This window comes from Mauremys reevesii, linkage group 2, assembly GCF_016161935.1.
Source record: "Mauremys reevesii isolate NIE-2019 linkage group 2, ASM1616193v1, whole genome shotgun sequence".
NCBI lineage: Eukaryota > Metazoa > Chordata > Testudines > Geoemydidae > Mauremys > Mauremys reevesii.
In genome coordinates this window covers 240198627-240250901 of record NC_052624.1, presented here as the reverse complement: position 1 = coordinate 240250901, position 52275 = coordinate 240198627, and the positions used below count along the sequence as shown (strand labels likewise).

Sequence of the window (52275 nt, the reverse complement as noted above, 5' to 3'; positions counted from 1 at the left end):
TCATCTCGTTAGCAGGGACTTCCTTCAGTTTAGACCAAATTTAGGTTAATCCATTACGTGCAAATTGGGTGTTGATTCACTTTTATTACTGAGGGCTGATAAACTGAGTCAGGACACAGAGATTATAGTAAATATTACGTGTCTTAAAGAAGTGATTCCTACACCATTTCAGGCTTCATCTTGATTCCTTATGCCACATTTGGGCCTATGCAGGTTCAGAGGAATGCAGATGAATTTGACACAGGTGGACCTGATTCCTTTGAATTTTTTAAAGCAAGGAAATACAGCAAAATGTACTGTGCACCATATATCCACCAAGCCTTGGAAGCTCAGAATAGCTGGCTGTGCACAGCCCTTCTATAGACCATTGAATGGTTATTTTTATTTGGCTTTTCAGCCTTTGCAACAGAAAATATACTGGCCTTGTACAGTTATGGGTTAACTCTTTCTGTTGACCAGGATTGAGATGTCAAATTTAAATCTCCTGCTGCCTCACATCCCTCATCTCACAGCATTCATTGCTCAGTTCTACCAATGCAATTTAGATTTTAATTTCTCTAAACTATGGAGCTGATTCTAATTTCCCTTACACAAATTTTATGGCTTCTGGGTGATATCCTGGCCCCACGTAATGAGGTCAGGACAAAACTCACATTTACTTCAGTGGGGCCAGGATTTCACCTTCTTACATCAGTGGAATCACTCCTGATTTACACTGGGGTAACTGATATCAAACTCAGGAGCTATGAGTCTTGTTAGGCATCATGCACATCTTACAGGATGGTGCTGTTTGGGTCATATAATAAATAATAATAAAAACACCAAACAAACTGTAGAATATACAATATATTTCTACATGAAACTTCCACATTTCCTATTTGCAAGCATCATTGCTAAGAATAATAGTGTGTCTTAAATTAAAATGCATTATAGTAACCGACATGTGCTACTATGCAGAGTATGGAAGGAAAATACTATTGTCAATGTCAGGTTAACTATTTGATCTTCTAAAGTCAGGTCCTCACCTCCCTTTTGTGGATTTCAATGCAATGTCTATCCCGCCATTCTGAGATGGAAACCCAATGCCAGCCTGAAAAAAAACAGTGCTACTGTTAAACAAGGGGCACAGAGAGAATTATACTATAATTTTATCTCATATACACGGTTCTCTCTGCCACCAGGATAATTTAGTGATTGATCCTGCATCACTTACATCAATAAGAGCTTGCCTATAGACTTCAGTGAAGGCAGGTTCAGCATATTAGTTCCTGTTCTTGTACTTTTGCTGCCATCTACAGGCCAATATGGGAAAACAACACGGTTGGGGACACCATTTTATAATTTCTCTCTCTCTCTCCCCCTCTGCAACCACTTTGGCACAAGCCATCAGACTTTGGGCTCTATCCTATTTTATTCTATTACATACATGTTTTGCATATCATATTAAACTGCACAGCTGAACAACACCAAAAAGGGTGCTCTTTTAAAACTTGTACTAAGTAAAACAATACTCACATGTACATATATAGAATCCAGTGTTGTTGTAGTTGCGTTGGTCCCAGGATATTAGAGAGACAAGGTGTGTGAGGTAATATCTTTTATTGGACCAACTTTTGCTGGTGAGAGAAGCTTTCGAGCTTACACAGAGCTCGTCTTCAGGTCTGGGAAACATACTGTGTGTCACAGCTAAATGCAAGGTGGAACAGATTGTTTAACATCAGTAGTTAACACATATTTCAAGGGAAAGACAAACAAGATTTGGTGGAAGGGCATTTGTAGGTTTGAAGACTCACTTTTTGATGCATGGGACAAGCTGCCAGTTTTGACTGGAGATAGGCGCCACCTTTTGAGGGGGCTGGAGAATGGGCTAAACTGAGGGAGTGGGGACAGGCTGAACTGGAGGGGTAGGTGACAGGCTGAAATGAGGGGACCTTGCTGTAATGGGATGAACTGATGGGGGTTCAAGGACAAGCTGAACTGGGGGCGGGAAGAGCTTTGGACCAGAGGGCAGCAAAATCACCTTACCCAAAAAATTTGGGAGAGTGGGCAACACAAATTGCTGCTGACGCTCACTGGGGATGGGCAGGGGGAGTTCAAAAATAAAAAGACAAGCCAACCCTCCCCCCAATATAATCTTTTAAAACAATTCTTGTGATTTTGGGGGGTCTGGCTCATGGTTTTTGAGTTGGCAGTACCACAAAATGCACAGAGAGACTTGATTTGTGATGGCAAATGATTCATGTTTGGGACCAGATCCATGACTACAACAGTATTAGAGGCCTCATCTCTGTCTGTTCTGCCATCAGTGCAGCCTTGTAATTGAGGGGAGGATGTGAGGAACAGACACTGCACTCAAACTCATGGTAAATAACTAGGAAGATTCCCTCTTTTACTGACTTTGATAAGGAACATTAAACTTGGAAACATGCATACTCTGTATGCATAGTACACATTTTATAACCTTCATAAGCATTTACTTCCTGAAAGAAAGGAATTATATGTATCAAATGTAATAACACATTTAAAATATACTATTAAGGCTGTCATACAAGCTACTAGGAAATTCTGAGTTAAAGAACTGGGCTTTTTTCTCAATAGCATGAATGAAGTAAGAACAGACTCATGTTATTCTTAAAATACTTTCTTGGCTTGTGTCCCACGCTAACACTGTTAAATGATTGCTTTTATATTGAATTGTTCACATACACAGATGTATTCTGGGCTAATAATGTGACAAAATATTCTGCATTAATCTATTACCTCTCCAGATGCGGGGTGTCAGGACAGAAAAATGAATTTTGCATTAGCACTAACGAGGGAAGTTCCAGACCTATTGGCTCCTATTGGGGACTTACTTGGAACTGGCCCAACTGGCTTTTCTCCCGGCTCATAGGAATCAGTTATGTGACTTTACTATTGCCTCCTTATAATTTATTACCTGACTTTTTTAGACCTCAACAGGACTTGTTTTGACTGACTGAATATCATTCTATGTCTTCAGGGAAGAGAAGCTATTCATTCCATTCTTAAAAAGTCAGGCTTGTGTGCTGTAAAGTGTGGAGGTGAAGCAGAGGTTAAAAGGAAAATTCAGAGTGATCCAACAGCTCATCTAGTTCTATCATGCGTTTCGTTGTAGGAAACTAGAGTTCATGTGAAATTTAGGGTCAAATGGCATCATCATCATTAGACATGAGCCAGGTCAGTTTAGAAAAGTTCAAGCAGAATACTTCTGAATATATGGGTTTTGGTAGGATCAAGGATAGTACATGATCAAATGAGAAGTAAATAATATTAGGAATGAGGATTTTCTTGAAGCAGAGACACACAAGTAACATCAGAGTGGGGGAAAGTGTCAATTAGCAGATGCTATGATGAAATACCATATTTTAAAGATGCTGTTTCCTTGGAGTCACACACACACACACACACACACACACACACACACACACACACACACACACACACACACACACACACACACACAAAACATGACAGTATGTTGCAGTACAAACAGCCAGGGTTAGGTACTACAGTCTTATCCATCCCTAATTTATACAGAAATGTATTAGGAGGACATTGACAAGTATTTTTGTCTGTTGCTTTTTCCTGTCACTCAAAATTAGAAATAAAACCCAAAACACCATTTTTTACAAAAGAGTTTTTATTAGTGTTGGTTCTCTTAAAGCAGAAATGCTATTACTTCAAGTGCAGTCATACAATACTCTTTTATTGCTCTTGCTACCATAAGTCCAACAGAGATACCTGCACACAAATCTCATTGACATCAGGATCAATTGCATAGGTTTATGAGGGCAGAATTTGGCCTTCAGACATGTAAGGACAATGGTACAGTAGAAAAAATGGGGACTAAATAACTCTTAAGATGCTAAAGGGTTTTCGACAGAATCTATTCACGTTCATCCACGGATAAGACCTACAATTGCAGGAAATTAAAGAAAACCCTGGGATTTCTTGAAATTCATTTCATTCCAGTTGCTTTAACATTAAAATTAATGTTGACCTTCTAACAAGAATAAGTCAATTGATACAATAATTAAAGTCGGAATTCTTCCCCACCCCCACAATGTAATACCCTTAATTTGATTTGACACCTTGATTTCAGTTTTCAAAATACAATTTTACAATATCAACTTTTCAGTTCATTAAAATCTTCACTCGCTTAATTATCACTGGAAATTTAATGAGTCTTTGTACTCTCCATATTTCTATATGAATACAAAGGAGAAAACACTGCCCTCCATTACACCTGGTATTCGCTATTGGATTATGCTAGTACCATTGACAGCAGAATTTGACACATGTTGTCCATTTTAAATTCAAATGACTCATTGTTTTTGTTAATTGGAAACCTCTTCGGTCTGAAAAAAGGCAAGCATTGAAGACCACAAGGTTAATGGAGAAATGCCTTTTTTAGCCATTAGTAACTATTCCATTTTTCTTCCTTAGAAATAGCCATATAAATACTACTGTTAAAGCTAACACAGTTATTATTGAGATCCAAACACAGATTCCATATTTTCATGTTAAGATTAGAATTTGCCTCAAGTAATTTTTGACATCTCAAAATTAGAGTTGGGGACCCATCACATTTCATTATGCGGAGTTTTGGACTGTGAAATGCTGATCTGCATCCAGAGAAAGAGCAGTAGAGGGAACAAAGCTAACTAGGCTTTGGGATATAGGCATTGCCTCATGCAAAGACACCCAGTTTCAGCATAGATTTCATTGGAACGAGGCTCTCACCATCCTGAAATGCCGAGGCTGAGGAGGGCGCCAGTTATCCAGCATGGGGCGAGCAGGTTCTGTGTCAGCATTGATGGAAAGGCTACGGAGCTTTGCCATCTGCAAAGAAGCAAAATAACAATGTCAATATGGAATTTACTTGGGGCAAATCCAGGTTCTAATGTCTAGACCAACTACTGTGGCTGGGTCAAGCACTGGCCTACTCATGACCTGTCTCCACAAACCCTCAAACTAAGGAGCTTGGTTATGTGCAAGTGGTAGCAGCCCTTGCCTGCCCCTTGCACGGTGGAGCTTCAATAACATTTATTTGCTGTGACGTTACTTTTCATGATCAAGGAGGCAAGGGAAAGAGTATATAGGGTGACATGAGCCAGGATGACACCTGGTCTTCAGAACAGTTACTTTATATCTTCAAAGGGCAATGAAAAGTGCATCAACTGTATTATGAATCTGAAACACAATAACAAATCCATCATGAACTAGAAGGCTCGCTGTATATTGCATTCACAGTTTCATAGAGCTTAAGGCCAGAAGGGAATGCTAGATCATCTTGTCTGACCTCCTGTATATACAAGCCATTAAAGTTTATCCAGATCCCACTATAAAAGCCTAAAGACTATAGGTAGACTAAAGCATTTCTGTCTTCTAGAGACTAAACTATGTACCATCAGCAGACAACTGGAGAGATCAAGATGTCACCAATGCTGCTACAATGGCAGGGAATTAATTAGGTGAGATATGCACAGATGATCCCATCAGGAAAATCATATTCCATGCTGCAAAAGAAGGCAAACTCTTCCCTCCATTCTCCAAAGTCCCTGCCAATCTGATCTGGGGGGAAATTCTTTCCCAGCCACAAATGTGGTGTTCAGTATGACCCTGGGCATGTGAGCTAGGCACATCAGCCAGACATCTAGAAAAAGTACTCCCTGTACCATCTCAGAGCACTGGTCCACCATGTTTACAACTTCAATAAGATGAATAATTTCAGCTCCTTAAGCCTCACAACATAAGGCTTGTTTTCCAGCCCCAGGATCAATCAGAATATAAGAACTGCTTATTTGGCTGGAGAGGAAGTAAGAGGGGTTTAGCAAGGTTTTGTTGCTAGAACTTCTAGTGAAGGAATGTAAAAACCGGTTACCTACCTTTCCTAACTGTTGTTCTTTGAGATGTGTTGCTTATGTCCATTCCAAGTAGGTGTGTGTGTGCCACACGCACAGTCGGAAGGTTTTTTCCCCCTAGCAGTACCCAAAGAATCCGCTGTGGAGCCCCCTGGAATTGTGTCTTCATGGTGGTGTATACAGGTCCCTGCTGACCTGCCGCCTCTTCAGTTCCTTCTTGCTGGATACTCTGACAGAGGGGAAGGCAGGTGGGTCTTGGAATGGACATGAGAAACACGTCTCAAAGAACAACAGATACAAAAGCTGGGTAACTGTTTTTAATTCTTCGAGTGATTGCTCATGTCGATTCCAAGTAGGTGACTCCCAAGCAGTCCCTTGGAGGAGGGGTCGGAGTTCACAGAGTCGCAGACTGCAGTACCACTCTGCCAAACACAGCATCTTCTCTAGCCTGCTGTGTAATGGCGTAGTGTGATGTAAAGGTGTGAATAGATGACCACGTCGCCACCCTGCAGATGTCCTGAATAGGGACCTGCGCCAGGAATGCAGATGAAGCTTGCACTCTTGTGGAGTATGCTGTTAGCACTAGGGCTGGTATCTTTGCTAGGTCATAGCATGGCTTGATACAGGCCATGATCCAGGAAGAGATCCTTTGGGAAACTGGAAGACCTTTCATTCACTCAGCAATGGGGATGAAGAGCTGTGTCGACTTTCTAAATGGCTTTGTCCGCTCAATGTAACAAGCTAACACCCGTCTGACATCCAGGGAATGGAGCATGCATTCCCTACCATTAGCATGAGGCTTAGGGCAGAACACTGGAAGAAAGATGTCCTGATTTGTGTGAAATTGCGAAACTACCTTCAGAAGGAATGCTGGGTGCAGCAGCAACTGCACCTTATCCTTATAAAACACAGTGTAAGGGGGCTCGGACGTTGGGGCCTTGAGCTCAGACATCCTTGTGGCCGATGTTATAGCCACTAGAAACGCCACCTTCCAAGAAAGGTAAAGTAGAGAGCACATTTCTAGGGGCTCAAAAGGAGAGGCCCATCAGCCTTGAGAGCACCAGATTAAGATCCCATGGAGGAATTGGCTGCCGTACCTGACGGTACAGCCTGTCTAGCCCCTTGAGGAAGTGGCCAACGATGGAGTTACCAAATACTGACTGCCCAGCTGAGCCGGGATGGAAAGCTGAAATAGCGGATGGGTGCACCTTGATTGATGACACTGCCAGACCTTGCTATTGCAGGTGAAGTCGATAGTCTAGGGAACCAATGACTGTAAAGGAGGAGTGCTCTTCTGTAGAGACCAAATAGAGAATCTCTTCCACTTAGCCAGATAAGTGGCATGAGTGGAGGCTTTCCTACTGCCAAGGAGGACCTCCCTAACTGGGTCTGAGCACGCGAACTCTCATGAGTTCAGCCATGGAGTTTCCATGCTGTGAGGTAGAGAGACTCCAGGTTGGGATGCTGAAGGCAGCCATGGTCCTGTATGATCAAGTCCAAAATCATGGGCAGGGCTATAGGCGTGTCCGCCAATAGGTCTAGCAGTGTGGTGAACCATTGGTACTATGAGGATCAAGGATGCTTTCTCCAGTTGGACCTTGAGGAGGATCTTGTGTACAAGTGGGAAAGGTGGGCATGTGTACAGCAGGCTCCCCTTCCATGAGAGGAGCCCATCTGCGAACGAGCCCAGACTGTGATTCAGAAAGGAGAAAATTGCTGACACTTCCTGTTGCTTTGTGTCGCAAACAGGGCTATCTGGGGAGATCCCCACCTTTGGAAGATGTTGATCACCATGTCTGGGAGGAGAGACCATTTGTGGCCGTGAAAAGACCTGCTGAGGTGATTGGCCAGTTCGTTTTGTGAGCCTGGAAGTTACAATGCCTCCAAGTGTATCAAATGGTCGATGCAGAAATCCCACAGCCTGAGGGATTCTTCCACAACCCTGTCTGTTTATATAGAACATCACTATGGTATTGTCTGTCAGTACCAATACACATCTCCCTGTAGATGGGTTTGAAATGTCTGGCAAGTGAGGCACACCACACACAGCTCCCTCACATTGATGTGCAGTGAAAGTTCTGCCTGGGACTATAGCCCTTGAGTCCTGAGTCTGCCTAGGTGCGCTCCCCATCCCATCGCCGACGCATCTGTGACTAGTGACGGCGAGGGCTGAGGGCTGGAGAAAGGTATGCCCGCACAGACTGTCTGTGGATTGAGCCACCACTGGAGGGACTCGAGGACCTGAGGAGTGATTGTAACCAGTCTGTCTAAGTGGTCTTGGTTTGGCCTGTACAGTCGGGCTAGCCACGCCTGAAGGGGACGGAGCCTCCATATGCCCAAGCAGTTTTAGGCAATTTCTTGCCATCATCGGGGGGAACCTTTTGAGATCCTCTATGATGGCGCTCATGGGAAGGAAACAAGATTCCGGAAGAAAGGCACTGGCCTGAGTGGAGTCCAAGAAGGCACCGATGAATTCTATCCTTTGAGTGGGAATTATGGTTGACTTCGCCATGTCCAGGATGAGGCCAAGCTGGAGAAATGTCGTGCGCATCAGGCTCACATGGTCCTCCACTTGGGCCCAAGAGTGGCCCTTGATTAGACAGCCATCCAGATACAGGAATACCTGCACCTGCCGCTTCTTTAGGAAAGCTGACACAACCACCATGCACTTGGTGAACACCTGAGGGGCTGCCGAGAGGTCAAAGGGAAGGACCGTGAACTGATAATGGATGTTGTTGACTATGAACAGTAGGAACTGTCTGTGGGATGGGATTATGGACATGTGGAAGTACACGTCCTTCAAGTCAAGGGCAACATACCAGTCCCCCAGATCAAGAGAGGGAATGATGGAAGTCAGAGAGACCATGTGGAATTTCAACTTCTTCATGAATGTGTTGAGGTTTTGCAGGTCTAAAATGGGCCTGAGCCCACCCTTGGCCTTGGGGATTAGGAAATAACAGGAGTCAAACCCTCTGCTCCTGAACTCCAGAGGAACCTCCTCTACCACCCTGAGTTGCAGGAGCGCTTCCACCTCCTGCACTAGAAGTTGCTTATGAGAATGGTCCCTGAAGAGGGATGGGGATGGTGGGTCGGAAGGCAGGAGGGAACAGAATTGGAGAGAATATCCCAATTCTACTGTGCTCAAGACCCATTGGTCTGAGATTATTTGAGACCAGGCATGGTAGAAAGGACATAGACAATTTGCAAAAGGAGGGGAAGGATCTGGGGTTTGAATTGGTGCTTCGTCTTCCGGCATACCTTCAAAAGTTCGGTTTGAGGCTGAGCGCTGTTTTGCTACCCCCTGGCCCTGGCCCAAGGAGGACTGATATGGGTGCCTCCTGTTACTCCTGCCCCGCTTCCCATTATAGTCCTGCCTAGGAGGAGCAGAGTAGAAGTGCCAAGTGGGCTGAGGTTTGAACGGCTTCCTTTGGGGGGCCGGCATGTGAATCCCCAGGGATTTAAGGGTTACTTGAAAGTCTTTAAGACTATGGAGACTAGAATCTGTCTGCTCTGAAAAGAGTCCCAAAGAGTCAAAGGGTAGGTCTTGGATAGTATTTGGGACCCCATGTGGGAGCCCCAAGATCTGAAGCCATGAGCTGCAGTAGCCATCATGCGAGTGGCCAAATCTGCTGAGTCAAAGGCGGCCTGTAAGGAGGTTCTGCAACTACCTTGCCCTCCTCCAGGACTGCCCCAAACTCGGAGTGGGAGTCCTCTGGAAGCAATTCCTGGAACTTGGACAAGGTGTTCCAGGAATTGAAGCAATAATGGCTGAGAACCGCATGCTGGTTTGATATGTGAAGCTGAAGCCCCCATAGTGGAGAACACCTTCTGACCAAAGAGATTCAGCTTTTTTGCTTCCTTGGACTTGGGAGTGGGCCCTGGCTATCCCTGCCATTCCTTGTGGTTGGCTGCCTCCACCACCAAAGCGCCTAGCTGTGGGTGGGTACATAGGTGTTTGTACCCTTTAGATGGCACAAAGTATTTGCATTCCACCCCTTTAGCTGGGGGGAAATAGAGGTGGGTGTGTGCCACAACACCTTACAGGTGTTCTAGATGTCTTAACGAGGGACAGAGCCACCCTCGAAGGCCCTTCAGGAGCCAGAATGTCCACCCTAGTATTGGTCTCCTCCAAGACCTCCTCTGCCTGCATATTCAGGTTCTGGGCCACCCTCCTGAGCAGGTCCTGATGTGCCCTTGTGTCTATGGCAGGCAGTGTGGTGGAGGTACCTGCCACAACATCATCTGGGGCAGATGAGGACGATGCTCTCAGGGACAACTTCTCTTCTTGACCCTCCAGCTTGTGGGAATCCCCCTGCATGGTGACCCCTTGAGCAGTGCTGGGGACAGTGCTGGTTCCTGGTACCACACCAGTCTCGGTACCAGTGGTGGTGTTGGGCCCTGCACTGGTGTCAGCACCGAACTGGGCAGCTGTTTCTTGTCCATGCGGAGGCTCCTGGGACACCGAGGTGTCAAAGGGAGGGATCCGCACCTCCGAAGCCACCGACAGGGATCTGAAGCCTGGGTCCTGGACTTGGTGGTAGGTGTCCAAAAGGGCCACTGAGCCAGCCCCTGCCACTGTGGAGGCCAGGACATCATGAGCAACAGTTGCCCTTTGTTGTGCCTTGAGTGGTGCTGGGAGCAGTATTGGCTTCGCCTAGAGGCATAGGAGTCCACCTCTGACTCGGAAGAGTAGTCTGATCCCACTGACCAGGGCGGAGTGGACTGAGATGGTGCTGGAGAATGGTGCCGTGGTAACGGTGATCGGCACTTCATTATCATGGGCTTGCCCCTGGAGACCACAGTGCCTCTTTGTAGAGCCGGTGCCGGTGTGTGAGCCAATGCTGGAGCGGGGGACTGCGCTGTCATCACAATCAGGTCCCTGGCTGCTTCAAATGTATCCAGCATGGATGGGAGGTCTATATTGTCCTCCTGCACCAGGGACTTCACGAGGACTGGACTCGACGGACCTCCTAGCAAGGCTGGAGTTGATGGTGCCGGTATAGGAGGGGGCTGAGGCTGGGTGTCCCGGTGTGGGATGCACCCCATTGGTGCCTGCTCATCCCACTGGTGCCTGCTCACTCAGTGGGGGAATGCCCCGTCTGCTCTCTTTTTCTTGTGCGGCACTAGCAAATGGAAGGTGCCTGGTGCTTGCATTAGGGGCGGTCTTCGGTACTGGGGAATGGTGGTGCCGAGAGTCCTTAGCAGAGTCTTTTCTCCGCGCCAAAGGCTCCCGCACCAAGGCCGGCATGCTGTGCAGCGAAGCATTGGGCTTGGGGTCGGATGCCGCCTGAGTCAGCAGGGAGTGAAGGGCTGACTCCATCAGGAGGAGTTTTAGCCAAAAGTCCTGCTCCTTTCTTGTTCTGGGCTTGAAGTCGCTTCAGATTTTACACTTGTCCGACTGGTGTGCCTCTCCATGGCACTTCAGGCAGGAGTCTTATGGGTCTCCCTGAGGCACAGGCTTCAGGCAGGACCCGCTAGAGGGAAAACCTTCTGATGATTGTGCACATGGCACGCACAGACCTACTTGAAATCGACATGAGGAATCACTCGAAGAATTCTATTTTAGAGAACAGAGGCATGTGTTTTCCATTCCATAAGAAATCTGGCCAGTTAAGTATAAAAGGAAAATACATAGTGAGTAATTGCACCAAAATGAAAAGCTCAGTTTCAAATCAGACTTGAGAATTCTGACCTTTGATCCCAGCGCTTTAACCAGAACAGCGTCGGAGTGACTGGGCTATAAACTGGAGCTGCAGGGTTTGAAGAAATTCTTCCCTGAAGGCTACAGAGCTACATTGGCTGCAGTAACCGTCATGGCCAGCATGCTACCCTCAGAGGATTAGAATAGCCAGGGGACCCATTGCCAAGATACTACAGTGGCATGACATAAATATTTACAGTAGATAGCCGAACAGAGACATATAGTAAATAGAGCCACATAGGCAGAGATCCACTGGTTCCCCTCCTGCTTTCTCCAGCTCAGTCTTGCCCCCAGGCTCAATGTGATGGGGTGCAGGGAGCACTGGTTTGCAGAGTTCTGTGACATGCAAGCGATGTGGACCACCTATGCAGGGGCCCCAAATCCTCTTCCCTGCCTTTCAGCACAAGAACTGCACCATTTGGTCCCAGCAATAGAATCCTCAGAGGTTGCAGGGGAGGTGTCAGGATTTAGTCCTTTGTGAGAAGCCCTTAGGGCTGGATTTTCCAACAAATCCTTTGCTTCAGTAGTGAGTTAAGGCACAAGACTGTACTCTGCTGTGGAACAGTAGGAAGAGTCACTACTAGTGTCAACAGTATTAAGATAGCAGGATGCTGCCTCCTGCAATGCTTTAGATGGATTAGAAGCTGGGACTTCAGTTTGTTTCTTTTGTGGTGAAAAAATTAAAAATCCAGGGTTAACTTCTCTTTGTGTGATGCCACAGGTAACATTTTCCAGGTACTTCTCAAGACTTGATAATGTTCGTTACTGTTTTTGCACCCAGTGATTCCTAATTCCATGCAACCCACTCCTGCTGGACCCATACTCCCACACTGGGGTGCATCTATGGGGGCTACTATATAAATTTGCTGAAAAGTGCCAGGCATGCCAAGGGCCTGAGACAATATAGTAATAGAAACAATATAGTAATAGTATGTGGATTGGGTAACGATGCACATCTCTACCTGTTTGCATGGCTTAACGCATATGGGATGAGCACATCTTTCCAGGTGCTCATATTGCACACTGGAAAATTTGCCCTCAGTATCTCAGCCAAAGAGGAACACCATCTTTGTCTCTGTGGCAAAGGGATTAGCACTTAAAAGAATTATTGCCAGCAAGTCTGCAATGTAAGCAGGCTTCTAGAATTAGAGATCTTTAAGGGCCTGAGCCTGTGAACCTCTCTCAGGTGAAGATTACTTAAACCTGGTCTACATTTAAAATGTAGGTAGACATAGCTACAGTGCTCAGGGGTGCTGACGTAATGCCAGGTGTCGAAGCAATGCATTGACCTAGCTACTGCTGCTTGGGGAAGTGGAGTTCCTACAGTAATGGGAAAACCCCTCCCATCACTTTAGGCTGCGTTTCCACTTTGGGGTTATTGCAGGCATCAGTACTGGGCCATAGTTACGCTGCTATAGTGCCTGCAGTGTAGACAGAGCCTTAGACTGCAACTCCTTGGGGCAGAAACTGTTGTTTTGTTGTGTGTTTATACAGTGCCAAGCACAGTGGGGCCCTGGTCCTTGACTGTGGCTCTTTGGCACTATTGCAATACAAATAACATCACTAATAATAATTCTGTCTGTAAAGCAGAATGACAAAGCACCATCTACAAGTACTAATTATCCACTTTGTAGAAATGATCAACGTCTTCTGATGAGCAGATCAAGGTGCTTCCCTGCAGATTACACACAGGTCCTGATGGCTGCTTGGAGAACAATTAATTTAGAAAGAAGAGTGTTGTCAGAAACACATCAGATGAAGTTAGATGAATGATTCAGCACATAGCTGTTGCATTCTAAAAGAATTTCACACTAAGATCAACCCAGTAAAGAAGGGGAGGAGAGGAAGTTGACATTTTTATTATTGATGCAACACAGAGCTGTTCATTAATAGCTACACCTACACTGGAGTTCCATATAAACCCGTACATGATCCCCTGTGATGTAAACAGCTGAGTCGGTAATGAGGCACTAAGCAGACATGTTGTTGAGTCAGGAAAGCTGACCAGAGCCAATTTGCATTTTGCATGCAAGGAGAAGCTTCCAAATATATAATACCTTTATATTTTGGTACAAACAAAGAAAAATAAGGAAGTGAGCTCCAGACCAGCTCTGTATTTGAATGAGCTATGTAAAACACAGTCATGCAGGAGCTTGTGTTAGCTTTCATCTTTAGGACTCAAGTATCAGAGGGGTAGCCGTGTTAGTCTGGATCTGTAAAAGCAACAAAGAATCCTGTGGCACCTTATAGACTAACAGACGTTTTGCAGCATGAGCTTTCGTGGGTGAATACCCACTTCGTCGGATGCAAGTGGGTATTCACCCACGAAAGCTCATGCTGCAAAACGTCTGTTAGTCTATAAGGTGCCACAGGAGTCTTTGTTGCTTTTATCTTTAGGACTAAGGTTCAAGTCAGACCTGAGTTCTGGTGATTTCACTGTATTCCACTTGTTCAATTTTTTATAAACTACGCAGCCACAAATGTATCAGGACATAATAATTTGGAAATAAAGTGCTGTGTGATACACTGATGCCAGCCAGATTCCCTATGAAGTGTGAGAGATGCCTGCATTGGCTTATGTCTACTCTAGTCATAAAACACCTTGAGATCCTAGAATAAGAAAATATGTCTACATTTATCTAATATGTACATGTGTAACATGTCACTCACTCACTATCTGACTCAAGGAATTTTCATGTTCCCATTGAGTCTTGAAATTTGGGACTCGTTCATTATGGACTGCTGAGCACAGGAACAATCCTAGATTAGAAAACTGACCTTTATATCTGAGATCACCAAAGGGGTCATTGGTCATTTTTATCCAATTTCAATCATTTAAGCACCCTTAAGTATTTGGTGTGTGGAAATTTACAAAAAATATTTATTTCTGCTATGAGACTGTCATGTTTAACGTGAGGCCTTCAGATTGGAGAAATGGAGGTTCCCGGAAGTTGTTGCTTTTGTTTATTCAGATTTTGCCATGAACATTTCCATAAATGTGTTTAAAAGGATTACAAAATTTGCATTGATTTCTTTGTTACATGCTGCCATTTCAAATGTGGGGCAAGTTATTTTATGGGTCCCATTTTGAAAAAAATATTATTTCACCTGTTAAAATGTGCTTCTTATGCTTTTTAGGAAGGAATCTTGGAATATTAAATAAAAAGACTATATTGAAAGAACATTGTGGCTGCAAAACGATTCCCTCAGAAATTTAGAAATGCCAAAACTGAGGATGTATTACAAACAGTTTTTAATTAGATGAGCACATGTAATATGTAATGAATGAGATAGTTGACTACTTATTATTAGCCTCAATCACTGCACTTCATGACAAAAATGTATTGTTTCAGTCTCTTTTCATTAAAAAATGTCTGGATTGGTTTTGCTCAAACTTTCAAAAGACAACAAAGAAAACAAAAACAAAAAATCAACTTGAACAGACACCAGATCTGGGACATTTTTTGCCTGAAAAATGAAAGTTTCCAAAAGTTATAAACAACTGAAAAACCTATTTGGAATTTAAATGGCTTAAGCAAACATAACTATAGCTTTTGCTACATGCACCAAATGTTCTGCTGATTTATCACACCACATAAGTATCTAGGCTAGTGGCTAAAACTTTGATTTGCTTGGTGTTTGGGCAGTGCAGGCTTCGGTTTTGCAAGGCTCTATGGCAAACATGTGTGAGCCACATCCAGCTCCATCATCTCCTACACGCTAGAGTTTAAGTAAAGGGAAGAGTAGGCAAAGAGGAAAGCAGAGGGAAAGCTACTACTCCTCTTTGGGTGACATATGAGAAAGACTGTTCCTGTTTCAATCTACAATAGCCCTGATTACAATCAGTCCCCTCCACATCGGTAGCCACAAAACCCACACAAACACTCTCTGGTCACCTCCTGCTTCCCTGTGACCCCTCATATTCTCCCCCAGTCTGTTACAATCTCACTGATTTGTGAAGCTCTGTGGCCTTTGACCTGACCCTTCCCAGCAACATGGTCTAGGAAGTTAGGAGCTGGAACCAACAATTTTCCAGATGTGGAGAGACGGACAAGGAGGGTGGGTGGATAGGCTCATAGGATATGTCTACACTGCAGCTCAGAGTGTGCCTCCCAGCCTGGATAGGGATGTGTGGCACTGGCGGAGGCTTGAGCTAGCCACCCAAGCTCAGACCCACTCTAACCCCTGGGTCCAAACCTGAGGCTCCTTCAGTGCCGCAGCATCTGCACAGCTATTGTTAGCACGCTACTGTGAGCCCCATTAGCACACGTCTGTCTATCAGGGCTGGGAGACTTGCTCTCCGCTGCAAAGTAGACATGCCCATAGAAGTCTGGAGTCCTGTGCAGCTCTTTTAGGGGTCCCAATGGTGCTTCTACTGAAGCCAATTGAGGAGGTTACTAAAAGAAGGGCCTAATCCTGAAGTTCAGTTTTTACTCTATTATAACTCAGTCTTTACTCATACAATTTCCCATTGACTCCAACAGGAGTTTTTCTTATTGAAAGAGTAAGGCGGGGATATGGCACATAAATAGGCCAAAACTGTGAGAGAACCATGACAAAGGTTAATGTCCAGCTGAAGTTTACCTGGTCTGGGCTGACAATAATAGGGTCCCTCAAAAGTATCCAGGTAACACACTCATCACAAGGAGGTTCAGTGAGAGAGCCATGGTAGGTCCAATAGTCCCAAGATTTAGGAAAAAGAATTGATGGATCAAAGTTTGAAAAAGGAACCTCTTTTCCCTTAAATAAATAAAACAGAAATATCTTTAATAACACTAATGGAGACACCGAGTTTGCTTAAAAAGAGAGTTAAGTTTCCATGGAAGAATTAATGAAATATCCACTATCATGTAAGAGGTTGACCTCCTCCTTTCAAACATATGCCCTGTAACTTACTTTTCTAGAAATGATCACTAGTCCAAGGCTGAGATTGCCCACTGATGTAATTAAGTATTGTAATTTCTCAGAAACTCTTGTCACCATAATGTACTGTTACCTAACAATTGTGACTGTGCATGAAATATTTATGTGCAGAATATATTTTCACTAATCCATCCTATAATTACATAAATATGTGGCCTTGTTCAGATTTATACTTAGCCAAGAAAAAAAAAGTATAACAAATAAAATTCAAGATGCTGTGCATTTATTTTAACTTCTTAGCTCATGCTCTTATCTGTCTCTGCTTTTCTTGAACTGTTTCTTTTTCAGTTTTGGATTTCTGTGATATATATGCATCATGACTGGATTCTACTATCCAAAACTGAACATCTAGGTTTCCATTGTTACTAAAACATGGTGTAAAATCTGACAGGCAGTCTCAGTTGCCATGTAATGGGGCTGGTATCACTGTTGTCTTTTTAACAAAGTATCTGACAGTGTTTGATCTCTTCACGTATTCAGGAACCTTTGGTTACAGTGGTTAGGCTGTTCCAAATGTAGATGGTGGCATGAAAAAGGCAATGAGATGCTTATGGGAGAAAGAGAAATGGTGGGTCTGACATTATGGGCAGAGCAAAGAGGGCAAGGACAGAGTAATAAATGATTCACAGTTGACTAAGTAGGGAGAGGTGGCGTTATTTAGGGGCTGAAGATAAGGCAAAGAAGTTTAAAGCTGAGGTGATGGAGAGTGGGGAGCCGGTGGACAGGGACGGCTCCAGGCACCAGCATGCCAAGCGCGTGCCTGGGACGGCAAGCCACCGGGGGCGCTCTGCTGGTCGCCGCGAGGGTGGCAGGCAGGTTGCCTTCGGCGGCATGCCTGTGGAGGGTCCGCTGGTCCCGCGGCTTTGGCGGATCTCCCGTAGGCATGCCACCGAATCCGCAGGACCGGGGACCTCCCATAGGCAAGCCGCCAAAGGCAGCCTGCCTGCCATGCTTTGAGTGGCAAAATACCTAGAGCCCGCCCCTGCCGGTGGAGAGATTCAGGACTCGACCCTGCAAATCAATGGCACTACTTATGTGCTTAAAGTTAACCACAGGCTTAAATGATTTGCTGGATGGGGTACACAATACTCAGCACCTTGCAGAAGCAAACTCCTAAAAAGGTGGGCGATATAACCAATGTCAGATGTATTGTGAAGAGTGAATTTTATAGTAGTAGAATCAGAATGGACCCCACCAATGTTGGTCACAGACTAATATTTTTAGAAAACACCCAGTGGTTGCATTTACTTCCAGTGTTAAACGTAGGCCTGATACTATAATTCTTATGCAAACTGAGCTCCCTTCTGTGGGAATTCAGCCTATATAATGAGACAAGTATGGGACAAGGCCCTTAGATCATTAATTAATTTCAAAAGCAGTTTAGGATAGAGTTTGCAATGATAGTTGTGCTAATTATCAATGAGAGCTGCCTGGCAACTGATCCATAGCCCACTGAAGTCAATGGGGGACCTGAGAGAAGTGAGAGGAGGAATTACATTTCTCCTTAAAGAAAAAAAGATATTCCTGGCTATAGTCACCAGAATGCTCTGGCTGCTATGTGTTGCTGGAACAGTGCAAAGCAGCCAGAGCAGATTAGTGAATCTGGCCTTCTGATTTTCCCTACTGCAGCTACTCAGTTAACCTAATATAATAAAAACTCTTCTGTTACCTTTGTTTTAATACCACTTATTTCTTCAAGAATTCTCTTCATCTCTGGTTTCTGAGTTTTTCCTACCTGTAATGCAGGAAGTAAGAGTTGAAAAGTAGATATGCCAGCTACCTTTTCCCCCTTGATCATTATAGGTCACGACTGCATGAAAAACTGAACTTGACCCATCTGATCTGTCAGTTTAATTAGCAACATTCTCAGAGTGTCTTGTATGGAACAATAACAAAATGTTGCACCTGATGGGGGGAAAACACCCTGAATAATATAAGAATCAATTAATTGCTTGATTTTTCATTATGGTAGTATTTGCTAAAACAACATACCAGGCTCAATCATGCTCCAGTTGAAGTGACTAGTATGACTACCGTTGATTTAAGTGAGAGCACGGTAGGCTCCCAGTATTGAATATAAACTTGATGCAAAAGAAGAACTTCTGAGGATTAGCAGCAAATTAGTTTCACAGTTCACACAATTTTGACTTATACCAAATAGAAAATGTATAGTTTCTTTAGCATCCATATGTACCATTTGATGGTAGTTTTCCTACCAAATGCATGCTTTAACCCTTATGCAGTAGCCAGACTTGATTAAAAATACAACTATATGCCAAGCTGAGTATCCAGGGAAAATATGAGCAGAAAGCTGATATCTCTACAAAGGATCTGATCTCAGGTAAAGAAGAGAAGAGCAAAGAAATACTATAATATGATTCTCTGTATTTCAGAAGAGTATAACAGTTTATGGGAAGGCCCTGGGTAGCACATTACATGGTTCATGTCACCAGTAACGCAAATTTATCCTTAGTCTCTTGGGCCTCGTGAGTCCCATATAAACCAAACACCCACTGAAGTTTGGCATCAGAGAAAACAGAAATAGGTCTCTTCTCACAACACTACCACATAATTTGACTGGTAAATATTCAAATGTACCTAATTTAATATACTAGAAAGGCTCAGGGTGTATTTGGAGAGATGTGTTTAGAAGCTCACACAGCACCGGCTCCTATTACATCTGCTAAGAGGCAGTGCTCTCATTCCTCATTCTCATAATGGACACAGAAATCCCAATGTGAAAGAAAATGACGACAGACTTTCAACATCTGAGGGTCTTTCACTACACAACTACTATTGGACTCACTGAGTTTTGCCTGAATAGAGCTAAAGAACTCAAGAAAGACCTCAGATTTTGGTCTATTAATATTAGAAATGAGCCCAAACCAAAATCTTGGAACAAATTCCACAATTAAGAGGAAGTTTGAATCTGGACCAAATCTAAACTCCCTGGCTGGATCCCACTTCTGCAATGGGCTGAACCAAAACCTTGGATTTGAAGACTGAGAAGATTTTGATCAGGATCCCAATATAGAGTTTGAGCTTGGGTCTATCTCTAATTAACATTGATGAGAAATGAGTGGCTAAAACCCACCATTTGAAACTAAAACTATATACCCACTGGGTAAAACTGGTACAAGTGATTCATGCTGTTTTTTGGCATGTTTTTCTCATGGGAAGATTAAAGAAGAATCTTTTGGAGAGATCCCAGACATGGAAATCAGTCGGTGAGTAATACAGTGCACCGCTGATTGCTATTGGACAGCCACCTGCTATTGACACTGCACCCCCCGAGCAGGAGGAGTGCACCCTGTGGTTATGATGTTTTCCTCAGTCCCTATATTCACATCAGAACATAATCCAACATAATCCACCATTCTGAACATGTCCTCTAATGTGATCCAATACTGGAAAGTAGATTAGGAACCTTTTTCCTGCAAAGAACCAATATATGCAATAGTACAAAGTACAATAGTACAAAGAAAGAATGAGCACTTCTACTTACTTGAAGAAAAATGCCCAAAATAGCCACACCATCACAGTTTCTCAAAGCTTCAGCATAATTACTGTATTTTGAATACCAGTGTACCAAGTGAAGCTGTAACCAAATACAATTAAACATTAATTAATACCATTCTGCAATAACAAGCCACCAAGAGCCCAATCTTGCATTCGCTGTGCACCCAAACCTCTTTCAATAGGGTGAACAGGGAATGCAAGATTGGGCCCCAAATGTATCACTGCATAAAAAGAAAAAATGTATAAATATGTCCTATACCTTCCACAGCTCTTCCATGTGCTTGTGCTTTTGTAGCAATCACTTGTCAGCTATTTTGGTTTTAAATAAAGTGTAAAAATTAGAATAGGGAGACTGCACAAAATATTGGAAAACTTGCTTAAAATTAATCAGATCGTGTAATAGAGGAGATACTTACCCATGCATGTAATTGCATATGTGCAATATATGAGTTATCCATTGATATTTTGAATCTCAACTGAGATTAATGAAATTCAGGTTAATTAAAGTCTAAAAGAAGAATCCTAATTCATGTGTGCTTTATAAATTATTACTTTGTAGTTGTCTGCTCTACTCCCAACGCTGAAGTGCTAGGGAATGGACAACTTCTACTTCCTGCAATACTATGTTTTCAGGAAATTTTTCAACATTTATTTATCCTTCCAGAGGACTTATATAGCTTCTAATATTACTGTGGTATCTGAATACCTAACTTCATGAGAACTCGACGAACAACTGATTTTGCAGTTCAGTAGCAGTTCCAAAATTTTTTTTTTTAAAATTGGTCTGATTCAAACCAAAAGTGAATTTTAGGTGAAATGACAAGCTGTTTCCCTCATCTGTGAAAATATATTATGGAACTATAATTTTGCAAATAGGACAATACCAAGATGTATTAATGATAATAAACAAGTAAAACTAGCAAAGCATGATATTTTCACAAGTTTGAGAAAAATAAAACACTTTGCCACAAAAACTGGGGTTGCTGCAAAAAACAGCAACAGATCTTACTGAAAATGGTGAATATCAGGCTGGGGCATATTTACAAAAATTTACAATTTTGCCAAGGGTAGGAGTTTGTATTTTAGTTGTGAAAAGCTGTGTTTGTTGGCAGAAATGATTCACCCTGATTCACATATTTTAATATTCACTGCAATAACAGGTTTCATACACAAACCAATAAATACAAATAAATACTTGAAAGTGAAAATGGTTCATGTTGTCCAGCTGCACAATAATTCCAAATTTCAGTTTGCACCATATGCTAGTATATAAAAAATGGGTCCTACCTCTCCCGCATATTTCACGCCATCCACAATGTGCTCAGAGCCATGGTCATTAGAAGAACCCCAATGAAAGTGAAGTTGACGCAGTCTGTAGATACCTGGGAGTGGTCCATTTCTCAGCACTGCAATTGATAACTCACATCAATATTTGGCTCAGAACTTTTTCAGGAAGCTTTGCTTCACAAGAGAGGTTCATATATTTACCAGAGAGGAGTCCAAACCTTTAAAGTGTTGAGCACCTCCTGCAAATTCAAATTATTTCAGTGGGAGTTGAGAGAACTCAGCACTTTGCAGGATTGGGCCTATATCCTCTTATAACTAGGGTACATAGCACTATTTAATTACATAGCTATAGAAACTGCCATGAATCAGGGTCAAACCACAGAATGTGATGCCAGTTACCGAACAGGTCCCCTTCCTCTAACAGCAGCATGTACTGCAGTTTGGGGATGAAGTATGCTAAGGATGGCCCACTATCCTCTAGCAAATGTCCTTCTGCAGAATTAACAAATCTATGCTGATGATTTGATGGGACTTTCTCTTGTGAAACTTGCCCTAGAGAGGCCATGCAGTATTATAGGTGTTGTAGAGGTGCCATGAAGTACTAAAGCCCTGTCAAAGCTTTAAAAACCAATATGTTGCAAGCAATGCTTATTTACAGCACAGTCTGTTACCTCTGGGGGGAAGTCTATTTCTTGAAGAAAGGACAGAAGAAAAAGGTAAAAATGGATGAATTAGAGAAGTGGCTACTGAGCACGCAGACAAACTTTTTTCCCTGCAGAAGTATTGTAGGGCCATAATGCACTAATGAGCCATTATTCCAAACACTAGGAAGGTTTTATTTATAGACCACAAAGAACAAGATAAGTGCATTTTGACAATATCATCATGGTGAGTAGTCAAGTATACACACACACTTTCCAGCTAGTAGGTTAGGTAGGGTCTGACCCTGTCAAACTCTGAGCGTCCCATTGACTTTCATGGAAGTTAAAGGTGCTCAACAACTTCTAAAAGGGGTCCAGCACCTCACAGGATTGGGTCCGTATACATTGGGTAAGGATAATTACATCCCCAGATCTGAAAAGACAAGGAGTAAGTCCATGTCCAGCTCTTATCTGAAATGTCCTAGAACTAAAGCATCTAAAGGAGGCCTTTCATGTGTTCTCTCAGAAACGTAATACTGTAGGCAGTTTGTCAGCAGGATCAGTAGCAGCTGTCAAGGCCATCAATTGTCCATTAAAACAGACTTGGAAAACCAAGTAATCCTGTTTGAGGGGAAATAATGACACAGTATTTTCACTTGTGGACTATCAACAGTCATTTTAACTCTGGCACCAGGTGAAGCTGTAAGACATCATGCCAAAAAAAAAAAAAAAAAAGCTTTTCTCTTCTATAAATAGGGCTTAATTTGTGCCTAACTGATTTTGATCCCGATATAATGACAAAAGACTATGGCTTAACTTTAATTCATAGATTCCAAGGCCAGAAGGGACCACTGTGATCATCTAGCGTGACCCTATGGTATAACACAGGCCATAGAACTTCACCCAAAAAAATGAATGGAGACTATCTTTTAGAAACATGTCCAATGGGAGGAAAGAGTTTCTCTTGTTTTGTTTTGTTTTGTTTTGTGTAATACACTTTATTAAAGTATAAGGAGAAACTCTGAAGGTAACCTTTAACCTGGTAGATGAAATCTATCAAATACACATTTAACAAAAATTTGGGAGTCCAGATCACAAGGACTAAACATAAAGAATCCAAAGACCAAGTTCACAGTAGAGACTTCTACATGGCTTAAAAATTAGTAAGAGGGACCTTTATTTTGTTTCAGCTTGTGGCCTGGAACCAAATTCTTTGAAACTGTTCTGTTCCTGTGCTGCAAGAAATGAAAGGATGGAAGCTCACTTCCACTTTAAAAAAAAACACATGGGATTGTACATGGGAACAGGTGTTGGGTAAGAAACATACATATCTCCCTTGAAATTGTACTTGGAGATGAAGGGAACATAATGTGTCATTATACCACTCATATAGAATTACCTGTTGTTAAAATCAAAGGCAATCTGTTTTTACACATCAGAGAATAATGGCACATTATTTTCACTTGTGGAAAATATCATCTTCTAGAACCTGAGATTCACAGATGCCAAACTGAACTTGTCCCCATATGAAGGTCTCCAGTAATGTTTTATAAAGGTCCTGTCATTAAACCAGTGAGCTGTGGACAATGCTGTAGAGATATCACATCCTTCCTGCTGCTGATGCTCTCTATGTGAGTGGGCCCAAAAGGAGACACAGTGAAGTCTGCAGTTTTCTTGTGGTTTTATCCTAGCTCTGACTGTATTGGATCAAACTGGTTTTCTGGGTCCTGCAGCTGTAACAAAGAAGATGTCTACTCCATCTCTTCTATCTATAGACTTCTGAATGTATTTTTTTAAGCAGGCAGGGATGCAGATTTTTGAGTTCTACCATCCATGATCAGATGAAGCAGAACTAAGAGGACAAGCTATTTGAGTTGTAGCTCTCCTAGACAGAAGAAATTCACATCCTTTGGGGTATTTTTTTTTCATGGTTCCTTCATTTTCAGGAAAACCAATTTTAACACTGATGGATGAACACAATACTAGGAGATATGCCAGTTTTGAAGGTGAGTTTCTGATATTCCATGAGTAGATTAGCAGTAGATGCTAAGGGACTGTGTAAAACATTCACATTATATTTATTTTATGAACTGTATTGATTTGGATAGGGAGGTTTGCATGTCCAATTCCTCTGTTACCTCAGAAAAAAGAGAGCTAAAGACACAAGTACATAATTTGACAATGGCTGTAGAGTTCCCCTCTGACATTTTATAGCTAAAGAGAATCTCAAAAGGGTGTTTTTATATTCTGTGTTTGATTTTGCCCACAGAACAAAATTCCTATTGTAAGATCTGTCGGCTGCATTCTTCCAACCTGAAAGCAAAAGTGTAACAGCATGCACCTGAAATCCTGCAAGATTCCCTGACAACTGCTATCTGTCCATGAGAAATCCTTAACTGCAGAATTATCTTGCTGCTATCTTTACAATAGGTGGAGAAGATGTGGACCTGTCCAAGGAATGGAGAATGCATCTTTCCAGAAGCTTTGCTTGGGAACCTTCAGAATCTCCATTGCTGGGAAATTTGGTTGGCAAAATTCCATCACTAGAATCTCTCATAGATGAGGAATGTTTCAGGGTCTGGGGATGCTTCCTCCCAAAGTGTGGGTTTACCACCAAATTCTCTGTCCTGGAATATGTTGAGCAGTTTAAGTTTGCAGATGTTATGGACAGTGGTCATCTATGCTGATCTGGTTTCCACCAGTTCTAAGGAATAGAACAATCATAATATTTCCAGTATTATTTCCCATACCATTCCTTTTTGCAATCTAACATTTTGCTTGCTGTTTTTGAATGCTGCTGCATATTGAGCAGAGGTGTTTAGGATAAGATGAATAACTTATCCCGTACCCAGGATAAAAATGCATCCCATAGGACAAACACAATTACCTTTTGATGATAAACAATTGCCAGGAGAGCCTGAAAATTTCCCCATAGTTTGGATGCATAGGAATGAAGAAAATGGTTGAGTGTACATCTGTTTTTCATTGAACTCCACCTTTTTAAACCTAGAATTTGAAGGTTGACCATGAGAAATGGGTGGGCACTCATAAAGAGCTGCATGGACTTTGCATGCAAGATTGGATTATATCCTGTAATGGACGTAGGCATCATGAAAATAGAGTTTATTCGGCCACCATGAGAGTTTTCCTTTGACAGTACTTCTAGGTCCTGAGATGCTGGATTTTCTATTATCTTTTCCTCTAAGTCTAGGGTGAGAAAGCTGTCTACATTGATTTGCAAAGTGAGGCCCCCTTGCTCTGGTTTGATGCTAAGGTGTAATTTTAGCCTGTCTGATTCCTATCACAGGGCTGATAAGATGATATTGAACCTTTTCCAAAACCTAAAGCATTCCTGCCTTTGCTGATGACTGCTTTGCCTGTGGATTGGAAAAGAATCTCTGCAAGTGAATACAGAGTGTGGCACATAAAAGACTCTGATAGGTTGAATGTCTTGTCTTGTAAGTCAGTAAGAAAACTCTGCTTACATATTCCAGAACCTGCATCTCCCAATTGGTAAGGTGGTCTGCCTTGAGATGCAGCACACAAGTGAAGGTTGAAAATTCTCTTACAGGCTGGACATTGCAGCCTCTTGATCTCCTTCCTTCTTGCCTTGAGGATAACTATACAAGCCACAGCACTGGAGATGCCCTCTTTCTTCCTTAACTCCATCAATATAACTGTGCCTCTGGAGGACTGAATTGTTTGGATTAGGGACCCCAAATGGTTTAAGCAAAACTTTTCCTATCCATGATATCTGCAATACTGCATCCACCCTGGCACTGGTAACACAGCAGTGAGTCTGGTGTGCGGGGTAGGCATTTCTGTAGCCTCTTCAAAGAGAATGTCCCACATTCCCTTCTTCTGGTCTAGCTCTAGGCAACCTCACATACACAGCAAGGACACCTGGGAACTCACAGTGTTCCAATGCGCATAATGTTTATAATGTCTTACTCTCTCAGCTATTTCTATCCTATTTGGAAACACTTTTCTGGAAAATTAAAAGTGGACAAAAGCTTCCTCTACATTGAGAGTGTCTGGAAAAGCCTACACTGAAATCCCAATCACACCTCTCAGCTTCTTTTCATGGTGTCCAAACATGGGATTGCAGAAAAGGGCAGACAAGAGCCTCCTAGTGGAGCTCACAGGGTCTCTCTAATGATGTGTCTGTACGCAGCATTTCTGATGGGTTGGAGGTGGTCCCGTCAAAATGGTGTTGACCTTCTTTAGGCATTTAGCTGAGTGTTTGGCTTTATGTGTGGGCTTTGGGATCTGGGAATTGCCCATAGTTTATTTCTGAAGGAGAAACATTGAGGCCACAGTAGGGAATCCAGATATGACTCCCTTAAGATTGCTGTTGTTGGGCCCAAGTAACTTGGCTTGAGCCATTGGGATGCACCTCTCCAGAGGTGAAACAGCCCAGGAGAGTGAGGTTAGAGAAGTACTCACAACATTTTGATTCCCAGAGAGCTCTTGGTCAGTGACTGATTCTCACTGTGTATGTTTGTACACGGATCTTGGATGGGGCCCTTGTCACCACAATAAACGTTCCATAAATAGGAGAGGACATTGCTGAAATGTAGTGTTCACAGCACCTATCACAATGTGGGACCTGTAACTGTGGGTGAAGAGATAGAGGTCTGGTGGAGTGAGGACTCTCCATTTCCTGCAGCACCCGTGGTTATCCATAATGGAGCTGTTTTATGACCAGCAAGAGGCTACATTTGCATCAAAACAGTGCAGTTTTTTAGTTTTCAGTGAGGCTGGCATTGCCAGTGAGGGTCAATTCTGTACAGGCGGATGCAGCTGAGGGGAGCAGAGACTCTTCCATGTGGCTCCTCTGTTTGAGGTCAGGTGACAAAAATCAGTTTGCACTGAAGGTCAGCCCTATTTATAGACATGAGGAGTTCTTGTCCTTGCAAACAAGTCTTAAAACCCTTACCTGTGGCCAGATCTACAGGGCCAGGTGGTAACTCACAAAGGAAAATAATGAGGCATTATTCCCCAAGATAGAAAATGTTGCTTTACAAAAAAACAAAGGAACATTATAGTTAAGAAATGTTACAGTTCATTATGTCAATGATGCATTAAGAAAAAGCCATACATAAATAAACATTTGCTGAGTAAAAGCTATCAGTACCCCCATAATCATAATGACTAATAAAGTCAGTTAAGCATGTTTCTAAAAGGCCTTCAGTACATAGTTACATCATTCCCATTTGTAAATGGAATTTTCACTCTAAGCAACTTTTAAAAAGAGAAGATAACACCAAAAGAAATACAGGGTTTATTGTAGTAAATTTGGTATTATTGAAGGATGAATAGCACTTAATATACAAAGGAAAAAACTACAGTTTTCTCACAGTTTTACAGTATACATCAATGATGACTTACAATCCAATCCATCCTGCTCTTTCAGTTCAGGGCCTCTTTTGAGTAGAGACTGTTATAATATTAGCTCCCAAATTCATTGTCTTTTGTGACCTAATGCAACCTGTGTCTCCAGAGGCAGAAAACATGTAACCCACTCCACTACTGCAGCCCCAGAAGACTTTGTTTGAAGAGCCCTCAAGGTTTGATCTCCAACAACAGCATGGAAGATCAAAGTTAACATCAATACAATTCTTAAATCCTGATGGGCCTAAGCATTGCTGGTCTCAAATTAATGCTTGCTATCATACATACTGAAATGCTTAGTGTTAAAAGATGTGCTAAGCACAGAGGGTTTAGCTTTGTTGTTTGCAATCCATTGGACGTACATAAGCAAAGCCTTATGCTAGGTTTTAGCTATGCAAATTCTTCTAACTCTTATTGACTTTAGTAATACTTAAATATATCATCATAAATAATTTGCAGTTATATAAAGTCTTTCACCTAAGGATCTCAAAGTGCCATTCAAAAGTAGACAAGTATTGTTATCTTCATTTCCCTTTTACATATGGGGAAACTGAGGGACAGAGGCTAAGTAACTTACCCAAAGTCACACAGCAAATCAGTGGCAGAGTTGGAAAGTCTGCTAGCAGAGTTTCCTGGCTAATGAATAGACAATGCTGACTCCCTGTAATGTGACTTGTGGGACTAGAGGAGATAGCAGAACCTTAAAAGGTTGTTCTTTAATGGGCTTTGGAGCTCTCTACATTACAAATGGCTTTGTTTTAACACTCAAAACTTTATGACAAGGCAAGGAGCTGGAACCATGAACATGGATCTGGGAATATGGAAGCAACTTCAACCTCATAACTTTTTGTAAGATTAGATCAAAACACAAGTCCAAGCTCAGGTTAGATTTTTCCCAACTAAAAAGAGTTATTACTATTATTTGTCCTCACTATTTCTATGATTGCAGAAGCCAAAAAATGAACATATATTCATTGAAAGTTGATAAATATAACATTCTTTATGAAATACCAGCATATACAATTCTTCACATTAAAATTCTGTTTGTAATGGTTTTATGAATGAGCTACATCCAAAGAGAAACATTTCTATAACAGGCTGTAATGAGGCAGTGGAAGACCTGGCAGGAAGATAAGGGGGAGACTTGCAGGAAAGTGTGTCTGAATGCTGCATCTCCAGCCTGCTGTCCTGCAGTCATCAGAAAATCAGTAGCAGAGGGAGTACAGATGGCCACAGAATTTGTGCACGGAGCATCAGGGGAGATGCCAGAGGTATTTGGTGGAGTGACAGAGCTAGAAGAAGGAGCCTACCCTGGTCAAGATCCCCATACTGGACACGCATCAAGGTGCTATGGTTGGATCCCAACACTGGATTTACGTGCCTTTAAACTTTGCTGGGCCTCAGCAGGCCTTAGACGCTGACTTCGTCTCCAGCCTCTCTAGCACATTTTCTGAGTACAGTTGCTCAGTCTGTTGCCCCCTTCACAGAAGTGGGACCTCATGATCCAGCTGCCCTAGACCCCCAGGACCAGTCCTAACTCCCTCCAACACACCCAATACTTTAGGCACTCCCTTTGGCAGAGCTTCACATTTTGGGGACTCTGGTTTACAGTTTAACACTTCAGGGACACATGATAGTTGAAGCAAACAGGCACAGATTTTGCAGATAGATTTCTAAAAAAAACCCCATCACTCTTGGTCACTTTTTCTCTCAGAATCAAACACCTAATGAGAGCACCTAGCCTGAAATAAATTTAGATAAGTGCAAACTTTTCTGCTCTCTGTGACAGCAGTGGAATCAATATCATATATTTCTTATGTGTAAGCATTTAATAATTTACCTAAGTTTATTTATGATTATTATTTATTTGCTTGACAGTAGTCCCTAGGGGCTGCAGTTATGTCAGGGCCCCATTACTTTAGGTTCTGTACAGTGCGGCCCTGAAGAGTTTACAATGTAAGTATGCGATGAAAGACAACAGGTGAATGCAACAAACAGATGGGAGCACAAGGAAACAATGAGACAGTCCTAGTGAGCATAATCAGCAGTGATTATGGAGGTCTTTAGTATACTGCAGCTACATATAATGATGTAGCTCATCAATGATAGAATTCCAAAGCAAATGCCACTAAAATGAATTTAATAAAGAAAAAAATTACACACTAGGAAGACATGCTAAGTGATTTCAGTGAAGGAGATTTGGTTTTATCTTTGCTAGAGAACTAATTAAAATCCCATAACTATTCCCAGTCTGTTGTGTGCTTCTGTTTTTTTATTTTATTGGATAATTCATCTTGTATTCATTTTGACTATAGATTTGTTTTCACGAACCCATCAAAGTAATAAAAAAAAGTTAAGATGTATACACACTTAAATATTTAAGAGCATTGAGTCTTTTAGCAAATTCTCTCATACTAATTATTATTGTCACTACTAGCAATACAGTAATAGTATTTGAAGCTTACAATGCAGATTAAAAATAACATCATATTTTGTGCCAAAAGAGGCTGGTCTTTCATTCTACAATATAAATGGACAACCATTTGTTTTCCCTTTTTTTAGCTTGGTATTTCACATATTACAAATAAATGGCACAATCCTGCAGACCTTACACTCAAGCATAAAGACTGCTGCATGAGGTCCACATTGGAGCTAGCTGAAAATCAGATTTGCAGAAAATGTCAATGTTTTAAACTTTGTTTTCCTTTTGAAATGTTGTTTTCTTTCCAAACTGAATGAAATGGTTATCTAGACTACATCTTTATTACAAGTTAGGGAGTGATTCCCCTCCTCGCGTACACATGCTTGTGCTAACTCTCATCGAGCAAGCATGAGTATAAATAGCAATGAAGCTAGGGTAGCATGGATAGCAGCAGCAGAGGCACAGCCTAGCCATGACAAATATAAACCCACCTGAAACCACTGGGCACTTACTTGGCATGCCTAAGCCTCTGCTGCCTCTGCTGCCACCCATGGTACCACAGCTACACTAGTATTTATACTTGTGCTAGCTCAATCAGAGCTAGTGTGAGTATGTGGACACAAGCAGGGGAAACATACCCTTAGCTCATAGTGTGGATGTAGTCTTAGAAAAAAATCAGTTTTGAAAATTTTTCATTTCAGAATATCAACATTTTTTGTTGGAACTGTGTAGCTTTGTTTCAAATTTTAATTTATGAAGTTTTTCCATTTTAATATTATTTTTACATTTCATGATATGTCAGATACTACTTCATGAAAAAAATTGGTTTCTTTCAACAAAACAGTCTTTTCTGACAACAAACTCTTTCGACAACAATTTTCCTACCAGCTCTACTCCAAGTAGTACATATCGTTTCTAAAGTTTCTTGAGATGTGTTCACACAGCAAGGTACTTTGTGAACAAAAATTATGGCTGTTGTTGCTAATCTGCATTCAGGAATATTCACTAAAAAGCTCTGCAAAGATGAAAGCAAGTTTTGATTTCAAGAGCTGTAAGAATTAGAGTGGCAATACTATATTCACTTGATTTCCTTTTTAACTCAATTGTGAAGCAACTTCATAGCTTATTGACAGCAACTTTTCTATGAAGTATAGCCAAAGGTATCAGTATGAAATTCCATTTGTACAGAGATGCTAAATGCTGCTGGCACTTCTTAAAAGGTATTGGCATGTCTCTCAAATATGTATGGCTGTTCTAAGCCTGAAGAGCCACATATGATATGTGCAGCACTTTGCATATTGTTGTAAAGAATTTGTGGGCAAACAGGTTAATAAGAATGGTGATACAGTACTTTTAGAGTGTTAATATTTGCTTTAAGGGTTCATTTTAAACTGAAGTATCAGAGGGGTAGCCGTGTTAGTCTGGATCTATAAAAGCAGCAAAGAGTCCTGTGGCACCTTATAGACTAACAGATGTATTGGAGCATGAGCTTTCGTGGGTGAATACCCACTTCGTCGGATGCATCCAATACATCTGTTAGTCTATAAGATGCCACAGGACTCTTTGCTGCATTTTAAACTGAAGTTTCTCAGCCCTTTCCTTTTGTACTTGAGGACTCATTTAGCAGAAATACTATAGACCTAATCCTGCAGTCCTTAGGCAAAAATCTCACTGATGTCAATGGGAGTCTTGCCAGAGCAAAGACAGCAGGATTTGGAGACTATTGTTAGCTATTTTTCTTTGTCAAAATAGTATGATCACACTTTTCAAAAATGATATTTTGCATTTACATGGGCATTCTAGCTGTGGCCCTCAAAGCATTTCTGGTGAAATTCACTCCTCTCACAGAAAGCCTGAGGATTTGGGCTCCACGCAGGTGGTGTGCAGTGTGGCTGGGGAGGTGAAATCCATCCTACAGCTGAGGACAACATTCTGTGGCTGCTGTGCAACCCCTCCCTTTCACCTCATCCTCACCTGAGACTGTACCTAGGGGCTACTAGAGAAATCACAACCTCCCTGCCCCAGCTGTGTTGAGCATTGGGGGCACAGGAGCCAGAAAAATGCAGATATTGGACCACCCCCAATGTGGCCATCCGTGTTGGTATGCATAGGGCCAGAGCAGACACCCTTCTGCATATAGCATATTAGCATATAGAGCATGTTGTCTTCCAAGAACTTTGCAAACATTCATTTGTATAATTTCTTCAGGTAAAACCCAGACTAACCTGATCTATTGAAAGTGTCATCAAACACAACTTTGCAGGTTCTCCCGTTGTTCACTATGGTCCTAGCTCCGACAGGATCATATCCAACAAACCAAGGCAGAAGTGAGGGGTCATAATGGACATCTTTGGAATTGATTTCAATAGGCGACTGATTGTCTCCTTTGGCAATAGGGTAATATTTGTGCCAGTGCTCAGGTCCTAGAAAGAAATGCAAAGAAATGTCACGAAAATCTCTTCCACTTGGGCATAAAAAGTTGGCATCTGTTTAATACAAATACAAGCAATGTTACACATCATTCATACATCGCCTCGCAGCTGTGCCATTCACTGCGGACATTTTTCCTCCTTTTGGTTTTCAGACGGAGGCATCTGAAGCATTAGCCGTGACTCCTTCTAAGAAACTGTTTTTAGAGATGAACATGTTGCTTAGCCATAAGACTGCACCGCCCCTTACAGCCGGGGAGCTGGAGCCACCTGGATTGCAGCGCCCCAGGAGCTGTCCAGTATCCACTTCCCGGGTGAGGGTGGAGATCGGACTGGGAACGCGGGCTGATCGGGCTGCAAAGTTGTGCCCAGATTTATTATCATGGAAGCAGAAGATGCAGGAGCCAGGAGCCAGCCCCCACCCAGCCCCGCTCCTCACAGCGCCTGCCAGACAAGCGGTGCCGGACAGATGACCGGGCTGGCCGCGAGCGCTGCAGGCTCCCGCCCCAGGGGACGCTGCGGGGCGCAGCGGGGCTCGCCCTGCCCCTCACTCACCGTTGTCACTGTCATAGCCCCACTGACAGGATTGCTGGGCCATGCTCTCGGCGCGGGGTCTCAGCGCTTTGTGCCTGGGCTGCTCTGGCCGCTCCTGCAGGACGGTGGCGCCGGCTCCGCCAGGGGCTTTTATAGGCTCCCGCCAACTCCGTGCCCCCGTTGACACCAGCAGAGGTGAGAGGAGACGCGGAGGGTGTCTCCTGCTGGCGCGCAGCCCGCGCAGGGGGCGGGGAGCGCGATCCCCTCCCCCGCCAGCCCCCATCCGCCGCCTCTTCCCCGGGGGCTCCCGGGTCGGCCCAGGCAGCGGCCGGGCAATCAGACCAGCCTGGCGCGGGTCTGCGCGCAGCGAGGGCCCTGCTCGCCAGCCCGCTCTGCGCCGCTTCCCTGCTCTCAGTGGGTCGCACCTGGCGGCAGGCTCGCCCTCCGCAAAGCTAGTTCCCTGCCTGTGCAGCCTGCTGCTGCATCTGCCCCGGCTCGGGGCTGCAGCCCCGCCGGATCGTGAGTCTGTAGTTGTAATTGAACGAGGGGTTTGATCCTTTTCCCACTCGGGAGGTAGGGGGGGGGGGCAGGTACAACCGATGCTAAGCGGTTCGCACATTAACCGGACACTCTTCGTGCTGCCCTGCGCCGAGACATCAAAGGCCCCCGCTGATTGATTTTTCACTTGGCATTGTCCATGTGCCCTACAAAGAGTGGGGGTGAGAACCCTGGTCATGAATGGCGGCTCAGCGCGCTGGCGGTAACGTGCATCGCCCCCCTGGCTGGGTTACTGCCGGTGACAAGATTTATCTTCCTGGCTTGTTACCAGGGGCGGCTCCAGGCACCAGCACCCCAAGCGGTGCCTGGGGCGGCAAGCCACGGGGGCTCTGCCGGTGGGGAGGGCGGCAGGCAGGTTGCCTTGGGCAGCATGACTGCAGAGGGTCTGCTGGTCCCCTGGCTTCGGGGGACCTCCCACAGGCCTGCCACTGAATCCGCGGGACCGGGGACCTCTTGCAGGTAAGCCGCCCCTGCCTGCCCTGCTTGGGGCGGCAAAATACCTAGAGCCGCCCCTGCTTGTTACTTCCCGGCGTTACACAAATCATTGCACATACCCTGTGTGGGAAGAGAGACTAGCTTATATTTAACCATTTATCTCCCTTGCAGTAGAAGGTGATCACAAAAATGCCTGTTTGCATAGTAGGATTCAAAACAAATGTGACGTGAATTACAAACAGGAATAAATAGCTAACAGTGGGGGTGTGGTTTATATTTCAAACTGAAAGATTAACTCTTCTCCTTTGCACTTCAGCGATTCCAATCAATTTAAACACATACTGCAAATAAAGTGAGTTGTGCCATTAAGGTGCTGCCCTTTGTTCTTAGGCTCATGCTAAATACTATTTATTATCAATGACTATTACATGGGTCATCACTAATTATTAAAGGATGCAGTATTTTTTAAAAGCAATTTCCAACATGAGGCTTTAAAAATGCATCAAAATGGGAATGGAGAGACTAGGTTAGTGGGGTAATATCTTTTTATTGGACCAACTTCTGTTGATGAGAAGGACAAGCTTTGGCACTGCAACAACACTGCATACACCAACTGGGACTAGTTGGGAGGGAATCTAAATTTGTCCCTCCTAGTGACTTTGAGGGGGGGAAATGCTGGAGGGAATTTGAGAGGGGAAACAGGTATCTTACCAGAGCTAGTGCTTCCTTCTGCCCCTATTTCTGAGTGCATAAAGCCCAGTATTACCAACAAGAGAATGCAGATACCTCAAAGACACCATACAAAGAAGATATCTTTCATTACTAAAGGATTTGTTTTTAATTTGATGTTGTGGGTAGCATAAGTTGAGGAGTTTCCACTCGTAAATAAAATAATAAATTGTCTTTTGCCAGGCTGAAACAACGCACCACATCTGAATTCATCACATTATGCTGACACTGTCATCTGACTGCAGCTGGCTGATGCTGTCAGTTGAGCTTATGCGGAAGGTGCAGTTACTACATAGAAGCTGCTGTATGTTAGTATAACACCAACAGACCATGGTCATCTGTGGGTGGGACTGAACCTGGGACCTCTGGAGTTTAGTGCATGAGCTAAAAGCTACCCGTCTGTTAGCTAAGGCTGTAGAGCAGACTCAGTAAGCTTACACTCGCTAAGTGATCTCAGTGCCACTAGATGGGACATACCACCACACCCAGAAGGCGTGTGGGTTACATAAGAAAATAGTAACTCTTCTTGCTAGCACAAAAAATAGGGTGGCACTGCTCCTGTTTTAACACATTTGACAGCTGCTGTCTGGGTTCAGGTAGCAGAAGATTGGGGTTGGTCCTCTTTGAGCAAGGGGTTGGACTAGATGACCACCTGAGGTCTCTTCCAACCCTAATCTTCTATGACTCTAAGACAGATAGCTATACAGAGTATGGTGATGGCTCCTGGAGAGCCAGTTTGCATGGCAAACAGTAGGAGTGAGTCAGACTGGCACAATGCCTCACACTGACATGGATTCAGCAATACCTTTTTACACCTTATGTTCAATATAAATTTGGGTTTGGAGTGCTGTCAAGGATGAGTTTGGCTCATCGACTTTAGTTATGTAATTGTACAGCATAAATTCACATTGTTCCCTATCACATCAATTTCTCACTTGTACAGCTTAATTTCAGCAGGTGCACTCCCACTGGCTTCACAAAGAGCCTGACTGCACAAAGTGAGCAGAGGGTGGTGAATTTCCAAATTCTTGGATCTTTTAAAGATGCTACTTACTGCTACTTATTAAACTGCAAAATCATTATAGAATATAGAGGGCTAGTCTCTGACAGCTCACACTAAGAAAACCCTTGCTATCAAGGGATTGATTTAAATCAAGGTGATTTAAATCATCAAGTGGAAAGCCTCAGCTGAAATTGTGGATTTTAATCAGCTTTTCCATTTGTACTTTAGTTATTTTCTAAATAAAGATGCATTCACATTGGTGGCTAGAACCATTACAACATGTTGATTTACAACTATAGAGAGCCTTTACACTAGATAAGGTACATCTTTTGCTATCTGGCAGGGCACACTATAATTATATACATTTGAGCAATTATTTAGCTTAATAATTTTAGATTCTTATTAATTGTACATTTTAGTATGTCAGAAAAAGGTGAATGATATATTACTTATTTACTAGATAATTAACTTTTTGCTCATGATTAGTGTCAAGTTGCATTAGGATGGTAACTGGAATTCAGTTAAACACATAAAACAGCATATAATATTTATTTTTATTAAATCAAACACCCTTAATCTTTTAAAAAATATATTGATTTTTATCCATGCTTAAGTGCAGGTTTTGTTTTTGCTAATTCTAAGTTAATAAGCAGGGAGTCATGCACCAAACTGCATGTAAACTCCAAACATACTTGTTAGCTTTCATCATTCTGCAGATGACTCCGTGGGGCAGTGACGCTGGAACAATTTGTATTACAGGGGTGTTGAAAGCCATTGAACAAAACTGCAAACCCTGCATATAGCGGAAACCACTTCAAACCGTGCCATAAACAGTGGCAGCTAGGAGGAACAACTGCAAGCAATAGCAGAGATCACATCAACCCCTGGATCAGGGGCCGGCAGCCTTTCAGAAGTGGTGTGCCAAGTCTTCATTTATTCACTGTAATTTAAGGTTTGGCGTGCCAGTAATACATTTTAACATTTTTAGAAGGACTTTCTACAAGGCTATAATATATAACTAAACTATTTGTTGTATGTAAAGTAAATATATATTTTTAAATATTTAAGAAGCTTCTTAAAAATTAAATTAAAATGCAGCGCCCCCCCCCCCAGACCAGTGGCCAGGACCTGGGCAGAGTGAGTGCCACTGAAAATCAGCTCGCGTGCCGCCTTCAGCACGCGTGCCATAGGTTGCCTACCCTTGCCCTAGATTGAAAGTATGCATTTAGATGTTCAAGTACTGGAAGTAGCAGTGGCCAGGACAGCTTTCCCCCCCCCCCCATCTGCATCTAGACAGAAGGTTTCAGCCTTTTCTTCAGATGCAGACTTCCTTACCATCACCCATGCATTTCTCACTTCAAGAAGAGACAAGAGCATCCAGCTCCACATAGAGTTAAATAAGTCCATTTGGAGACTGATTGGTGCAGACTGCATCTGTCCACTTACTGACATATTACACTGGAGCATCAAGATCTCATTGGCTTCAAGGTGTAATTTAATCTGTCAGTTTTAACCTTTAAATCCCTAATGGCCTGGGATCTGCCTACCTAGGAGACCTTTCTTTCCCTGTGCCATATTGCCTCAGCTATATTCAATAGACGTGCCTGAGTTTGGGGTCTCCTTAGTTTAGATGGAGAAGATCTGTTAGCAGGGCATTCTCCAGGAGGGTTCCCAAACTTTGGAATTAATTTACTCTGCTATTCATGGTTCATAATAGTTCAAATGTGTTAAGCTTCAGAGCACCTGCAAAACCTGTTTTCTCAAGCTTTTAAAGGGTGAGAGAGCAGAGGAAGTAGGGCTCTGAGGTCAGATTTGTTTCTTCAGTTGTCCCATGTGGATGATTTATTTCTTTGAGGCTCTGCTGATTGTACTGGCTTTTTACGTTTGCATTTGAAATATGCTTTATATGGCGTGATATTTAAGTGATACCTAGTGTTTGGCAGGTGGTCTCTATTGGTACTTACAAATAAAAATAAATACAATTCTTTCTAAACTCAGATAGCATAACAGCAGAAACTACAATCATTCATGAGTCTAGTCTTTTTGAAAATCTGACTAAGCTATTTAGCTCAGTTATATTGTGGAGAAGAGCGTGCCACACTATTTAATGATACCTTTTACTTAAAATATTTTACCTCCTACTTTCAAGGGCCCAGTTGTTCTTATATGACGGAATCATTAACAGTGTGATGCCCAAAAGGTATCATGTCTTGACAGTGGGCATTGGAAAAATGCCTTAGCAATAGTATTGCACATATACTCTTTATTTGTGCATGATTTTTATTTTGCATATGGTTACATATTGGGCAAAGTATACTTTCCATTGAATACATGTGTATGTCTGAGAATTAGTAAGAGTTATGCATATTTTTCAAAAAGAAAAGATGCCTAATGGAGAGCATATTTATACAATAGCATGCATGTCCACAATTCTTTATAACAGGTGAATGATGCTACTCAATGATACGAACCCTTCCACAAAGATTTTCCAATCTAAACACACTAACACAAAAAAGGGGAAAAAATAGAAAGTGGTGGATGGTCTTTACAGCCAGAATGCTTCACAGCAAAGGTGAAGTCTCCCATTTGTCGAGGGAGAGGCAGGAAACTTGGCATGCAATAATTAGGAAGCTGCCCAACCATAATGTGTAGCAAGAAATAAGGTACAGAGCTCAGAACAACAGAAGGAGACAACAGGTAAATTTTTCAAGATCATCTAAGTGACTTAGAACAGTGTTTTCCAAACAGTGGGTTATGACCCATCCACAGGTTGTGGGAAGATTCTAGATGGGTCATGGGCCCAGAGCAGTGGGGAGGCCCCTGGAGTGGGGTAGAAGAGTGAGCTGAACCCACATTCACCCCATAGTGGCAGCTCCTGCCCCATGGGAATGGGCCCGGCTCCCCACTCCTGGAGTTGCAATCTGGTGCATGCAGTAGTAGTGCCACTCAGATTTGGCCCCCAGGGCCTCCCTTCCACACCAGGCCAGGATTATGGTTGTGGTTCTGGGCTGCAGAGTGCTGCTGCGAGTGGTTGATGCCTCTTGGTAGGGGAAGGAGGAGGAGGTGGTGGTGGAGAAGGAAGCTGGCCTATGATTTTGCTCCCTTCCAAATTTGGACCCATGTTTTAAAGGCTATATCAGCCAATGAGAAGACACCTTTCTTTAGAAAACAACTGAAGTACAAATGGAAAAGTTGATTTAAATTGCTGATTTAAATTGCCTTGATTTAAATCAATTAATCTTAGCTCAATGAACTACACAATATGGATCACATCTAAGGGCCCTATTGTATGAGAATACGTTTGATTAAAGAATTATTTATTTTTATAAAACAAAATATCAACATGTTATACTTACATGGCCACATCAGCCACACCATCAGGGACTAGTTTACCTGCACGTCTACCAATGTGATATATGCCATCACGTGCCAGCAATGCCCCTCTGCCATGTACATTGGCCAGACCAGACAGTCTCTATGCAAAAGAATAAATGGACACAAATGTGACATCAGGAATTATAACATTCAAAAACCGGTAGGAGAACACTTCAACCTCCCTGGTCACTCAATATCAGACTTAAAAGTGGCAATTCTTCAACAAAAGAACTTCAAAAACAGACTCCCACATGAAACTGCAGAACTGGAATTAATTTGCAAACTGGACACCATCAAATTCGGCCTGAATAAAGACTGGGAGTGGATGGGTCATTACAAAAACTAATTTGACCATACTAATTTCCCCCTACTGGAACCAGGAATTAGCACTAAGTCATTGTTTGATTAGCATACTATCACTTCTATATTGTCTCTCTCTCCTTCATAATGACCTTCTTGTCAACTGTTTGAAATGGGTCACCCTCATTACAACTACAAAAGTGATTTTTCCTCCCTTGGTATCTACTGTTAATTGAGTTGTCTCGTTAGACTGATCCCTCACTTGGTAAGGCAATTCCATCTTTTCATGTACTATGTCTATATACCTGCTACTGTATTTTCCACTCCTTGCATCTGATGAAGTGGGTTCTAGCCCACAAAAGCTTATGCCCAAATAAATGTTAGTCTAAGGTGCCACAAGGACTCCTCGTTGTTTTTACATGGCATGTTTCATTCCAGAATTATTGATTTTGTGAATTGCTGGAGGACCTAAAGCAGGAGTGGTCAAACTTAGTGACCCTCCGAGCCGCATACGACAATCTTCAGAAGTTTGAGAGCTGGGGTGTGCCTGCTGGGGCTCAGGGCTTCAGCCCCACTCCTACTGAAGCCCCAAGCCCTGGCAGGTGCATCCTGTGGGGCTGAAGCCCCGAGACTCCCCCTCCCCACTGGACAGAGCAGAGGTAATGCATGGTGGGGCACAAAGAGTCATGTGACTCCCCCCTCCAGATTTTTGCCAGGGTTTGCTGGCCTTGCTCAGTCACATAGTACTGCCGGGCCCCGTCCCTGCACAGCAGCTGTTGGAGCCAGCAAACTGGGAGTTGAAGCCGTGGGGAGAGGCAGTGGCAAACAGCTGGGAGCTATAGAGAGAGCTGCTGCTTTTGTTGCTGCCTCTCCCCATGGAGCTAAAGCAGCGGCCCCTCCCTGCAGCTCCCAGCTGTTTGCCGCTGCTTCTCCATGCAGAGCTAATGCCTGGGAGCTGCAGGGAGGGGTCACTGAGGGTAACAGGGAGGGGTGCTTGGGGAGGCATGACTCAAGCTGTTGCAGGGGTTGGACTTTTAAATTGTGCCTCCCCACTCTCTGCAGGCACCAGTCAACCACTCTGCTGCAGGGCAGAAGCCCAGAACTACCTCTCCACAATCTGTTAGATAATGGGGGGTGCCTCTGTGAACTGCACTTTCTACATGCAGCTTGTGATCAGCAATTTAGCCACCCCTGACCTAAAGGCTCCAAATAAAACCAGACCCCGTTATGCTAGACACAAACACATACTAAGAGACAGTCTCTTCCTCAAAGGCTTCACATTCTAAATAGACAAGATTGACAAAGAATGGGAGGAGAAACAAAGGCACAAGTCTTGCCCAAGGTCAGATATTCATTGACACAGCTGGGAATACAATCCAGGCCTCCTGTTTACCACTCCGGTACCACTGGACCAAAGTGCCTCTCCAAAGAGCATTACAAAAGTAGGTATGTATTATTATCTCGATTTCCTGATGGGATAGACAGGTTAGGAGACTTGTTCCAGTCTTGTTTGATGGTTCCTAGCCCTTTGCTATAACCACTCTCCTCTGCTCTGTCTTTCTACTAGAGGTAGTAGCAAAAATTGAGGAGTGAGAGACAAATACAATACATTGGGTTCGGTATTTGAAGTTTAATTTAAAGTATTTCACGTAGCAGAATTAAGATATAAAGTTCAAGCAATCATAGGAGTAGTTCAAAAACATTACAGGCCAATTTCTGTCCTTAAACAACATGGAAATTTAACAGACAACCCCCTAATCTGACTAACAGATTTGTCATTGGGATTCCGTCACATGGCACGCCCTCTGAAATCCAAATCTCAATTCAAGAATGAAAATCTGAGCTATCTGCTTTTATGCACTTTGGCACAGACTGATTCAGCATAATCCAAGAATGAAAATCTGACCTAAGCTGTTTGCTTTTATAAACTCAGGACGTGGTCTGCTCTGAAATTCCAACAGATGGGCACCTCTTCTCTACTAGGGTACAGCTTTAAATCTCATGCTGACCTTGAATTGTACAGTTTAAGGTGAATATTCACTCACCTCAGAACAGAAAACTACAGGGGACCTGAACAGTTTGGAAAAAACTTCAGATGGGGTAGTAAAGACCAATATTTTTTACTACTCATTAGCACCAAATACTAAGGCTGGGTACCAAAACACACACATGCAAAGGCTGAAACTAATGAAAAAATCTCTCTTCATAAATCTTAATAAGGGTCCCAACTCACCATCTATTTTACTCACATGTTTGTCATGGTGAGCATGCATGATCATCCTAGGTATGACCCCTCTTTATTAGAATGGATTGTGGGAATAGATGTTTATATGCAAATATATTTTTAATCCATGTACTTTCAGTTCTATGGACCAAATCCTGCTCCCTCCCTATCTTTCACAGGTGCACAGTCACCAAAAAGTAGGAGAACTGCCATGGTTCTGCTGAATAAGGAGTGAAGGGACAAGCTGTGAAGAAGCTACTCAGAGGGAATCCACATCCAGAAGAGTGGGACTGCAACTATGAGGATCCACTTGCCAGAACTTCTCTGTTGTTATTGGTGATGGTCAGTGGGTCTGGGGACTGCTATAATCCATGTATTTCTAATGGTGTGCTCATGTTTCACAGCCCACAACCAGACAGTGGAGGAGGATTCCATTCCTATCAACCCTTACATAGCTCCTCTGGATAAATCCCTTAACTCAGACTTTGTTCTGGGAACCAGGAATTAGCACTAAGTCATTGATTGATTAGCAGACTATCACTTCTATATTTTCTCTCTCTCCTTCATAATGTAAATATCCTAACATCATCATCATAAATAACACCCCACTTTACAGACACATGAAAGACAAGGTCCCTAATGCAAAAGCCAGCAGTCTAATTTGGACAAGTACAATAACAGTTACAATGCAAGAGGGCAAGGCATATTGTCATTTAGGAAATCAATGCTGGAAGGGTGTATTTCCTTCTCACACATATGCTGTTTACACTCTGGACAGATATCTTTCTCATGTAATGCTAATTACTGTTAGTCTGAGGACTGTGGTAGAGCCACTGAAGAAAAGAGCGAGGAAGCTCACCCTGGATTTGTCAGCCAAAGCAAGCTACAGGGTAGACATAAAAATGCCTACTTAGAAGCCCATGTATGTTCAGAGGTATGGGTTTAATAATGATTGTATTTGGCAGTAGCACAGACATGGAAGCCCTATTCATAGTCAGATCTGTGCACACATCTTCCAAAACAAACAAAGGAGCATATGTAAGTTATGTTGAACTTATAGAACACAAAGATCTGTTTAATAATCCAAGTTACTCACTCTTTTTCATGGGGATCAGAAATGAGCCCCAGCAGAACAGTTGCTCAGATCCTTTCATCTCTGGCCTCAGAAGCTTCCCACACCAAATGTTTGACTGAGAACATGAGTAAGAGGCTATTAAAACATTGTTCAGCCAGGTTTAAGGGTCAGATTGCAGCCTGTAAAGATTTTTAACATGAGATAGTATGTCTGAATAAATTCATCCCAATATCTCACTCAGATTATGCACAAGCAAAGATCTTGGGGTCCTCATATAATCTTTTATTGAAAAGTAAGGGATAGGTGCCTTTCTGATATAAATGAATTGTTACCATGACTTCATACATTTCACATTACTGGGGTTTGGTTGTTTGCTGAGAATTTATATTGCTTTGGTGATTCCTATTATGAAAATGTCACATGATTTAGGGACATTAGGAAGCCTCAGCTCCAGTCACCATTGAGCTAGAAAGCTCCACTCACTGTCAGAGTGTCTTCTAAAGAATCTCAGTCCCCCTCTGTTCCTTTAGCAGAATAAGATTAAGAAAAAATTAGGCAATGATTTAGAAAATTCAGCACTAAAACAGAGATTTCAAAGAGGAATCACTCATATCATCTTATCCTTTATTATATCTATCATTTAATCTCACTTTTGTTTTTAGCACTTGCACATAAAATTGACCCATTGCAATTTTAATTCATAAATCTTAGCACAGACATTAATCTCTCAGAAATAGTTTCTTCCTCATGTACTGAAAGACAGCAACATTTATGAGATCATCAAATTCCATTTGGAGCAGCTCATAGTTTTTTAGTCATAAACAGACAGCTCTAGCAGTCTTGCTTAGCAGAAGCTCAAAGGTACATATAATTTACTTCATAAAGAAAAAGAACACTTACTAAAGCCATTTATGGAGGGAAAGATATTTTTACTGCAAAGAAAAAATTCTCTTATTGATTTGTTTTCTTTCATTACATTTTTTAAAATTAAGGTTTGAGCAATCTATTCCATTAAGAATTCCTACAAACCACAGGAAAACCTTTGAGATTTTAACTTTTCCATGAACTTTACCTGATTCTATTGCACAAACAAACTAGGTTCACAGCTAAGTGACAAATGTTGGATCAGTAAAAATATTATGTGGAATCAGTCACAATCAGCAAGTTGTCTTGCACTGCATGGCTCTTTTTAATAGTCTGTTGCCTTTCCCTTTCATCATGAAATTACATGGGCAAAGTAAAGGACTCAATACCTTTAATTGGACTGAAATAGTCATAAAATGTTTTTGGCTGTATTCCTAAAATCCCTTCTTCAAATGTTGTCAGTAAAAGACCTTTTCAACCAGAAACTTGTTAATGCTGATTTGTTAATCCAAGACCTAACATATCTACTACTTCCACTTTTTCTTGGGGCAAACATTTGCTGCTAGTCTTGAAATTAAGTTACTCCAGCAGCTATTACTGATTGTTTAAGAAATGACCAAACTTGAAAGCTTAAGCAGAAGATAAATGCTGCAACACAGCTGTAAATTGTTAGGCAATTTATTTATTGTGTTGAACCTCTCCAATGTTTAATTCAGTGCACTAAGAGGGCAGTTCCCAGAAATTGCAAAAATTAGAGCATAACAAGCTCATTTTGGTTCATTGCCCAGTGACTTAAGAACTTCTAAGTATTTGCATAAATGAACCTCTCCCCCCACACTATCCTGCAATAACTGAGCCCATCCCAACCATCAATGTCTCTCTTCCCATCCACTGTATAGGGAGCCTAAGTGCCTAACTCAAGCTTTGTGAATCCCAGGGATGTTATCAGCACTAAAAAGTTAGGCATGACAGTGATGAGCATCATCACACCTGAGGTCTTTGGGAATCTATCCCAGAAAGTTTAAGGGTGGGATTTTCAGAAGTATCTAATGGGATTTATGTGGTTTTGAAAATCCCACTCTCCATGATTTGCCCATGGTTACCCAGGAAGTCTGTGTGAGAATGGGAACCATTCCCATAGGTGCTGGAACTCTGAGTGTGGGGGGTGCTGCTGCACTCCCTGGCTTGAAGTGGTTTCCATTATATACAGGGTTTACAGTTTGGTTCACTGGCTTTCAGCACCCCCACTATACACATTGTTCTAGCACCCCTGCCAATCCCAGATCGAGTCCCAGGCCAGTGCCTGAATCAGAAAGCTATGCTCAGTCCCCTAGGAGCATATCTGCATGCAGTAACACTGACTGATCGTACTGTAACAGATGGACTTTGATAACAGATAAACATCTGTTTCATCAGAAAGATCAAATTTCCTAAGATGACAAAATTGGACAGGAAGCAGGAAAGTGGAACTAGGAGAGGAAATGCTCAAAGTAATCAAATAGAGCAAAGAACAAATTTCAGCACCATTGTTACTGATTATGTCTAAAGAATGTTGGTGAGGTTAACAAAACAAAAAAACAAACAAAAACAGTATCAGCTGAGCACAGCTAGATAAAGTGTATGCTGAATAAATGGCATATTTCGTTTCTTATAACCCATCTTTGCATAATTACTGCAGAATAGTCAGTATATTGATGATAAAATGAAAACATGAGTTAACAAGTCAATAAATTTGCACCCCAATTTTTAGTTAAAAGACTTAATTCATTAAAATATTCCAAATACTGGTGACATGACATAGGGAAAATGCAATTGCTTACCTTATAGTAACTGTTCAAGAAGTTCTGTGTATGTGAATCCCACTCATGGTGCACTCACACCCCCTGTACAGGAATTTGGAAGTTTTATCAGCAAAGTCCAGTAGAGGTTGCACATAGGCCTTTCAGGCCCTCTCACTTCCTTCCAAAGTCATAAACGGCAGAGTGACTCTACCCACTGCTCAGTTCCTTCATTGCCCAGAGTCCCATGAAGAGTTTCTGAGCTGCGGGGATGGAGGGTGGGTTGTGGAATCTGTAATCATCTTGGGATTCATTAAATAACAAACCAGTGAAAGAGAAAGGAATAAAACTTTAAAACAAACTGGAGATCTTCTGTAGTGAGTTGCTGCACACAATGTTCCCAACCCCTGCCTCCAGGGCACATTCCTATGTTCATAACACTGTCCCTTGAGGGAGCGTCTCTAAATTATAATCTTCTACAAATATAGCTCTACATCTTCCCTCTTAAAGAAAAACAAATTAACTCTTATATACATACATATATAAACAGCAAACAACTAACTAAACACACACATTAAATTCTCAACCCATGTAGTGTATTTCCATAAACCCAATGTGTCAGCTACCTAGAGAGAAGAAGTTACCAGCACATCACTCTCCAGTAAGTCATCATCACTCATTTACCTCAAATACCCCTTCTCCAGGCAGGTTAGCAAGTCTCTAGGAGTCTTTCAGGACGTTTAAGCTCCCATTCTGATCTTCTTGGTATCAGTCTTTCATCAGAGTCTGAGTTGTTCTCTTGTTCCTTGACAGTTTCTCCTTTATGCATTGATGATAAAGGGTCAGATGGGAAATGCCAGAATCCACATCTACTGTCAATGTGTTGTGACTTTCTGGGATTACTTGTAGATCCTGCCTGCTCTGTCAGGACTACATGAAACCTTGGATGCAGCTGTTCTTTAATGGTACTCCTTCATCCCCAAGCATTACAGGTATGATTCCTCAGGCACACTGTATCACCTGGGTTAAGAGATGGGAGACCATGGACCCTTTTGTCAAAATAATATTTCTGCTTTTCTTTCATCTTCCATAAGGTTTTATGAGATTTCAGCAGGTTATCAGAAATTGGTAAATTAGATATGATCCTTCTTCCCATTAACAGCTGAGCAGGAGAAAAGCCATTCTCCAAGGATGTACTTTGGTAAACCAGTAACACCTTATACAAATCACCCCCCACTGTCAAAAGTCTTTTTCATAAGGTTCTTTACTGTCTGCATAGACCTTTCCACAAGTCCATTTGATTGGGGCTAATTTGGACTTGGTTTGTGATGACAGTGAATGGGATTTAGGCACTCCTTTTGAAAATCAAATTTAGTCTCCTAAATCAGTTAGGCCCAGGTTTTCCAGTGTTGCAATGCCTAAGTTCAAGTTCCACAAAGGTGGTATTTCTCTTACCAATGGAAACATCTGCAGTAGCCCCTTGAGAAACTTTTTGATGTTCAATGGGAAAAAACACTGAGGAACCCTGAACAGGAGGCTAAAAGGCCAGAATTGTAGGTGGGTGACCTTTAACAGATCTAAGTGGCAGGACCAGTTGTTTTAATGAAAGTAGATAGTCTGGAATTAATGGAAAAGGTGACTGGAGAGGATCAACTTGCTGCTCCTTTGTCCATAAGAAAAGCTTTGTTACGGGATAGTCTGTCATCAAGGGTAGTAGCACCTAGTGGTCAGCCCACCCCAGCACCTGATTTGGTCCTTTAAAGGTTCAAAAGGTCCAAAAAGAAGATATATAGAGACCATAAAGGGGATAAGGATAGGGAGGAAGCGGCTCCAAGAAAGAATAGTGCTGGGAGAGGGAAACTTGTTACTGTACCTTTAAGGACCTGGGGGTCAGGAGCTTTGCAGAGCGGGTGGGGCAACCAGTTAGGAAGGAGTTGAGAGAAGGGGAATAGCCTAAAAGCTGCATCCTCCCTCAAAGCCAGGCAGGCCTGGTCTGCTGAACCCTCCAGACTGGAAGGTAATTGGAAACAGTGTTCAGCTGAAGGGAGATGGCAAAAAAGTCTTGCAGCCAAAAACAGCAAGTGCCAGAGAAACATCAGGAGATGGGTTTGAAGGGAATTAGATTTTGAGATTCCTGGTTTCTGTACTTTTCTGTTAACCCCTAGAAGGGGAATGGACTGTGCAGTGACCTGGCCAGAGGACTAAGCCATGTACAACAGATCATTGTGGCACCAGAACAACTAAAGGGGGCTCTAGCCTGAGGGAAACTCTTCAACATCACACCAGGACACGAGGAGGCACTCTGGAGGTGAGAGTCACAACTACACATGTCCACTTAGCTGTGTATGTTCTCCTGGCCAAAGGTTTTCTATGTCCAACAAGGATCCTCTGGACCTCAACAGAACACCATCTATTGACATTAACCAGAGAGTCTCCATGCTGTCAGATGAAGAGGCATTGGGTCTGGATGGAGCATGTGCCTGGAATCCTGAGAGATTATGTCTGGAGAAGTGGGAGAGCTTTCTGTTGGAAAAACCCATGTTCTGAATACCCGTTAGTACTGCATCCTTTACAGTCCATTTGTGAGAAGTTGAATTCCTTCTGCTTAATTGCTCTAACAAGGGTGTTTGATTCCCTTGGAAGATATAAATCAATTGAGTTTATATGGTGAAAAATATGCTATTCCTACAGTAAAATGGCCTCTTGACAAAGGAGGTTTGATCTTGCTCCCTCTTGCCTGTTTATGTAATACATTGCTGTAGAACTCCTAATCAAAATCTATACTGCTTGGCTCTTTAAATGAGGAGGGAATGATTTGCAAGCCAGGTGAATCACCCTCAGTTCTAGAACATTTACATGAACGAATGGATCTGCAGCTGTGCACCCCAGCCCTTTCTGGATGCACTGGTGACCAATGTCTTGGTGGAAGACATTAGATTGAAAGACACACTTTTGCAAACACTGTTCGGAACTAGCCAGCAGCAAAGGGACAAAAGGATCACCCGAGGGATTGTTACTCATTGGTTCATACTGTGGCTGTTTGGATAAGCTGATCTGATCCAGGATTGAAGCACCCACGGAGTTGGCGTCTATGCCTCTTTGAATGTAAAGCTGGTGTGGAGATTGGTCTCTCCTATGCCGCATCTATTCTCGACACTGATCTGCCCAATGCTGCCTTAAGCAGACCCCTTGGTACCTGTGATTTCACCTTCTTTTTAAACAGTATTGAGAAGGGGGACCATTGTCAAGACATATTTCTGGAAGAATGGTCCTTATTTCCATGAGCAGGAGAGGTATCTGACTGCTCTAACTGCTAAGCTTCAGAGCTCTTGCAAGAAGACGTCTTAGGGGTATAGAGCTCAGAGTTAACTCGCTTGTCTCCAGGGCAGGGTCTAAGCACAGACAGAGAAAATCCTTGTAGCTGTGGCGTATCAGAATCTAACTGATGTCTCAGACTTCTCCTTCAGAAAAAGTCTTTCCTTGTACTCTCTAGATTTTTGAGTGCACTTCTTAAAGGCTCTGCAAATTGAGTACTTTGAGGGAATGGAAGTCTTCCTTAAACAAAACTGATTAATATTGTGCCCAGCCATGAGGGGAATAACCTTGGGCATGACTTGAAGCCTGGTGAGCAAGGTTCCAGCATAAGGCTGGTGATGGCACTGGAAACATGGTGCAAAATGGCTACACCACAGTGCAGAAGACCACCCAATATCCTTATAAATAATCAAAACAATTCTTTTCTATATAATTGCAAATATAAATATAAAATAATCTTCATTTCATTTAATAGCCTGTGAGAAAAGAGAACTGCATGGAAATTGATTATATAAAATATGAGAGGGACTGCAACAGTTTGTGGTATGTAGCACGTAGCATGCCTGGCAGCGAGAGAAAGGCATGTCACTCTGTGCTTTGACTGAGGAATGCCATAGCCTAGGTGGGATGTCACAGCTAAAGAGCAACATTGGCAAATGCCTCTCACTGAGATGCATGCAATGATATGGAAAACATGGTAGGCATGGATGGAAACCCCATTAGCAGCCAGATCTTTATAGGAAGATCTGCCAAAGTAGAAAGAGCAGTATAAGGGAGCAAGTTTTACAGCCTGTACAACACTGAGATCTGACTTTTGAGCCACATTTTTTGACAAACATAAGAATCTAGCACACACAGAGCAGAAATACTTTTCACTTCCCTCTGTATTTCAGTAGGTGTACAGTATAGCAATGTATTGCCTGCAGTGATGAGCTGCCAAAATCTTATCAACCAGTCCCCTATAAAAGGTTCTGATTTAAGGGAGGGAAGCGGGGGAGGGGCCAGGGCAGGGGGGAGACATTCGTGGGGCCAGGGGCCCCTGCAGGGCCTGGGGAAAATTGCCTCCCCCACAGTGGCCCTGGAGCTTGCAGCCCCCCCCCCCTTGTGCTGCTGCTTTGAGCTGCAGGCAAGGTGACTCAGGAGCTCAGCTGAGCTGCCCAGCTGGTGCCGGTGGCTGGTCACGCTGCAGCTGGGAGGAAATGGGGGAGGGGCCAGGGGAACCTCAGCCTTCCCAGCTGGGAATCCTGGGAACAGGATGGTCCGGCCTACGAACCGGAGTTCTTTGCCCATCCCCTGGCCCTTTAACAACCAGTTCTCCACGGAGGTCTAATTTTAGCAACCGGTTCTTGGGAACTGGTGGGAACCGGCTCCAGCTCACCACTGAATTTGCCGGTATTGTACACACCAACTGACCTGCAAAAATCCCATCACAGTTACGCTATGGCTCAGTAACCAGCCTACCACCTACAAGACTTAATATTTACTCAATGAAAGGCAAACCAACATGAAAAATTACACTGCAGAGTTTATTTAATATCAGTAACTTTGGTTATGTCTGCACTGCAAGCTTGCTGTATGTCCTGACATGTTTTTTTAGCCCAACCTCCCCAACCACCCACACAAAGTCCTAAAATGTATGCCTAGGCTCAAAAGGAAAATGGACTGGTGCGCTCAGCTAGAGTTTGAGATAAAGTGTGCATTGTGCTTCAGCCTGCATTCGAGCCCTTCCATTTTGCAGCGAGGATTCATCTAAAGCTGAATGCTGAGAGTGTTTGGATAGCCTGTCGCTGCTATCCCACAATTTCCACAACCTATATCTTCCTGCCTTCTATGTACTAACTTCCCACTGGCTTCCTATGCACTGCAAACTACCTGTTGATGTATGGACAGCTGGTCAGCATTTAACCCTTCATTGCACATGGCCTGTTCCATTTTCAACACAGCTAAACTCAGCTCAGATAAACAAAAAATGTCCACCCTGCATTCTACCAGCTAGCCAGAGGAACACACCAGGGTTCTGATTACCCTCTAGTGAGAACTGCAGGGTCTGATTTTGGAAGAAGCACCATAAACCTGCACTTATATGAAAAGATCTTCAAAAGACTCGAGGTGCTGGGGATATATCGGATACTGTGCAGTGCAGTCCTACATCCAGTCTGCCTACTGCAGGGCAAAGGTTGGGACTGGCTAGTCTGGCAACTCCCCACTATATGGCTGTACTATGAAGAATTCAGCTGGGCACTCGCCACTATCCCGAAAACAAAGCCTACAGTTCTCCATGACCATCTCTTGAGTGATGCCAGTATATTTTTCAGACAGGAGACTGAGGGGATGGGGACAGTGCCAGAGACAGCCTGGATGCAGAGGGGCCAGAGTTGCAAGATTAGAAGCTGGAATGGAGCATGATGCGGGAATTGGCCTCACACCAAGCCATGTGGCTGGATCAGCTAGGGGATCCAAATATCTGTTTAGGGGTGGGCACTTGGAGCATCCAGAAAAGGAAGCAGTACCACAGCAGAATTTAGAGCCTGGTAAATGGCATCTGCCATCTTTATTGTGATGTTGGAAATTGCAGCATAAGTGGGAGGGATTTCGAGGCTATAATCAATACAATTTTTATTATGAAGGATATTATATGCAGGGAGTTGGATTTAGCTTCTGTTGAGGACAGAAGCCCTGCCATTGCCTCACCACCACCACATGGGAACCAAGATGGATCCACGGGTGTGGGTGTAGGTGTGGGGTGTGTGTGTAGAGGGGGATTTAAAGAAACTAGTGATTTTTACTAATTGTACTCTTACTGATAGAAAAAAATAACCAGAATTATAAGATTAGCAATCATGAGTCCATCTTTCACCATATTCTACTCCCAGTGTGCTGGTATAGAGTTAAGTCACTGTTAGCATTGCAGCAGTTTCCAAGACAGTCTGGATTATAAGTGCCAGTGGCTGTAATAGAATGGAAAAGTTTCTTGGGGACAGCAGTGGCCCCCTGTCTATGCACGTTATCCAATCTGGAGGGGAGGAAGGTGATGGGTGGGAGGGGCTCTGTTCTACTTCTAGCAAGCCTCTACATCCTAGTTCAGTGTCCTGTTAATGTTCCCTCAAATTTTCCCCTCCTGGGTAGTGATGCTTTAATATTTTTCATGAAGGAGAAACTCTAGAACTTTGGTCAGATTCCTGGGCAGGGCAAACTTACAATGCTGCCTCTGTAGCTCACTAGTCATCTCCACTCATGGATATGCTGTTCAGTCTGCAAATGCTGAAAAAAAATCTCCTTTTGCACAAATAGAGGGAATTCCTTCACTGGCCTGGAGAAGAAACCAGTCTTTCCATTCTGAAAATGAACCTTGGGATACGCCTCCAGAAATCCTAGCACTAAACGTGTCAACATAGTGCCATTGTGGATGCAGCTACACAGGTCTGGGACATGTGCGGCTCTACTATGTGAACATTATCAGGCAGGCTAACAAGCACAGATTTACATGCATGGGAGCTGGACATGGGTACACTCTGCAATGTAGGCATACCCTAAGAGGCAAAACAAAACAGTTTTCCCTGTGGAAACCTGACAAAATGAACATATAATAAATAAATCCATATCAATGCATATATTGAATCAATGAATCAATTAATACATATGAGACTTCTACAGTAAAAGCTCTCTCTCCATTTAAAGTACAGCTTCCAGATTTGGTGCACTGAACCGCATAATCTCTAGTATGTTACTAGAGTTTTTGCATAGGAATTTGTGTGAATGATATGCACGCTGAAATCCAAATCTCAATTCAAGAATGAAAATCCAACATGAGCTATCTACTTATGCACTCTGGCATAGCCTGACTCCAAATAATCCAAGAATGAAAATCTGACTTAAGCCGGTTG

General features: G+C 42.8%; 1 protein-coding gene across 1 annotated transcript; it reads right to left on the bottom strand.

Annotated features, from left to right (window-relative positions):
- Positions 1 to 3684: 3684 nt before the first annotated feature.
- Positions 3685 to 32904, bottom strand: LOC120398215 (carbonic anhydrase 3-like). The gene is made up of 7 exons (XM_039525409.1): positions 32757 to 32904; positions 31998 to 32195; positions 21316 to 21434; positions 20015 to 20107; positions 18179 to 18244; positions 16171 to 16326; positions 3685 to 4863 (listed from the first exon to the last, which is right to left on the bottom strand). The coding sequence occupies exons 1-7, from the start codon at positions 32797 to 32799 to the stop codon at positions 4744 to 4746; spliced, it is 795 nt and encodes a 264-aa protein (XP_039381343.1). The 5' UTR covers positions 32800 to 32904; the 3' UTR covers positions 3685 to 4743.
- Between the last annotated feature and the right edge of the window lie 19371 nt (positions 32905 to 52275).

Excerpts from the sequence above, each read along its gene's own strand:
- LOC120398215 (XM_039525409.1), bottom strand. The coding sequence starts at position 32,799 with ATGGCCCAGCAATCCTGTCAGTGGGGCTATGACAGTGACAACG. Across the intron at positions 21,435-31,997 it reads TGACACTTTCAATAGATCAG|TGCTGAGAAATGGACCACTC; the intron begins GTTAGTCTGGGT and ends TATCAATTGCAG. Across the intron at positions 20,108-21,315 it reads GCGTGAAATATGCGGGAGAG|CTTCACTTGGTACACTGGTA; the intron begins GTAGGACCCATT and ends ATTTGGTTACAG.